This window comes from Balaenoptera ricei, chromosome 7 (assembly GCF_028023285.1).
Source record: "Balaenoptera ricei isolate mBalRic1 chromosome 7, mBalRic1.hap2, whole genome shotgun sequence".
Taxonomy (NCBI): Eukaryota; Metazoa; Chordata; class Mammalia; order Artiodactyla; family Balaenopteridae; genus Balaenoptera; species Balaenoptera ricei.
The window spans coordinates 17,275,029-17,335,976 of record NC_082645.1 but is presented as its reverse complement, the minus strand read 5'-3'; the positions used below and the strand labels follow the sequence as shown (position 1 = coordinate 17,335,976).

The 60,948-nt window shown below is 40.9% G+C and overlaps 1 protein-coding gene across 5 annotated transcripts; it reads left to right on the top strand.

Moving 5' to 3' along the window:
• Nucleotides 1-4,457: 4,457 nt before the first annotated feature.
• On the top strand, nucleotides 4,458-58,105 carry PLEKHB2 (pleckstrin homology domain containing B2). Of its 5 annotated transcripts, none has more exons than XM_059927725.1 (8): nucleotides 4,458-4,595; nucleotides 18,404-18,448; nucleotides 21,534-21,686; nucleotides 22,704-22,806; nucleotides 27,646-27,685; nucleotides 28,965-29,054; nucleotides 50,661-50,766; nucleotides 55,292-58,105. In XM_059927725.1, the coding sequence occupies exons 2-8, from the start codon at nucleotides 18,412-18,414 to the stop codon at nucleotides 55,426-55,428; spliced, it is 666 nt and encodes a 221-aa protein (XP_059783708.1). In that variant the 5' UTR covers nucleotides 4,458-4,595; nucleotides 18,404-18,411; the 3' UTR covers nucleotides 55,429-58,105. The 5 variants fall into 5 exon arrangements, with proteins under 5 accessions (XP_059783708.1, XP_059783709.1, XP_059783706.1 ...); XM_059927723.1 differs by having other exon boundaries at nucleotides 4,459-4,595; nucleotides 50,658-50,766; XM_059927724.1 differs by having other exon boundaries at nucleotides 4,473-4,566; nucleotides 50,658-50,766.
• The last annotated feature ends 2,843 nt before the right edge of the window (nucleotides 58,106-60,948 follow it).

Genomic DNA, 60,948 nt, shown 5'->3' with positions numbered 1-60,948 from the left:
TAAGTATTGTTTGGTAATAAGTTCTTTTTATATAAATTTTTTTACTCATATGTTATGTACTGAGTTATGAAGTAAATTTATTATTGTAAGTGAGAGTCAAACAGTTTGAAAATACTATGCTAAAGGCACTTGCCTAGAAGCAGCATTGTTTGGTCATAGGGTACCTGCACCTTAAAACTTACTAGGTAGTGCTGAATTGTTCTTTAAAGTGTTTGTAACAAGCTACACTATTCCCACTAAGGTATGAACCCTGGTAGCTTCACATATTTGTCACATTTACCATGAAGTTTTAGATTTTTGCCAAACAAGTAGGTATGAAATTGTGTCTCAGGATTTTTTTTTTTTTAGTTGAAGTAGTTGGTTTACAATATTGTGTTAGTTTCAGGTGTACAGCAAAGTGATTCAGTTATATAGATATATTATATTTTTTCAGTTTATTTTCCATTATAAGTTATTATAAGATACTGAATATTATTTCCTGTGTTAAACAGTAAATCCTTGTTGCTTATCTATTTTATATATCGTAGTGTGTTCAGGATTGTTTTAATTTCCATTTCTTACATACCTGATGTACATCCTTGTAAACAATTTTTGGCTGGAGTTTCTGTTTATTATGGGATAGTTGCCTCAAAGAATTACTGGTTTAAAGAGTATGAAGTATTTTTTTTTTTTTTTGGTGGTGCCACGCGGCTTGAGGGGATCTTAGTTCCCTGACCAGGGATTGAACCCAGGCCCTCAGCAGTGAAAGCACAGAGTCCTAACCACTGGGCCACCAGGGAATTCCCAAGTATGAAGTATTTTAAACCTCTTGATATTATCAAATTTTGTTCCAGGATTGTACCAATTTACAATTGCACAAGCAAGTGTATCACAGTGACCATCTCATCAAATCCTTCTATTGAGTATTTCACTAAAAATCTTTTAAAATTTCCCACTAGCTTTTAGATAGCTGGTGGGAAGCTGCTGCATAGCACAGGGAGATCAGCTCGGTGCTTTGTGACCACCTAGAGGGGTGGGATAGGGAGGGTGGGAGGGAGGCTCAAGAGGGAGGAGATATGGGGATATATGTATATGTATAGCTGATTAAATTTTTAAAAAATCTTTTAAAATTTGATCACTGAAAATCTATATTTCATTTGTTTTAATTTGCATTTGCTAGATTGCAGGCAAGATTCATTTAAAAATATTTGTTGCATTCGCATTTTTTCTTTGTGAATGATTTATTCATATATCCTTTGCCTTTTCTTTTTTTATATATTTATTTATTTGGCTGTGTCGGGCCTTAGTTGCAGCACACGGGATCTTTGTTGCGGCATGTGGGATTTTTAGCTGTGGAATGTGGGATCTAGTTCCCTGACCAGATATCAAACGCAGGCCCCCTGCATTGGGAGCGTGGAGTCTTAGCCACTGGACCACTAGGGAAGTCCCTTTGCCTGTTTTTATATTGGAGTCTTAGTGTTTTTCTTGTCAACTATATATAAACTGAGTGTTTAATAGGAAAACAGCACTGTTTTCTGTTCACCATCTAGCTGGAGGCAAAGTTTTTGAGAGCACAAAACTCTGTTTTGGTTCCGCACATTGGGTTGAACACAGAGATCTATGTCTCTTCCCTTCCAAGGCCCTATTAAAGTAATAGAAAAGGTATTTGTAAAAGTCCTGGAAAACTAGTTAAGGGCACTGTCAGTTAACCAAACATTTTGAGACAATTGAGCATGAGAGAAAGCAATTGGGGTTGGAGGCTTCTGATTCAAGATGGCAGATCAAGAATACACTTTTACACTTCTATTTTCTCCTTAGACTTTTATGAAATAGATGATAGATGTTTAAAAAATAATAGGCAGCACAGAAAACTGAAGCAGTGGTAGAGGCCCTGGTTGGGTGGGGGAGTGAAAGGACTCACTTTCAAGTGGATGGTTCAAATAGGTAGAAAAACCTGCAACCCAGAGCAAGTGTGATGGGGGCAGAGGGGAAAGGTGGTGAGAAATGGGCCTGTAAACAAGAACAGTAACTGAAAGGCTGCCTGTGCCGCAGCTGCACCCCATCTCTCTTCCCCATTCTTGTGTGCATTGGGAGTTTCACACTTATAGTGGGCAAAAACCCAACTGCTCTCCTCAAAAGAAATGGACTCAACTGAAGAAAGCCAAAGCTTCTCAGCAGATGTCGAGGGCAAAATAAAGTCAAATATAAGTGCACAAAACTCATTGTTTCCTACCCAACAGAGGCAGTTCCAGCATTTCCTCATAGGAGGAGCAAAGGTGTATCAAGCTCGATGGAAGAGCTTCCTACTCCTGAGCTGGACTTTGCTTTGGCTCAGCCCACACTCTGTTCTCACTAGAATTGTATGTCTGTTGGGATGGATTTGGGGTACTGATGAAAATTGTGGGGCTGGTGAAGTCCAACTGCTCTACCCTAAGTGGTACCTCTGCTATAGATAGATAGAGAGATAGATAGATAGGTGCTGCAGGAAAATAAAAAGTAATCCAACAAAGAGAACATGAGCAGCTGTGATTCTTTTAGAAAAGGTAAAGGAAGCTGGAAATAAAAGAATGTCTATTACCTCCTGTTGCTTGGAAGATTCTCATTCCAGATTATGTGCGATTGGCAGGGGGATGATATTTTACTTCATGTCCTATTTAGCTTTTCTTTTTTAACCACAAGAACTTATCACTTTCCTTTTTGCAATAAAGAAAGAGTACTAGTAATTGGGAAGTGGGGCTAATCAGGTCGTAATTTGGTTTGCCTGGGTTAAGGACCACATGTTCTATGCAGCCAAGGAGTCAAGCAGCTGATGGAAGCAGAGACACAGTGTGGTTCCCTGAAGCACAGCTTTCAGTATTGGCCACATATTTAGTACTGGGAGATGTGTGGCTTACCCAACGTTAGCCTTCTCCCTACTGTAATTTTCTTGTCAGCAGGCTTGGACAGAAAGCCAGTTTTATTAACCAGAAAACTTACTAGTGGGTGCACCTGCTCCAGTTCCCAGAACATCTACCTTCACCAAACTGGATTCAAGTATTACTTTTTCTTGTCGTTAAGTTGTTAAAGAGATTTTTAAGTTGTTTGAGTGATGCATTAAAGAAAATTTGGAAAGTACAGAAAAGTAGGAAGAAGAAATAAGTCATGCACAATCGCATCACTCAAAGACAATATGTTAGTGTATTTTTGGACACTCCAAATCCAAGCCCTGAAAGATAGGTACCTAACACGGAAGGTAGTCAGAGTTAGACTTGTAGCTCTACTGAGAGAGGTCAGTATCCCCCGACGATACTGAGGGACTATACCCTTCACTCAGTTTCCCCTAAAGTTAACATCTTACATAACCATGGTACACTTGTCAAAACTAAAAATAGCTAATAATTACAATTAACTAAAATAAAAAATTTATTTGGAGTTTACAAATTTTTTCACTAACATTTTTTTTTTCCTGTTACAGGATCCCATCCAGTACACTACACTGCATGTGAGTTTCTCAGTCTTTCTTTGTTTTTCACGACCTTCATAGTTTTGAGGAATACGGGTGAGGTATTTTTTTTTTTTAATATTTATTCATTTATTTATTTGGCTGCGCTGGGCCTTAGCTGCGGCATGCGGGATCTTTTATTTGCAGCATGTGGGATCTAGTTCCCTGACCAGGGATCAAACCCGGGCCCCCTACATTTGGAGCACAGAGTCATAGCCACTGGACCACCAGGGAAGTCCCTGGTGAGGTATTTTGTGGAATATCCCTCAATTGGGATTTGTCTGCTGTTTTTCTCATAGTTAGACTGGGGCTATGCTTGCTTTGGGGAGTAAGACTGCAGGAAAACTGACCTTGTGATTACATCGTATCAAGGGTAAATACTATCAACAAGACTTATTGCTGTTGCTGTTAACCTTGATCACGTGGTTGAGAAGAGTTTGTCAGGTTTCTCCTCCGTAGAAGTTATTTTTCCCCTTTCCAACACTGCACTCTGGGAGGAAGTGACCATGCACAGCCCACGCTCAGGGGTGCGTGGGTGGAGATTAATACCCCTCTGTATGGAGCATGGTTAATTAGAATTCTTCGGTAAGGAAGAGTTAGCTCCTCTCCCCAGTAATGTATTTAATTATTTACAGCAGAATGGACTCAAATATACTTATTTTATATTCTAAGTTATAACTGTGCCAGGTTTGGGCACTGGAAGCTGTTTCAGGTTGACTCCTATGTCCCTTGACACGCCTACACGCGTTATTTTTGAGCATTCTGTACTTCTGGCGCTACACGATGCTCCAATCAGCTGTACTTTCCCCGAAGCAGTTCTAGAGTCAGTCGTTTCTCTAAAGAGCCCTGCCCGGCTCCTTTCACCGGAGGGTGGTACTGATAAGCAAGATCGGGGGGCCTACAGTTCCTCTTCACGTGAAACTTAAGCCTGCGCACCCCGCGCATCAGCCAGGCTTGCCCGGGCCCCACCGAACCTCCCGGCCTGCAGTGCGTGCCGTGCGCATGCGCGCCGGGGAGACGTGCCGTCGGACGGCGGCCAGGACGCTGGCGTGAGGCGGTCGGAGCCGAGGAGCTCGGCAGTGTCCTTGCGCTCCCGCCCTGCTTCGGTACGCGGCTGTGGCCGGAGGCTTTGCAGGTGAACGTTCCTGTCCGGTCCGGGCGACCAAAGACCCCCTCGGGCCGGGCTCACCCACCCCACGCCCTTCCAGGGAGACCCCAGGCCCGCGCCCTCCGCTCCCCACCCCGGGCGTCGGTCCCTCCGGAGCCTCGCCAGGAGACTCCCGTCAGCGCCCGCCAGCCCCACCCGAGTCCTTCCCCTCTTCTCTCCCTTTCCTAACTCTCCTCCCCACTCCCCTTCCCCCTCGCCTCCCTTCCCCGGATCCCTCCCGAGCCTGCCCTAGAGCCGCCCGCCCGCTGCCCCTCCGGAGCGGACCCCCCCTCTCCTCTCGGCCCTCCTCCTCCCGCGGTCAGTCTAGAGTCTCCCCTGGAGCCGCCCGCCCTGCCAGAGCGCTCCTGCTGCCGCCCCCCTTCCTGCAGGTTATCCCCGCCGGCACCCCGCCTTTCTGCCCGCGAGGCGCAGGTCTCCGCCCCTGCAGCCCGTCTGGTCGAGGGGATTGGGGCTCTTTTTGGTTATCCTGCCGCCTGGAGGTCGCAGCCTCCCTAAGGAGTCCGGAATGGCATTGAAGCTTTGCGCTCTCGGGTGGGGCCCGCCTCCGCTCGTTTCACCTACTCTTGGTTTTGCAGTCTCGTTGGCTCTAAGTGCTTGGTGTTGTATTCTATGTCTTTTTCCACGTTTGATTCTCTCACCTAACTACATTGGGAACCCCAGAGGTCAGGGGTTTTCATTTCGCGTCAGAGTAGTGTTTTTTGTTTGTTTTTAACTCAAAAATAGAGTAATTTACACAGAAAAGTCTTCATAAATGACCGAATAGTAAAGTTCCAGGTTTTCAGCGTGAGTGGGGGGAAAGGAATGAGGTGGGACCATCACAGTGTCAAAAGATCTAGGGGAACATGGTTAATTCCGAACGCTGTTGACTCCTGAGACGCTTTCGTTGTTTTAATACCTCCTCTGACTAGGACGCGGTGGAGCCTCTGCCAGAGGGAGCGGCGCTTAGGTCTAAAGGGAGGGAAGTTCCTGGGTCTTGATGGTCTTTGAGGAAACCAGTGCCAGTGCAGGAAGTGACTTGTGTAAAAGTCACGAGGGGAATTAGGGCCCAAGCTGGGACTCTTAACTACCTGTTTATTTACGACCCTTAATGTTTGTCTGACAAATTAATGAGCAAAATATCTGTGTATGTGTGCATGTGCTCCTGCGACTGGTCCTCTTGCGCTCAGGAGTGGCCCCTGGGCTGGGCTGATGGTTATTGATGGGAGGTGGGTATTGGGAAGAGAGCTGGGCAGGTGCTTGTCTGGGCTTCCCTTGTGCTTGGTGTTTACTCGGTGGGGTAGTGATTCCTTAACTCCCCCCATCTCTGAGGGCAGGAATCAAACATATGTTGCAGGATTATCCTGGCAGATAAGAGTGTCTCGCACAGTGTAGGTGGTCAGTAAATGCTTCCTGAAGGAGGCTGCAGAAAAGAGCTCAGAACCTGACAATGGTTCTTTACTAGCATATTTTTAATGGTGTTAGCACATTCTGTAGGTAAATTTCCTGATAATCTCAGGGACTGAATTTGTGAAACATATAGGTCAGTGGTATAGAAAGGACAGATACCACTCTTGAGGTAGTCATATTACTCCTTGGGGGAAGATAGAGGTTTTTCTTTTCTTTTTTTTTTTTAAATTAATTTTTATTGGAGTATAGTTGTTTTACAGTGTTGTGTTTCTGCTGTATAGCAAAGTGAATCAGCTATACGTATACATATATCCCCTCTTTTTTGGATTTCCTTCCCATTTAGGTCACCACAGAGCACTGAGTAGAGAGGTTTTTCTTGACTCCCTCTGGAAGATTTGCTATACTTCCCAGCTTGCCATCCTACATTAATATTTGGGTTCTTTCTCCTTTCCTCTGTCTATTTTCTTTCTTACTGGATGTCTAAAGAAATGAAAGAATTACTTTATTAGTGTCAGTAACTACCAAAAACTGCTGAGTAAAATAAACTATTAAAAATGTTACAAAAAGTGGGCTAGCTGAACCAGTCATGTTTTATTTGTTGTATATTTGCTTCTGAATTTGATCCTGAGGCCAGAGTTGAACTTTCTTGCCTCTTTGTTTTAGTCTGTCTGTCCTTTGATGAGTGCTTATATTGGGCTTGTTATTAAGAACTGATTGCTACCTGAAATGGCCAACACCACATATGAACTGACCTCTAAATGATGATGGATCAGTCCTTCTTGTCACCTGTGTCGTTTTAGAGTCCTTGAAGAACAGAGTTTTCCTCTCTTTGATAAGGAAACAACTTTCACAGCTAAAATACTAGTTCTTCTACTTAACACATTCTGAAAGTAAATTTCCTGATAATCTCAGGGACTGAATTTGTGGAATGTGTAGGTCAGTGGTACAGAAAGAACAGATACCACTCTTTTTTTTTTTTTTTGGCCACGCTTCGCAGCTTGTGGGATCTTAGTTCCCCGACCAGAGATCAAACCTGGGCTCTTGGCAGTGAGCGCGCGGAGTCCTAACCACTGGACCTCCAGGGAAGTCCCCAGATATCACTCTTGAGGTAGTCATATTATTCCTTGGGAAGATAGAGTGCTAGCTAACTAGAGAAGCCAGGCAAAGTGGGTTTTCAGTTCAGAACTGTCAGATTCCACAGGCAGTATTCTTTCCACCTCTTAAGTTGGTCCCTTTTGGATTCAATGATTTTTAAAGTGATTTGAGTTCATATTTAAAATAACTTGAATTGGGGGATTCCCAGGCGGTCCAGTGGTTAGGGCTCGGCGCTCTCACTGCCAGGAGCCCAGGTTCGATGCCTGGTTGGGGAACTAAGATTCCACAAGCCTCCAGGCGTGGCCAAACAAACAAACCTCAAAAACTTGAATTGTTGAATATGGTTTGTATTTTTAAAACTTTCTGTAGGTTTTATTGACATGTGAGTAATGTGGCTATTTTGCAACTAGTTTGCTGGCATCCTCTAGAGACCAGCAGCAGCTCAGACTTTAATGAGTTTTAGTTTATGCATTAGATCCTGCTCCAGGGTATAAATAATAGTGAAAGGTTGAAATAAGTTATGGAGAGTGGAATTCAACAAGGTACGTCGAAAAGCTACTCCTGTTCCTTCAGAGACTAATTTAGTTATTATTCTGGGAAGGTTTTTGGTTTAATTTTTTTTTTTTTTTCCTTCTAGGTATGTGTTCAAATTTTGACTGTCAGGCGCATCTTACTAAGTCTTCTAAGCCATTTGAGAAGCAGCCTGATGTGCTTTTGTCTTCTAGAAGGTTTTAGGCAAATTTTAGTCAGGTGGATAGTGAGGAAATAATAGCAAAAATAGTAGTAATAATTGCTGTGGGAGCAGCTACCATTTGTTAGTTTTAGTAACTAACAGGCACTATGCAAACACAAGTTATTTCACCCCATTTTCCAAACATCCTGTCAAATAGATGTTAGTATTCTCATTGTATAGATGAAGAAACAAAGGCTTGGAAAAGTTAAATAACTTGCCCAAGGTAATTTATAAGTGATTGAGCCAGGATATAAACACAGTTCTTTTGACTTCAAAGCCTGTATTATGAAACATTAGGCTCTATGAATTTTTCAAAGCATATTATCAAAATCATACTTTATGATTTTTGATTGCTAAGAATATACTAAGTTTCTCTCCCCATTTTAAAGAACTGTTAGAAGGGAGGTTCAAGTAAATGGTTTTCATCTAGGGTATTTTTTTTTTTTTTTGGTATGTTTGAGGATAATTCAAATTATTGCATACATGTTCACATTTATCAAAATAATACATATACATAGATTGAAAAGCCAAATAGCACTTTAAACCTCAGAGTCAAAAAAAAAAAAAACCCCACTCCCTTTCCATTAACTAGAGACAAATGTTTTCACCTTTTCTTAGCTGCCTTTTTTACATTTATATTCGGGACACAATAACATTGCTGTTGATTTAGATGTAGTCTTTGATTTCTTGCCATAGAAGACTTTTGCCTCCTGTAAACACTCTTCTTGAGTCCACCAGAATCTCTTAGATGTCAGTCTCTGTCCCCTTCCCCTCCCCCCCCAACATTGTCCTCCAGTCTGGACTGGTTTCTTTTCTAGGCCTGTGGCACAGCTGTCTCCCTGTGACTTTCCTTCACCCGCATCCCCTAGTTCCTCTTGGCTTATGCTCTCATTTTGGTGGAATACATTCTTCGCTAGGCTCTGGAAACAGGGTAGGGTACATGGAAGGTAAATCTTAAGTCTTTCAGCATGTGTGTAAATGTCTTTATTTTATCTACTTGATTGATAATTTGGGTATGGAATTCTGGCTTGAAAATAATTTTCTCTCAGCATTCTGAAGATATTGATCCATTGCCTTCCAGCTTGTAGCATTGTTGATGAAGATGCCCTAATGCTTTGTTTATCCTTTATGTGACCATTTTTTGCTCTGGGAAGTTTTTAGGTTCTATTCTTTGTCCATAGAGTTCTGGAATTTCAGTTATAAACCTTACCGAGGATCTTTTAAAATTCATCTTGCTGGACACTCATTGAAGTTTTTGTATTTAGAAATGTATTGTCCTGTTGTGGAAAATGTTTGTATAGTATTTTTTTTTCTACTTTTTTTGCTGGTTTATTTGTGAAACTCTCCTGTAAGCAGGATGTTTTATATCCCAGGCTTATCCTGTAATTTTTTTCATCTTTTTTTTCTTTTTTTCCTTTCAGAGAGATTTCCTCCATCATGATCTTTTCAGTTCTTCTATTTTAAATTTTGGTTAATCACTTTTAACCGAGAGCTCTGAACGTTCCTGTTTTAGAACATTTTGGTTTTGTTTTTTGGATACAATATTGTGTATCATCTTTCTTTTTTTTTTTTTTTTTAAAGGAATTCCTTTATTTTTATTTTTTTAAAATTAATTAATTAATTTATTTTTGGCTGTGTTGGGTCTTCGTCTCTGTGCGAGGGCTTTCTCCAGTTGGGGTGAGTGGGGGCCACTCTTCATCACGGTGAGCGGGCCTCTCACTATCGCGGCCTCTCTTGTTGCGGGGCACAGGCTCCAGACGCGCAGGCTCAGTAGTTGTGGCTCACGGGCCTAGTTGCTCCGCGGCATGTGGGATCTTCCCAGACCAGGGCTCGAACCCGTGTCCCCTGCATTGGCAGGCGGATACTCAACCATTGCGCCACCAGGGAAGCCCCATCTTTCTGATAATAGTAATTTTTTAAAAACTTTTCCTTTGCTCCCTGCAACTGTCTCTGATTCCTGTGAGGTTTTTGAGTTTTTTAAATTTTATTTTTTTTCAGTCCCTTTAAGCTTCCTCAGATGTCTGAACATACATGCTATCTGTTTCTATTTAAGATATTAAAAAAACTGATTGAAAGTTTGTGTGTTTGTTTAAAGTTTATCACTTGATGAGAATCCCTGTAGGGTTTTAGGCAGAGACCAGTTTTTTTTTCTTAAATAAATTTATTTATTTTATTTATTTATTTTTGGCTGCATTGGGTCTTGCTGTGTGCGAGCTTTCTCTAGTTGTGGCGTGCAGCCTTCTCATTGTGGTGGCTTCTCTTGTTGCACAACACGGGCTCCAGGCGCACGTGCTTCATTAGTTGTGGCACACGGACTCAGTATTTGTGGCTCGCGGGCCCCAGAGCACTGGCTCAGCAGTCGTGGTGCACAGGCTTAGTTGCTCTGCGGCATGTGGGATCTTCCTGGACCAGGACTCGAACCTGTGCCCCCTGCATTGGCAGGCAGATGCCTAACCACTGCGCCACCAGGGAAGCCTGGAGACCAGCTTTTTTATAGAAAAAAAAAAAATGTCAGTATCAATGAACCTTTGGCTCTGCCCTTCGTCCAGAGCTAGAGAGTCTGGGAGTTAAGTAAAGGAAGAGGACAGGGAGTTTAAGACATTCACTTACTCTGTTACTCCTCTAGGTTTGGCATCTCTCTTCCACTCTGAGCTATCCCTGGTGTCCCCAAGACTAGAGCCTCTGTGTTTCAGGTTTTCCAGAAAGGAGATCCTCAGGATTGGGGAGGGTAGTTGCCTGGGTGTGTAGAGGGCCTACTAACTCTTCTTAAAGACTTTCAGTAAATTCTGATATTCTTCCCCACCTTCAGCATTATCTCATACTTCCAGTTTCTGAATCTTTACAGTGTTCTGTGGCTAGAGTTGGCTTGCTGTGTTGTGGCTTCTTATTAGCACATGAAAAGCAGAGAAAGCTGAATTTTATATTAGTTACTACCTGTTCATTTGCCTTTAAAACTTTCTCAGCGTTTTTAGCATCTAATCTGCTTTTGTCTCTGCTGCGATTCTCTTTGTGTTTGTGGATTTATGCCTTGTTTTCCCCTTAACTGTCATTTTAGTTGTATTTCAGGAGAGAGCAGAGTTAGGTGTTTAATCTGTCATTAATATTGGAAATAGCAAAGCAGTCACCAGCATGGGTGATCTTTACGTTATTCATAGATCTTTTGTCTAGGATTCTCATTTTTAAATTTTTAAAATATTTATTGATTTCTATTTTTGGCTGTGTTGGGTCTTGGTTGCAGCATGTGGGATCCTCCACTGAGGCACGTGGGTTCCTCGTTCCGTGGTTCAGGCTTCTCTCTAGTTGTGGCCTGTGTGCTCAGTAGTTGTGGCACGCGGGCTTAGTTGCCCTGCGACATGTGGGATCTTAGTTCCCCAACCAGGGATCGAACCCATGTCTCCTGCATTGGAAGGCGATTCTTAACCACTGGACCACCAGGGAAGTCCCTGGATTCTCATTTTAATGTCACTGTTGTGTCTTCTGTCTTTGAAAATAATTCTCATGTAATTTGTAGTGTTTAGTGTCAAGAAATATGTATTTTCCAGAAATATGTAATATTTCCATATACTGCAGAGAGAAAAGTGGGAAGATGGATATTTCAAGTCTGCCTTTTTTTCTTTTTCCCCTCAGAGCACTGGTCCTAGGTAACCTCAAGGCAGGGCAGGCTAGCAGGATTCAGGACCAAGAATTGGTCTAGGCTAATGAGTAGGGTACCTGTTTTAGGCAGTGGCATGTGAACGCTCTATAAGGCTGAGGGCAAGTAGGCTGAGTGATAGGCAATGTTCTCTCCTCCTCTGCTTTGTGGTCAGGGTTCAGGATACATTGGAGGAGCTTGGCAGGGGACAGACTCTAGATAGAAAGATTTAGCTGTGGTCCAGCATAGGTAAGGTGGGTCATTTAGGAGCAGATGAGGCAGCTGCTTATTTAAGTACTTGTTACCCTTGGTGTCTCTTATTTATACAGCCCTGTGTGGGGGTCTGTATTATGTTACATCTTGCTTATGGGTTGGGAGCCAGAGGCGAGGGTTCTCCTGCTGATGAGGCAGTATGCTCCAGTGGTGATGGGATACCAACGTGGTACCTGACAGAAGAGGCTGGTAGACACAAAGGACACATACCTCTTTAATAGAGATAAAGAACTTACTTTTCTGCCCTCAGAGGACTGCCCATCTTGCAGTCTCTGCTAGATGGTGAAATGTCCAGCCCCAGTCCCCCAAGAAGATGACTGTTGGCTGATGATGTTGCCTGATCTGAGTGAAGACACCACAGGTGCTTTAGGAAGCGCCTTTATTTTACTTTTATTTTTTAAAATAAATTTATTTATTTATTTTATTTTTGGCTGGGTTGGGTTTTTGTTGCTGCGTGTGGTCTTTCTCTAGTTGCGGTGAGCGGGGGCTACTCTTCGTTGCAGTGCACGGGCTTCTCATTGCAGTGGCTTCTCTTGTTGTGGAGCACGGGCTCTAGGTGCATGGGCTTCTGTAGTTGTGGCACGCAGGCTCAGTAGTTGTGGCTCGTGGGCTCTAGAGCGCAGGCTCAGTAGTTGCGGTGCACGGGCTTAGTTGCTCCACGGCATGTGGGATCTTCCCGGACCAGGGATGGAACCTGTGGCCCCTGCATTGGCAGGAGGATTCTTAACCACTGGGACACCAGGGAAGTCCAGGAAGCTCCTTTAATATCCTCTTGGCTTTTTCTGACTTCTGGAGATTGGCTTGTAAGTGCTTGCCCGGAAAGTGCAAGTAACCAAACTCAGCGCATTGCTGAGGGTGTAAATCCGGGGTTCTTTACCAGGAGTCATTTCTCCCCAGCAGTGTAAGTTTTAGGGCGGTTTGAAACCTGTTCCTATGGTCTTCTCTGCTGCCTATGTAGCAGTACAATTGAGTCCTTAGCTCAGAAATCTAGACTTTTTGTCTTAAAAAAGAAATCCTAACATCTTAGACAGTAAACAACAAATATCTCTTACTTGGTAATGCAATAACTGTTAGAATTATTTAGTGAGAGGAAGGAATTACACAAATCAACGTGTTTAACCTTTTTTTAACCCCCCCGCGCCTCCCCCACCCCAGTTGTGAAATTGAAGTCACATTGGAAGGTGTGCTTCCTCTAACACATTCTGTAGTGATGTATATGGTTTTAATCATTTTATACTTAGGATGCCTTTTAGCCTCAGTTTGTTCTAATGAACCATAATTATTATTTTCACATTGGCACCCATGTTGTCACAATTTGGCCATTAGATGCCGTTTCTTCAGCTGGTTGACTTTTTTTTTCCTGAAAGCATCTTTGTTTTTTGACAATAAGACAACTTAGGCACATCTTGAGGTGTCCTGTCCCTGAATTGTAACCAGCTCGTTTTCAAGGAGCACTGGCTCCTTTTAGAGGAGACCAGTATTAGAGATAAAAATCTGGGCATGTGAGATTGTTCCACATAATGACTAATGGTAGACAGGATGATACCAGATAAGAAGCTACTTGAGTCGGCAGAACAATTACCCTTTTATAAAAAGTTGTGAGTTTCTGTTGCTAATTTCAGTTTAAGTTTCTTTCTACCTTGTAATCTATTTTTCTCTTTCTTTAATAGTTTTGAACTATTTTATATGGGCACGCCTAAGATACATTTATAATGTTGTCCTGTTGATGGAGTTTTTTTTTCCATTTTAAATTCTTGACTCCAGTGGCCTGAAATTGATTTCCAAGTCGGCTTTTCAGTTTTCTCTCTTTTTTTAAAAAATAAATTTATTTATTTAATTTATTTATTTTTGGCTGCGTTGGGTCTTCGTTGCTGCACGTGGGCTTTCTCTAGTTGCGGTGAGCGGGGACTACTCTTCGTTGCGGTGCGCGGGCTTCTCATTGCGGTGGCTCCTCCCATTGCGGAACACGGGCTCTAGGCGCACGGGGCTCAGTAGTTGTGGCTCACGAGCTCTAGAGCTCAGGCTCAGCAGTTGTGGCGCACGGGCTTAGCTGCTCCGCGTCATTTGGGATTTTCCCAGACCAGGGCTCGAACCCGTGTCCCCTGCACTGGCAGGTGGATTCTTAACCACTGTGCCACCAGGGAAGCCCCAGTTTTCTCTTGTTGACATCCCTTGAGCCACATCTACCTGAAAAGTAAAAGAAACCCAGCCTCACCCCAAGGAAACGCCAAAGAAAACATAGGCACAAGATCTGGCAACTCATATGCTGATCTATACAATTAGTAGATAACTGGAAAGCTCTAGGTCCTTAAGGAACTCTGTTTATAACTCTTTATTTTCCTGGATGCTACTGGTGGTGGTGTTAATCTTACAGGCACATAAAGTTGTTGGACTCGGATTCTTGAAGACCTGTGAATAAATGAAGCTGTTCTTAATATCATTGTTAGGCTGAGCTGACATTTTGACTATTATGAATGTCAGCAAATACAGCCAAATTAATATCAAGAATCATGAAAGATTTAAAAAAATTTACCACAGAAGTTCGGGAGACTCCTTCCTGTTGCATCACATTTTTGCACTGTTCACTTGGTTCCATAACCACCAACTCAGAAGGTACCAGCAAAGTTGTGTGACAACATTTCAGTCAGGTTTTATATTTGTATTGTATCTAGGTAGCTCCCAATACCTATAAGTAATTTTTGACCTATTCCCAGCTATTTTCCAAAGGAAAATAAATGAGTTTATGTTATGATCATAGGAAGTTTTAGTATAAATATCCAGGATTTGGCATGAGTTGAATACGTGTTATATACCCTTCCAGTTATATGTTCTGGGGTAATAGTATCACTGCAGAGATGTGATGCTATCTGTAACACTCCATCCCCTGTCTTTTTAGCTTACAAGTTTAACCTGTTTCTTCCATTAGAATGTAAGCTAACATGAAAGCAGGGATTTTAGCTTGGTCACTGCTGTATCCTTAGTGCCTGCTGCAAGGCTGGGCACACGTTAGATGTTCAAAGAATATTTGTTGAATGAAAATATGTTGGTATTATTTCTCTGCCTCAAATCCTTTTGGAAGTAAATGATTGTTTTAGGATGTTTTAGGCTGCAAGTTGCAGGAAACTAGTTCAACTCAGTTTAAATAATGAAGAAACCCATCGTTTTGCGTAATGGAAAGCCTTGCATCAGCGGGAGATCCCTGGTTGGGTGAGTCCGTGACTCAGCAGTTAGCGCTGCCATCTCAACAGTTGGCTGCCCTCAGGCTCGTCCCTTCACTGTCAGCAGGTGTGTCGCAGCAGCAGTGAGCAGCGCGAACATGCACTGAGAGAAAGAGGAGACTGACTGTGCATCTAGTTCATCTGGGGCTGTACGTTTGAGGACCTAAATGTGGGAGGGAAAGATGAAAAACGTCTTTCCTTTCTTGGTGAGGACAGACAGCATGAATTGGCAGAAACTGCAGGGAGACTAAGAACCTTCAGATTACAGGATTTTGGAGATGCTGGAATATAGGATGATTTGTGAGACTCGAGCCATACTTAGACATGGGGAAAGTTAAATGAGGGAGAACTCATTTGTTCTTTTGAGGTGCCCACTTGGGCTTGTGCTCCATTTTGCTAACCTTCCAAACCTTTGTGCCTTAAAGAGAATACCTAAAACTGCTAAAGTAGAAAACAAAAGTGACCCATAATCTCAGCCTCCAAATAATATCTGTTGATTTCAAAAATAAAATGATACAATACTTGCAAATTGTTTTTTTTTTAATTTATTTATTTAATTTATTTTATTTTTGGCTGCATTGGGTCTTCGTTGCTGCGCGTGGGCTTTTCTCTAGCTGTGGCGAGCGGGGGCTACTCTTCGTTGCGGTGCACAGGCTTCTCATTGCAGTGGCTTTTCTTGTTGCGGAGCACGGGCTCTAGGCACGTGGGCTTCAGTAGTTGTTGTGGCGCGTGGGCTTCAGTAGTTGTTGTGGCGCGTGGGCTTCAGTAGTTGTTGTGGCGCGTGGGCTTCAGTAGTTGTTGTGGCGCGTGGGCTTCAGTAGTTGTTGTGGCACGCGGTCTCAGTAGTTGTGGCTCGCGGGCTCTAGAGCGCAGGCTCAGTAGTTGTGGTGCACGGGCTTAGTTGCTCTGTGGCATGTGGGATCTTCCCAGACCAGGGCTCGAACCCGTGTCCCCTGCATTGGCAGGCGGATTGTTAACCACTGCGCCACCAGGGAAGCCCCGCAAATTGTTTTAAAAAACTTGAATAGTACAGAAAGGTATAATAGGCCTGAATAGTCACCCTCTTTTCTGACACATATGCAGCACTGCCTCGTTCCTCTCCTCAGAGGTACACATTGTTAACAGTTTTTAAGATTCCTTCCAGAAAACAGTTGTGTGGGTGTCAGCTACGTGTGCTCATCAGCACACACTGTTCTACTTCATTCCTTTTCACATCTGCATAATGATCTGCCATGGGTGGAGGTGCTCATTAAGCAGTCCTCTTTCGTGGAGCCCTTTGGTTGGGGCTAGTGTTATACATGTGTTGGTGAACCTGTGTATGTGTATTAATGAGGCATATTTCTAGTAATGGTGAGATAGCTAGGTCAAAGTATATGAATATTTAAAATTTGGAGGGATATTGTCAAATTTCCCTCCCAAAAGGTTACAACAGTTTTCATTCCTGCCATTATGCTTTCTCCTTTCTGGGTATCATAGTTTTTTTCATTTGTGGCCCTCTGATAGGTAATATTGTTAACTTGTGATTTGAATTTTGTTAGTTGAATTGAGAGAGAAATGGAGTAGCTTATGAGCTTTTTGCCCATTCATGTTTCTTTTCCTGTGAACTGCCAAATGATGGCTGTTTCTGTTATAAGTGAGCTTTGTATGTGAAGGAAATTAACTCACTGCTGCCATATATATGGTTGTAAAACGTATTTTTCTTAATCTTTTATTGGCCTTTTTGACTTTATTTTTTGCCACTCAGATTTTTATTTTTATGGAGTTAAATTTATCAACCTTTTTTTCCATGACTTCTGGTGTTCTGCTCTGACCTGGCCACTCCACCTGCTGACACCAGTGCGCACCTTACTGGGCTGTGTGCAGCTGTTAGGGCACACCAGGGGTAAGGCTGAGGCAGCTGGACCCCAGAGCCTCATGATACCAGGCATGTTAGGAGAAGCCACAAGTCCTTGACAGAGCTGACTCTTTGTGTTCTAGGGCTGCTTTATGTCTGTTAGATGTAGGTGGAGTTAGACTTAGTAAAGTGGGCAGGGTGCTGAGGCTAAAGCCTGGGGTGCGTGTTGGGGGTTGTATTGGCCGTATTAAGGAGGTACTGGGTAAATTCCAGGTGGCCAGTGAGGTAAAATGGCTTTGGTCCTTTCCTCAGCTGATGCTGAAAGGGCTAAGGATAGAGAGTTAGACCAAAGGGCGGTGATTTTGTGATATAATAAGAAACATATGAACTTCTAAAACTCTTGGAATTTCCTGAGAGATAGAGGTACTAGGGGTGTCTTTTTGTTGTCTTTTTATTCATAATAAACCCCTTTCATAAACCATATCTGAGTTTATGCTAATGAGATGATGGGCCCCTAGATAACTTCAGGATAGGGCTGGTTGCCAGAGGGACCAAGCTTGTGATGAGCAGGTTAGAACTTTCAGCCCCAGGGGCTTCCCTGGTGGCGCAGTGGTTAACAATCCGCCTGCCAATGCAGGGGACACGGGTTCGAGCCCTGGTCCGGGAAGATCCCACATGCCACGGAGCAACTAAGCCCGTGCGCCACAACGACTGAGCCTGTGCTCTAGAGGCCGTGAGCCACAACTACTGAAGCCTGCATGCCACAACTACTGAAGCCCACGTGCCTAGAGCCCGTGCTCTGCAACAAGAGAAGCCACCACAATGAGAAGCCCGTGCACTGCAACGAAGAGTAGCCCCCGCTCGCCGCAACCAGAGAAAGCCTGCGTGCAGCAACAAAGACCCAACGCAGCCAAAAATAAAATAAATAAAATAAACAAATGTATAAATAAAAATAAAAAGATCTTTCAGCCCCATCCTTGGACCTCCAGAGATGGCAGAGAGGCTGGAGATGGAGCTTAAGGACCAGTGTCCAGTGATGTGATCAATCATGGCTACCTAATGGGACCTCCTTAAAACCCCCTAAATGACAGGGCTCCAGTGATCACATGGAGATGCTGGGAGAATGGTGCCTGGAGAGGCATGGAAGCTCTGCACTCTTCCCCCAATCCTTGTCCTCTGCATCTCTTCCACCTTGCTGTTCCTGAGTTGTATCCTTTTATAATAAATTGGTAATAGTAAGTAAAGTGCTTTCCTGACTTCTGTGAGCCATACTAGCAAATTATCGAATCTCAGGAGGGGGTTGTGGGCACCCCCAATTTATAGATCAGAAATATGGGTGGCCCAGGACTTGTGTCTAAAGTGGGAGCACTCTTGTGGAACTGAGCCCTTAACCTGTGAGGTCTGATGCTAACTCCAGGTGGTTAGTGTCGGAATCTAATTGAATCATTAGACCTCCCGTTGGTGTCCTGAGAATTGGAAAATTGGTTGTTGGTATGGAGAAACCCCACACCTTTGGTGTCAGAAGTGTTGTGAGTAAAAACAGCTCATACGAGTCATTCTCTTTTCTGGGTATAATTTTGAACCTGCCTGTTTCTTCTTCTACAGGTGAAAAGATGGCGTTTGTGAAGAGTGGATGGTTGCTGAGACAGAGTAAGTACAGGACATGAGCCCCTTGGGCTGGGTTTAGTGTTGCCTTAGGGCACATCTTTCTGTCTGTGGCTGACACTGCCAGTGTTTACAAACAAATAACAAAGTCTTACTAATGTTGTTGCCCTGGATTTCCTCTTGCAGATTTTTAGAGCTCTATGAACCGTTTTTCTGCACACGTGGAGCTTCTTGCTTGCTGCCTTGACAGGAACCAGGGGACAGTAGTAGTCCCTGCTGGTTTCTCTTTTCTCACTAGCGTGCTATATTATTATTATTATTATTATTATTATTATTTGGCTATGAGGTGCGACAAAGTTAGTTCCCCAACCAGGGATGGAACCCGTGCCCCCTGCAATGGAAGCACAGAATCTTAACCACTGGATGGCCAGGGAAGTCCCTACCATGCTGTATTACTAATGGCTGACCTGAGGTTCTTGGGTCTACCCAAGCGGAGCTGATATATTACCATGGAGCTGAGCTAATATATTAGCATGGAGGTACTGCTCGCTTTGTGGGGAACGCCTGTCTCATCCGGGGATTGAACAGTGACCAGATTCTGAAATACTAGAGTCTTTAATTATAGATTAAGATTTGACCCGAGGGAACGAGTTTATCTAAAACCAAATCTTTTGTGTCTCCAAAAGGACTCTGGAGAAGGGACTCAGTTCTTTTTTTATGGGATTGAGTTCATTTTCTTAGGCTTATCTCTATGGGCCTGCATATACTTAACTCTGCTTATCTCTGAGGCTGCCACCTGAAGTAGGATTCATAGTATGTTTTAAAGCAGGAAGAAGCAGCTCTGTTTATTGCAGAAAGAGTAAGCAGATTATTCTGCTGTCTTTCTAGAAAGAGCAGCATTAAGGGAAAAGTGACTAGTATATTGTTTATGACTCCAGCAAAAGCTTGAGTGGTGATATATACTGTATTGTTCAGATATGAATTTGTATTTAAGGAATAGCTTCAATGCTTAGCTAAAATTGAGTCTAGCAATGAAGAATGGACTTGCATACCTTAGACGGTTTATAAAAACTATTTATGAAGCTTGTTTGTATTCCCATTTTACAGATTTTTATATCAATATAATTATCACAACAGCTCTGTGAGGTAGGTGGCATTACCCCAGCTTCTAGTTGAAGAAGTAGAGGTTCACTGATACTAGGTAACTGGTCCAAATGTTAACTATGGGTGGCAAACCTACATTCAGACTCAGGACTGTCTCGTTTCAACATCAACACCCTTTCTACCAGGAGACAAGCTTTCAGCCTGTCTGTCCTATTACTAGTTTTACGTTCTCAGACCTGGAGCTGAACAGGTGTCCTTTCAAGGTCTATGACAGTTCTGTAGTCTAAGAATAGATGCAGCTATTGTATTGCTGGCTTAAAAAAAAACAAGTCCTGACATATTGGAATCTAGCCCCAATGTTTGTGTAAGTTTCCTTGTCTTGGGTTTTGTGATCCTAAAATGGTCAGGGGACATGGAGAGCCTTGCTCAGACCTGGAGGATGTGCCTTCCCTTCCTGCACTCTTTGAGGGCAAGTTTCCTTTCTCCAGCATAACTCAATGTAAATGCTCTGTCAACGTAAGTGAACAGTGACCCTTTTGACAATTTTGTGCTTCCCATCAGTGCTTAGCATGATGATGTACACAAAATAGGAGTTCTGTAAATAAGTTGTACAGACTTTTCCACTTAGTTATGGTTATCTCAGAAGTGTGTATTCAGAAGACTTACTCCATTTCCCCATCTCCCGATGTGTAGGTTGATTTTCCGTCTTTGCTAAAGCAGAAGTATCATTCATAATAAACTAAAATGAGGTGAGTTGTATTATATTCACTGAGTTGCAGAGCAGCAGAGATACACATGTAGTTACATATATGCACCGCTGTCTTCAGGGTTCCTTTTCTTGCCATTGGCAGACTCTTAGGACTCAGTATCTGGACTCTGGAGGACAGCTTAATTTAGGGTTCTGCAGTCAGGGCTTTGATGGCAGGTGCGATACTTGGGGAGAACTCCCCAACCCGGTGATTACACCTGTCTGTGTTTGGGTGGCTCTCTTTGGTAGTTTCTGCACAGCTCAGGCACTGCCAGTTAAATGGATGCTGGGTGTCACTTATTTATCAGTTTAGGCAAGTGCTCTCAGCAAGGTGGGTGTTTGATAGTGGTAAAAGAAATTCGGAAGGCTGCTGGGATGAGTATTTGGTTGATACCTGTAGCAGACATGGGTGCATAAGGAGAGGCACATGCAATGGAATTTGTGCACATTGGCCATGAACAGGGTGGGATCTATAGGAACAAAAGATGCAGCCGGTAGCGTATGGATGTGAGAAAGGTGCAGGGATAACTTTTAGTTTTCCCTTTTGGCTGACAAGGAAATCAGAGTTTTATAAAGTTAGATGCCTAGTCCAAGATTACAAATGAAAGGATGAATTCTCTCAAACTGACGGAGACGTGTGAGGTAGTAAGTAGGACGGATGCGTGCTGGGTAGGAGTCAGGCCCTGGGCCTGGGTCAGTGTCCTGGGTGTGGATGTATCCAGTGTCTGAGCCTGCCTCTGCATAGCCTTAGGCAGGGAGACTCCCCACACTGTGGGCTGTAAGGGAAGGTGAGTGTTAGAGAAGAGTATATGTGAAGACCCTTCAAGAAAAAGAGAAGTTTTTCCAGAAGAGGAAGGTATTACTGTTATTTGTATGTAGAAACTTTACAGTTCAATCTAGCAGTTAGATACTACTGGGAAGGTTTAGATATACCACATGGAGAGTTAAATGTTAGACATGTTTCATTAGCTCAAAATCAAAGTTTTATTGAATTTTTTTTTTTTTTTTTTAAATATTTTGAGACTTTTAAGTTGGCAGTGTTCTCAGTAAGATCGAAGTTCTCATCTTAGAGCATGCTGCATGCAACCCTGGTACAGCGTGGGTGTTCATGCAGTTTGGGTCTGCTTTCACTTCCATTTTGATGGACTGCTCTGGGCAATTGTATGCAGGTATACTTTGGGGACCAGAGGAAAGTTTCTTTTGTTTCTGTTACTGGCGAATTAGAGGACAAAGTCCTTGCTTTTCCACTCAAAGGCAACATTTCCCACTTTCTTTCAGGTACTATTTTGAAGCGCTGGAAGAAGAATTGGTTTGACCTGTGGTCAGATGGTCACCTGATCTATTATGATGACCAAACTCGGCAGAGTGTGGAAGATAAGGTCCACATGCCCGTGGACTGCATCAACATCCGCACGGGACACGAATGTCGGGGTAAGTGGGTCTGTCTCGTCCAGCTTCTGTCGCCTGCCCTTCTGCTTTCTTGATGGGAGTTGATTCTTCTTCCTTACCCATTCTGCTTTCATTTACAGACCAAAGAAGGGTTTCATCTGGGAAGAGGTAACCAGGTGAAACCAGACACTTGGATTATGACCCATGTGGGTCAGCAGATTAATTTTCTCCTCTGAATTAGACCCATCAGTCCACATTTCCGTTCTCTCTCATGGAGAAGGTGGTGGAAAACTAAGGAACCAGAGTGCTGAGAACCCCAAGAAGGATGGAGCTACCCTAGGCAGTATAGATTTTGTGACTCAGAAACTGGCTTATTGGTAACAACTGTAGTCAGTTTCTTAAAATCCATGATGTCTTTCAATATAATTATAACAACTATTGAAGGAATAGTTTTTTTGTTTTAATAAGCATAGACTTTTTTATTTCTAATTAATGGCATATGTAGACTTCCCTGTTTGTTTTATTAGCTCTGTTGCTATTTGGAATAAAGAGGCTGCTGTAGTAACCATTGGTGTTATAATATCCTGCCCCTATAAGTTCTTGAAGCACAAGTCTATGGACTAGCTATTGAAATCCTTACTTAAACCAGGCTCAGATATCATAGGTCTTACTTCTTGGTACACAGAGATACTTTAAACAACTGATTTTCACTTTTAAAGCAGCGATCTAGTTTGATGCTTTGTGAATAAAAGCAGTAAGTATTCTGTTAACTGATGCTTTGCAACACTTTTCATTGTGCTTATTCTTCTAATGTCTGGGCTATTTTGTATATCACCATATGTGGATTGCGCTCTAGAAGAGGCTTACGTGTTTCTCCTGCAGGAAGTTTAATTAGAATGGAGTAATGATTCATGTGCTTGGTTCTGTACAGCAGAACAAAGATGTTTTATAATTGTAATGTTCTGAAGTTCTGGTCCTTTGCTTATCTGAGCTGTTAAGAAATCCTTAAAAAAAAAAAAAACTATATAAATACTCCTGTATTCTACATATTTTTCATAGATATTCAGCCTCCAGATGGGAAGCCAAAAGACTGTCTGCTGCAGATTGTTTGCCGAGATGGGAAAACCATCAGTCTTTGTGCAGAAAGCACAGATGATTGTTTGTAAGTTTTTTCCCAGTGTGTTTAATTTTAAAAGTATTTTCTGTTTTAATTCCAGTTATGAGGAAGGGAGAAGAATGGGGGTGGAGTGTTCCTGTAGGCAGCAGAATAAGTGACTCAGAGGTTGTGTGAAAGAAATGTTAAGAGTCTTATTCCACGTCTGATAACCCTGATCCTAGTTTCTGCCTCTGCAGAGCTGCCCATGCAGGGTCCCATTGTAGTGAGTATGGCAGAAACTATTAGATACAGTCACTTTGCACTCTCTTTTTTCATTACTAGATGCACATTGGGCGATGGGCATAGTTAAGTGGGTTCTTAAATTTTTTTTTTTGGCCGTGCCATATGGCTTGTGTGCTATTAGTTCCCTAACCAGGGATCGAACCTGGGCCCTCAGCAGTGAGAGCGTGGAGTCCTAACCACCGGACTGCTGGGGAATTCCCCTTAAATCTTGTTCTTTTTATGTAAATGGCTTTTTAAAAAGCACTGACATCTGTATTATATAGCCTTTTCTTCTTTTGGTGGTTCTTATTTCCATCTGCCATCTCTGAAGAAGGGGTATGGAACCACAAAGAAGGAAAACTCAACTTTATTAATTCTCAGTCTGTTAACATTAGCATTGATGTAGGATCAGAATCTTGAAAACACTGATTTTTTTTTTTTTTCCTGTCCACACTGTACCACTAACAAAGGTTAACTCTGGGCATTGTGAGAATTCACTAACAGAGATTATTATAATATTCCTGTATATTAAAATATTCATATATATGTGACAGTTTTATAAAATCCAGCTGACCAGTTTGTCAGAGTGCCTGCCCCTGCATTTCACATATATGTTCATCCTCAGTATAGGCATTTATTCCATGCTGGTCTCTAGGGTTTATTTTAAATCCTAGATGTAGTTTCTTTTTTACATTCTTCTCACTTATATTAGTGAATCCTAAATGGCACTTTCCGGAAAAGATGTACCTTTCCTAAAGACTAAAGGAGAAATGAACACAGGTCAAGCCAGTTTGCTACTTTTTTATAAACTGGGTCTATATTTTTACTCTTTAATAATTTGAACACTTACTTTGCGCTGGGCTCTGTGCTAACTGCTTTATGTATGTTGTTTAATCCTCACCATATCTTATAAAGTGGATACTGTTCCATTGTAAGAAATTGAGGCATAGCGAGGTTAAGTAACTTTCTGTATCAGTTTTTAATGCTCTTGTAATAAATTACCACAAGCTTAGTGGCTTCAAACAGTACACATTTCTGATTACATTTCTGGAGGTCAGAGTTCTACACTAGGTTTCAAAGTGTTGGCAGGGGCATGATCCCTTCTGGAGGCTCTAGGGGGCAGTCTGTTTCCTTGCCTTTTCCAGCTTCAAGAGTCCTCCTGCATTCCTTGGCTTCTGGCCTGAGCCCTTCTCCTGCTGTCATCTGTCTGATTCTCTGTGGCTGGGGAAGGTTATATGCTTTTAAGGATTTAAGAATAGTTTGAGCCAGCCTCGATAATCCAGTATCATCTTCCGCATTTCAAGGTCCTTAACCTTAAGTATAGCTGCAGAGTCCATTTGCCTGGTGAGGTAACATTTTCAGAGGTTCTGGGGATTAGAATATGGATCTCTTTGTAGGGAGGAGGCATCATTCTGCCTACCATACTTCCCAAGGTTTTAGAGCTAGTAGACTAGACTCAGGATTTGAACCTTTGTCTTCATAGCCCTTTGTTCTTAACTGCTCTGTTCTACTGAGATGTCACATGTATGGACGGTTCCTTTAAGTAGTAGTGGAAAAAATATCTAGAACTAAAATTTTAGAATAGTTTAACAAAATGTGGGAGGCTTTTTTGTCATAGAGGAAGGAGAAGGGGTAAAAGTACACTGAAGGACTTGCCTTTTTGGCATGGAAGGCTGACTTTTTCTTAACCTGTATGGAAAAATAGAGTTTTATTTATGTGTCTAATTTTAAGGGTACAATAAGGGAGAGAACGATGGAGGGTGATACTAGAGGAATAAAAAAACCCAGCAGGTAAACTTAATAAAGCATTACAGGAGATGAAGTAGCAGTAATTAGACCAATGATATCTGTGATTTCAATAAATGTGAGTTGGTTAAATTCTCCTTAAAAAGGATAAGATCTGAGATTGGGCAGAAAATACAAAGTCCAGCTATTTATTCTGTTAACAGGAAGCACACTTGAAATAAAATGACACAGAAAGGTAAAAAAGTAAAGGAGAGGAGACTGTTTCCTGGGGCTGCTGTAACAAAGTGTCACAAGCGAGGTGCCTTAAAACAGCAGGTTTATCCTCTCACAGTTCCACAAGCTAGAGGTCTGACATCACTGTGCCAGCAGAGCCATGCTTCCTCTCAGACTCTGGATACAATCCTTCCTGGCCTCTACCTAGTTGTGGTTGTGGCCGGTTATCCTTGATGTTCTTTGGCTTTCAGCTGCATCACTCCAGTCTCTGCCTCTGTTATAGCATGGTATTCTCGCTGTGTGTCTGTGTCCAAATTTCCTCTTCTTATAAGGACACCTTCATTCAGTATGACCTCATCTTAATTTGACTCCATCTGCAAAGACCCTATTCTAAATAATTCACCTGTACTGGGGATTAGGACTTAAGCTTATCTTTCTGCAGGGGATACAATTCAACCCATTACAGAGACCTCTGAGAAAAAAGGGGTAAATGAATCTGTGTCATCTTCCTCAACTACCTGGTGAAATGAAGGGGAGGACATTCAGAAGCGACAGCCAAATAAAGAAGTTCAACTTCAAGCACAGAATACAAAGAGCGACAGTCAGAAAATGACATAGAAGATTCTGTTGAGATGTATCACGGTTTTTAACCATACCGCAACTCCCAGAAGCAGTAACAAGATGAGCTAATTAAATCTTAAAAATTTTTGGTAGTACACTGCAGTCTGTAGAGGTGCTGATACTTCTTGAAAAAGCTAAGGAAAAACGCTTGAGACTATGATATCCTTGGGACCTTAGCAGAGACTGGAAGGTTCCCCCAGGGCTTGTCATTTCCGAGCACTGGAAGGCGGAGAAGGATAAGCGAGCCCCGGCATAAGACATTCAAAGGAATTATGCTTAGAAGAGTGTAGAACCCAGATTTTTCAGAAAGGACTTACTCCCTGTCTTGACCACTCACAAAAATTAACTTGAAAGGGATTGAAGACTTAAATGTAAGACCGTAAACTGTAAACCTACTAGAAGGAAACATGGGGGAAAAGGTCTTTGACATTGGTCTTGGCAGTGATTTTGGATATGACACCAAAAGTGCAAGCAACAAAAGCAGAAGTAAACAAATTGGGACTACATTAAACTAAAAAACTTCTGCACAGCAAAAGAAACAATTAGAAAAATAACAAGGCATCCTATGGAATAGGAGAAAATATCTGCAAACCGTTTATGTGATAAGGGTTTAGTATCTAAAATATATAGAGAACTTGTATGACTCCATAGCATAAGACCAAACCACTTAAAAGATGGGGAAAGGACTTGAAAAAACGTTTTTCCAAAGGTGCTCAGCATCACTAATGATCGGGGAAGTGCAAGCCAAAACCACAGTGAGATCGCCTCGCACCTTAGAATGGCTGTTATCAAAAAGGCAAAAGAGAAGTATTGGTGAGGATGTGGAGAAAAGGGAACCTGCACTGTTGGTGGGCATGTAAATTTGTGCAGCCACTATGGAAAACAGTATGGAGGTTCCTCAAAAAATTAAAAATAGAACTGCCATATGATTCAGCAGTGCCACTTCTGCTTCTGTGTATATATCTGAAGGACATTAAATCATTGTCTCAAGAGATAGCTGTACCCCCGTGTTTCTCACATTATTCATAGTAGCCAAGACATGGAAACAACTCAGGTGTCTGATGATGGATGAATTGATAAATAAAATGTGATACACACACACACACACACACACACACACACACACACACACTTGTGCATGCATGGGTAATGGACTATTAATCAACCATAAAACAGGAAACCCTGCCTTTACAACAACCTAAATGGACCTTGAGGGCATTATGCTAAGTGAAGTAAGTCAGAGAAAGAAAAATACTATATGTTCTCACTTATATGTAGAATCTAAAAAAGCCAAAATCATAGAAGTAGAGAGTAGAATGGTGTTTGCCAGGGGTTGAGGGAAATGGGGGAGATATTGGACAAAGAGTACAAGCATCCAGCTGTAAAATGAGTGAGTTCTGGGCATCTATTGTACAGCATAGTGACTGTAATTAATCATACTGTCTCATATACTTGAAAGTTAAGAGAGTAGATCTTAAATGTTATCACCAGAAGAAATAAAAAGGTAATCATGTGCGGGGGTGGAGGTGTTACCTTATTGCGGTAATCAATTCATGATATATGTGTATCAGATCATCATGTTGTACACCTTAAACTTACGTACGTTGTAGGTCAGTTTCTCAAATACCAACATTATTTTTAATTGCAAAATATTGCTGACCGTCTAAATCTCATATCATGGAACATTATGTAGCCATTAAAAAAATCAAATAGATCTGTGTGTATAACATGAACAGATACAGCTAGTTCTAGTATAGTTAAGCATGGTACATTTTACATTTATTTAAAAAGTAAAGGAAAAACTGTAGAATAGATTATGCTTTAAATATTACATATGTACTATAGATTTATTTCTTTACATATCATATATTCCTAGTGCATGTCTCAGATGAGTTGATTGAGTGGGTCTTGAGGCAAGGGCTTCAGATCTGTTCTTAAAACAAGCTTTTTCAGAAATTCCGATGCCAATGCAGGTTTGAGAACCGTTGAGATAGATGTTGGATTGCCTCAAATAAAGTACCGCTTTCGTTTTCTTTTCTTCAGGGCCTGGAAATTTACACTTCAGGATTCCAGGACAAACACAGTAAGTTGCTAATTGCAGTCACTAGTAATGTTTTCACATAGTCTTGCTGTAACAAACGGGAGAACAGGAGGTTAAGAAGGGAAATGGGGAAGAGGGTTTTTTTGCCATCCGGCCCAGGATGAGCAAGCAGAGATAGGCAGGCTGTGTTTTGCTGACCGTGAGGAAGCTGGATTTTGCCAAAACATTTTGGCAGGAGGAGCCCTCCTAACACAGGCACACTGGTCCCAGTGTTTGTTTTTGAGAAATGTTGTATCTCACAAAGATTTGCAACACTTTGAATTCTGCTGTCATTTACAGAGAAGGCACAAAAAGGACCACAGGGTCCTTTTCATGAATAGCATCTCAGCCTGTGAAATAAACATTTTTGGGACTTGTACTTGTCTCTAGTTTCTTCTGACTTTAGGAAGTAACTGAGACAGTAAACCCCATTTGTAGAGGCTAGTGATACCATCTTGGTGTCTGTCAGGGAATCAAAGGCAATTCCCTCTGTGGTCAACATTTTCATTCTTCAGATAGGGTTTTATTTTTTCCTTTATTTCTCTAGGAAGAAAAGAGAAAGGTAGATGGTGCTTTTTAAAGAATTTGTATAGGTGGGAAAAGAAAGTAAAAAGAATTAATATCCAAATGCTGTTTTTTCCTACTTTTGTTAGCCCAGGACTGTTCTTCCTCCTAAGATTACTCTACAGCTCCTTTTCTTTTGATGAAAATCCTCTACTTGAATGAAGTTAGTATTGATGATTCATATAGTTAGGGGCAAGAGCCAAGGTGATTCTTCATGTGGATTTTTTTTAAAAAGAGTGCATATATTTTTGTTTTCCACTGGGGGGTAATTTACTGAAAGATTTTTAAATTTTTTAATGTAAAAACCAGGTTGTGAATGTAGAACATATCCCTGACTGCTACGTTTTAGATTGTAGGATTTTTATTTGTGAACAGAAGGGTTGTTGAGAGTGGTGTAACATCTTTTAAAAGGCCTGGGTAACAGTGGAGGCCCTGTGGCCTTCTTGGGCAGTGAGAACTCTACTTCTGCCCCCTGCTGGTGGCTGAGGAGGACCACATCCTTCGGAATTCAAAGGACACTGGAGTGCTGGGTGGTGGGCAAGAGGAAGGTGGTCCTGCTAGTTACTGCTTCTCAGAGAGCTGGTATATTTCCTCTTCAAAGATTAAACTTTTTGGCTTTTAATTTTTTTTATTTGCTAAATAAAAGGGTATAGTATCGTAAGAGCCTTTAGTTGCTTTGCGGCAACTCACTTGTTTTCATACTTTCTCTCCTCTCAAGGCTTATGTTGGCTCAGAAGTCATGTATGATGAGACTGCCGTGGTTTCCTCCCCACCTCCTTACACAGCCTATGCTGCACCAACCCCTGAGGTAGGGAGCAAATCTTCGCCTTATAGAATCCAAGTGAGGGAAACTTGGGGTCTCTGTGCTACTGTCCTTTTTTTTTTTTTTTTTTACTGTCCTTTTAAAACAAAAGAAAACTTTGAGCCAGCCAGTATCAGAGAAGTCAGAAATGTACTGTAAACCCTTTTCTTCTTTAAACTTTTCTTTTTTAAATAGATTGTTGTCATCTTTTGCTTTCCTAAAATAAAGCAACTGCTTTATAATCTTCCTGTTCACATTTTCTTTTTAAGATAGACCTAAAAATGAATCATGGTAATACGATTTTGATGATTCAAGTTTATACTTAATGATTTACTTGAATACTCTCTATCATCAGAAAAAATGCTTTTTTTATTTTGAAAAAACTAAAACAAAACCTTAAAAAAAAATCACATGCCAAATACCTTGTGGTGTCCGCTAGTTAGAGGTGCCAGGCGTTCAGTGCTACATATAGCAGTCTTTATTGTGGAAGGCACTTTGATTTTTTTTTTTTTTTTAACTTTTAATTTTGAAATAATTATAGATTCACAAGAAGTTGCAAAGGTAATATGGAGAAATCTCATGTACTCTTCGCCCATTTCCCCAGCTGTTACATGGTAGATAAAATCAAAACCAGGAATTTGAAATTGGTGCAATGTTTATGTCTGGTTCCATGTCATTTTATCATACATGTAGATTTGTATAACCACCACCTCAGTCAAGATATAAAACTGTTCATAATATCTTCTTCCTGCTACACCTTCTTATAGTCACACCCTTCTTCCCCTTCCCTAACTCCTGTCAACCACTGATTTGTTTGCCATCTGTATAACTTTGTCATTTCCACAGTGTTATATTCATGGAATCATAGAACATGTGATCTTTTGAGATCTTTTGATGTTTTCACTCAGCACAGCGCCCTTGAGAGTCATCCAAATTGTTGCATGTGTCAATAGTCTGTTCCTTTTTATTGCTGAGTAGTATGCCATGGTATGGATGTACCACATTATGTATTGAAGAACGTTTACCTATTGGGAGACATTTTGGTTGTTTCTAGATTTTGGCTGTTACCAATAAACCTTATGTGAACCCTCATGTACAGGTTGTTATGCAGACATAAAGTTTTATTTCTCTGGGATAAGTGCCCAAAAATGTAATTGCTGAGTTGAATGTATGGTTAAGTATATGATTAGTTTTTTAAAAAGCTGACAAACTGCTTTCCAGAGTTTCTCTGCCATTTCTCTTTCCCATCAGTAGTGTATGCGTGGTTTACTTTCTCTATATCCTCACCAGCATTTGCTGTTGTCGCTGTTTTTTAGTTTAGCTATCCCAGTAGGTGTGTAGTGATATTTCACTGTGATCCTCATTGGCATTTCCCATAGCTTGTGATGTTGGACATCTTTTTATGCGCTTACTTGCCATCCATATATCCTGTTCAGTTAGATGTGTCTTCATGTCATTTGCTCATTTTCTACTTCTTTTATTATTTTTTTATTGTTGAGTTTTGAGAGTTCTTATATATATGTTTGAGATAGGAATCCTTTGTCAGATATGTGATCAGTAGCATATCTTTTTATTCTCTTGACAGTGCCTTTCACAGAGTTTTTAATTTTGATGCAGTCCAATTTATCAGTTTTTCCTTTTATGGACTGTGTTTTGTTGTCATGTTTAACTCTTCACCTAGACCAAGTTTCCCAAGGTTTTCTCCTATGTTATCTTCTGAAAGTTTCATAGTCCTAGGATTTATACACAAGTCTTTTCTGTTGTCAGTTAATTTTTAATAAGGTGTGAGGATTATGTTGAGGTTCTTTTTTTTTTTTTTTGCATATGGGTGTCCAATTGTCCCATCACTATTTGTTGAAAAGACTGTTAATCCTTTCTGGAATTGGTTTTGCATCTCTGTAAAAAATCATTTGGCTGTATTTATGTGTGTCTGTTTCTGGGTTCTTTGTCTGTTCCATCCTCTGATACTACACAGACTTGATTACTGTAGCTATATATCAATAATAAGTCTTGAGATTGGGTAGGCTGATTCCCCCCACTTCATTCTTCCTTTTCAGAATTCTTCTAGCTATTCTGATTCCACTTCCTTTCCATGTAAATTTGTCTAAATGTACAACAAAATCTTTCTGGGATTTTGATAGAAATCAGGTTTTTGGAGGGAGAATTGACATCTATTATGTTGAGCTTCCAATCCATGAAAATGGACTGTCTGTTTAGATCCTGTTTGATTTTTTTTCACTAGCATTTTGTAGCTTTCAATATATAAATCCTGTATGTGTTTTGTTAGATTTATACTTAAATATTTCTTTTTTTTTGAATTTTTGTATATGGTATTTCACATTTCATTTTCTCCATGTTTATTGCTATTATATAGAAACACAGTTGATTTTTTTTTAAACATCTTTATTGAAGTATAATTGCTTTACAATGGTGTGTTAGTTTCTGCTTTAAAACAAAGTGAATCAGTTATACATATACATATGTTCCCATATCTCTTCCCTCTTGCATCTCCCTCCCTCCCACCCTCCCTATCCCACCCCTGTAGGTGGTCACAAAGCACGGAGCTGATCTCCCTGTGCTATGCGGCTGCTTCCCACTAGCTATCTATTTTACATTTGGTAGTGTATATATGTCCATGACACTCTCTCACCCTGTCACATCTCACCCCTCCCCCTCCCCTTATCCTCAAGTCCATTCTTTAGTAGGTCTGTGTCTTTATTCCCATCTTGCCACTAGGTTCTTCCTGACCTTTTTTTTTTTTTTTTTCCTTAGATTCCATATATATGTGTTAGCATACTGTATTTGTTTTTCTCTTTCTGACTTACTTCACTCTGTATGACAGACTCTAACTCCATCCACCTCATTACAAATACCTCCATTTCATTTCTTTTTATGGCTGAGTAATATTCCATTGTATATATGTGCCACATCTTCTTTATCCATTCATCCGATGATGGACACTTTGGTTGCTTCCATGTCCTGGCTATTGTAAGTAGAGCTGCAGTGAACATTTTGGTACATGACTCTTTTTGAATTATGGTTTTCTCAGGGTATATGCCCAGTAGTGGGATTGCTGGGTCGTATGGTAGTTCTATTTTTAGTTTTTTAAGGAACCTCCATACCGTTCTCCATAGTGGCTATATCAATTTACATTCCCACCAACAGTGCAAGAGTGTTCCCTTTTCTCCACACCCTCTCCAGCATTTATTGTTTCTAGATTTTTTGATGATGGCCATTCTGACCGGTGTGAGATGATACCTCATTGTAGTTTTGATTTGCATTTCTCTAATGATTAAGGATGTTGAGCATTCTTTCATGTGTCTGTTGGCCATCTGTATATCTTCTTTGGAGAAATGTCTATTTAGGTCTTCTGCCCATTTTTGGATTGGGTTGTTTGTTTTTTTGTTATTGAGCTGCATGAGCTGCTTGTAAATCTTGGAGATTAATCCTTTGTCAGTTGCTTCATTTGCAACTATTTTCTCCCATTCTGAGGGTTGTCTTTTGGTCTTGTTTATGGTTTCCTTTGCTGTGCAAAAGCTTTTAAGTTTCATTAGGTCCCATCTGTTTATTTGTGTTTTTATTTCCATTTCTCTAGCAGCTGGGTCAAAAAGGATCTTGCTGCGATTTATGTCATAAAGTTTTCTGCCTGTGTTTTCCTCTAAGAGTTTGATAGTGTCTGGCTTTACACTTAGGTCTTTAATCCATTTTGAGTTTATTTTTGTGCATGGTGTCAGGGAGTGTTCTAATTTCATACTTTTACATGTATCTGTCCAATTTTCCCAGCACCACTTATTGAAGAGACTGTCTTTTCTCTACTGTATATGCTTGCCTCCTTTATCAAAGATAAGGTGACCGTATGTGCCTGGGTTTATCTCTGGGCTTTCTATCCTGTTCCATTGATCTATGTTTCTGTTACTGTGCCAGTACCAAACTGTCTTGATTACTGTAGCTTTGTAATATAGTCTGAAGTCAGGGAGCCTGATTCCTCCAGCTCCATTTTTCATTCTCAAGATTGCGTTGGCTATTTGGGGTCTTTTGTGTCTCCATACAAATTGTGAAATTTTTTGTTCTAGTTCTGTGAAAAATGCCTGTGGTAGTTTGATAGGGATTGCATTGAATCTGTAGATTGCTTTGGGTAGTAGAGTCATTTTCACAATGTTGATTCTTCCAATCCAAGAACATGGTATATCTCTCCATCTATTTGTATCATCTTTAATTTCTTTCATCAGTGTCCTATAATTTTCTGCATACAGGTCTTTTGTCTCCTTAGGTAGGTTTATTCCTAGATATTTTACTCTTTTTGTTGCAATGGTAAACGGGAGTGTTTTCTTAATTTCCCTTTCAGATTTTTCATCATTAGTATATAGGAATGCAAGAGATTTCTGTGCATTAATTTTGTATCCTGCTTTACCAAATTCATTGTGATTAGCTCTAGTAGTTTTCTGGTGGCAGTTTTAGGATTCTCTATGTATAGTATCATGTCATCTGCAAACAGTGACAGCTTTACTTCTTCTTTTTCGATTTGGATTCCTTTTATTTCTTTTTCTTCTCTGATTGCTGTGGCTAACACTTCCAAAACTATGTTGAATAATAGTGGTGAGAGTGGGCAACCTTGTCTTGTTCCTGATCTTAGTGGAAATGGTTTCAGTTTTTCACCATTGAGGACAATGTTGGCTGTGGGTTTGTCATATATGGCCTTTATTATGTTGAGGAAAGTTCCCTTTATGCCTACTTTCTGCAGGGCTTTTATCATAAATGGGTGTTGAATTTTGTCGAAAGCTTTCTCTGCATCTATTGAGATGATCATATGGTTTTTCTCCTTCAATTTGTTAATATGGTGTATCACGTTGATTGATTTGCGTATTTTGAAGAATCCTTGCATTCCTGGAATAAACCCCACTTGATCATGGTATATAATCCTTTTAATGTGCTATTGGATTCTGTTTGCTAGTATTTTGTTGAGGATTTTTGCATCTATGTTCATCAGTGATATTGGCCTGTAGTTTTCTTTCTTTGTGACATCTTTGTCTGGTTTTGGTATCAGGGTGATGGTGGCCTCGTAGAATGAGTTGGGGAGTGTTCCTCCCTCTGCAGTATTTTGGAAGAGTTTGAGAAGGATAGGTGTTAGCTCTTCTCTAAATGTTTGATAGAATTCACCTGTGAAGCCGTCTGGTCCTGGGCTTTTGTTTGTTGGAAAATTTTTAATCACAGTTTCAATTTCAGTGCTTGTGATTGGTCTGTTCATATTTTCTATTTCTTCCTGGTTCAGTTTCGGTAGGTTGTGCATTTCTAAGAATCTGTCCATTTCTTCCAGGTTGTCCATTTTATTGGCATAGAGTTGCTTGTAGTAATCTCTCATGACCGTTTGTATTTCTGCAGTGTCAGTGGTTACTTCTCCTTTTTCATTTCTAATTCTATTGATATGAGTCTTCTCCCTTTTTCTCTTGATGAGTCTGGCTAATGGTTTATCAATTTTGTTTATCTTCCCGAAGAACCAGCTTTTAGTTTCATTGATTTTTGCTATTGTTTCCTTCATTTCTTTTTCATTTATTTCTGATCTGATCTTTATGATTTCTTTCCTTCTGCTAGCTTTGGGGTCTTTTTGCTCTTCTTCCTCTAATTGCTTTAGGTGCAAGGTTAGGTTGTTTATTCGAGATGTTTCCTGTTTCTTGATGTAGGCTTGTATTGCTATAAACTTCCCTCTTAGAACTGCTTTTGCTGCATCCCATAGGTTTTGGGTCGTCATGTCTCCATTGTCATTTGTTTCTAGGTATTTTTCGATTTCCCCTTCGATTTCTTCAGTGATCACTTCGTTATTAAGTAGTGTATTGTGTAGCCTCCATGTGTTTGTATTTTTTACAGATCTTTTCCTGTAATTGATATCTAGTCTCATAGCGTTGTGGTCGGAAAATTTACTTGATACGATTTCAATTTTGTTAAATTGACCAAGGCTTGATTTGTGACCCAAGATATGATCTATCCTGCAGAATGTTCCATGAGCGCTTGAGAAAAATGTGTATTCTGTTGTTTTTGGGTGGAATGTCCTATAAATATCAATTAAGTCCATCTTGTTTAATGTATCATTTAAAGCTTGTGTTTTTTATTTATTTTCATCTTGGATGATCTGTCCATTCGTGAAAGTGCGGTGTTAAAGTCCCCTACTATGATTGTGTTGCTGTCGATTTCCCCTTTTATGGCTGTTAGTATTTGCCTTATGTATTGAGGTGCTCCTATGTTGGGTGCATAAATATTTACAATTGTTATACCTTCCTCTTGGATCAATCCCTTGATCATTATATAGTGTCCTTCTTTGTCTCTTGTAATAGTCTTTATTTTAAAGTCTATTTTGTCTGATATGAGAATTGCTACTCCAGCTTTCTTGTGATTTCCATTTGCATGGAATATCTTTTTCCGTCCCCTCACTTTCAGTCTGTATGTGTCTCTAGGTCTGAAGTGGGTCTCTTGTAGACAGCATATATATGGGTCTTGTTTTTGTATCCATTCAGCCAGTCTGTGTCTTTTGGTGGGAGCATTTAATCCATTTACATTTAAGGTAATTAAGGATATGTATGTTCCTTTTCCCATTTTCTTAAATGTTTTGGGTTTGTAATTGTAGGTGTTTTCCTTCTCTTGTGTTTCTTGCCTAGAGAAGTTCCTTTAGCATTTGTTGTAAAGCTGGTTTGGTGGTGCTGAACTCTCTCAGCTTTTGCTTGTCTGTAAAGGTTTTAATTTCTCCACCACATCTGAATGAGATCCTTGCTGGGTAGAGTAACCTTGGTTGTAGGTTTTTCTCCTTCATGACTTTAAGTATATCCTGCCACTCCCTTCTGACTTGCAGGGTTTCTGCTGAAAGATCAGCTGTTAACCTTATGGGGATTCCCTTGTGTGTTATTTGTTGTTTTTCCCTTGCTGCTTTTAATATGTTTTCTTTATATTTAATTTTTGATAGTTTGATTAATATGTGTCTTGGCATGTTTCCCCTTGGATTTATCCTGTATGGGACTCTCTGTGTTTCCAGGACTTGATTAACTATTTCCTTTCCCATATTAGGGACGTTTTCAACTATAATCTCTTCAAATATTTTCTCAGTCCCTTTCTTTTTCTCTTCTTCTTCTGGGACCCCTATAATTCGCATGTTGGTGCGTTTAATGTTGTCCCAGAGGTCTCTGAGACTGTCCTCAGTTTTTTTCATTCTTTTTTCTTTATTCTGCTCTGCAGTAGTTATTTCCACTATTTTATCTTCCAGGTCACTTATCCTTTCTTCTGCCTCAGTTATTCTGCTATTGATCCCGTGTAGAGTATTTTTAATTTCATTTATTGTGTTTTTCATCGTTGCTTGGTTCCTCTTTAGTTCTTCTACATCCTTGTTAAATGTTTCTTGCATTTTGTCTATTCTATTTCCAAGATTTTGGATCATCTTTACTATCATTATTCTGAGTTCTTTTTCAGGTAGACTGCCTATTTCCTCTTCATTTGTTAGGTCTGGTGTGTTTTGACACTGCTCCTTCACCTGTTGTGTGTTTTTTTGTCTTCTCAATTTGCTTATCTTACTGTGTTTGGGGTCTCCTTTTCACAGCCTGCAGGTTCGTATTTCCCGTTGTTTTTGGTATCTGTCCCCAGTGGCTAAGGTTGGTTCAGTGGGTTGTGTAGGCTTCCTGGTGGAGGGTACTAGTGCCTGTGTTCTGGTGGATGAGGTTGGATCTTGTCTTTCTGGTGGGCACGTCCACGTCTGGTGGTGTGTTTTGGGGTGTCTGTGGCGTTATTATGATTTTAGGCAGCCTGTCTGCTAATGGATGGGGCTGTGTTCCTGTCTTGCTAGATGTTTGGCATAGGGTGTCCAGCACTGTAGGTTGCTGGTCGTTGAGTGAAGCTGGGTCTTGATGTTGAGATGGAGATCTCTGGGAGATTTTCACCATTTTATATTATATGGACCTGGGAGGTCTCTTGTGGACCAGTGTCCTGAAGTTGGCTCTCCCACCTCAGAGGCACAGCCCTGATGCCTGGCTGGAGCACCAAGAGCCTTTCATCCACACAGCTCAGAATATAAGGGAGAAAAAAATAGAAAGAGAGAAAGAAAGAGGATAAAATAAAATAAAATAAAGCTATTATAATAAAAAATAAGAAAAAAAATTATTAAGAGTAAATGTAATAAAGATCAGAGCAGAAATAAATGAAATAGAAACAAAGAAAACAATAGCAAAGATCAATAAAACTAAAAGTTGGTTCTTTGAGAAGATAAACAAAATTGATAAGCCATTAGCCAGACTCATCAAGAAAAAGAGGGAGAGGACTCAAATCAATAAAATTAGAAATGAAAACGGAGAAGTTACAACAGACACCGCAGAAATACAAAGCATCCTAAGAGACTACTACAAGCAACTTTATGCCAATAAAATGGATAACCTGGAAGAAATGGACAAATTCTTAGAAAGGTATAACCTTCCAAGACTGAATCAGGAAGAAACAGAAAATATGAACAGACCAATCACAAGTAATGAAATTGAAACTGTGATTAAAAATCTTCCAACAAACAAAAGTCCAGGACCAGATGGCTTCACAGGTGAATTCTATCAAACATTTAGAGAAGAGCTAACACCCATCCTTCTCAAACTCTTCCAAAATATTGCAGAGGAAGGAACACTCCCAAACTCATTCTATGAGGCCACCATCACCCTGATACCAAAACCAGACAAAGACACTACAAAAAAAGAAAATTACAGACCAATATCACTGATGAATATAGATGCAAAAATCCTCAACAAAATACTAGCAAACAGAATCCAACAACACATTAAAAAGATCATACACCACGATCAAGTGGGATTTATCCCAGGGATGCAAGGATTCTTCAATATACGCAAATCAATCAATGTGATACACCATATTAACAAATTGAAGAATAAAAACCATATGATCATCTCAATAGATGCAGAAAAAGCTTTTGACAAAATTCAACACCCATTTCTGATAAAAACTCTCCAGAAAGTGGGCATAGAGGGAACCTACCTCAACATAATAAAGGCCATATATGACAAACCCACAGCAAACATCATTCTCAGTGGTGAAAAACTGAAAGCATTTCCTCTAAGATCAGGAACGAGACAAGGATGTCCACTCTCACCACTATTATTCAACATAGTTCTGGAAGTCCTAGCCACGGCAATCAGAGAAGAAAAAGAAATAAAAGGAATACAAATTGGAAAGGAAGAAGTAAAACTGTCACTGTTTGTGGATTACATGATACTATACATAGAGAATCCTAAAACTGCCACCAGAAAGCTGCTAGAGCTAATTAATGAATATTGTAAAGTTGCAGGATACAAAATTAATGCACAGAAATCTCTTGCATTCCTATACACTAATGATGAAAAATCTGAAAGAGAAATTATGGAAACACTCCCATTTACCATTGCAACAAAAAGAATAAAATACCTAGGAATAAACCTACCTAGGGAGACAAAAGACCTGTATGCAGAAAACTATAAGACACTGGTGAAAGAAATTAAAGATGATACCAACAGATGGAGAGATATACCATGTTCTTGGATTGGAAGAATCAACATTGTGAAAATGACTATACTACCCAAAGCAATCTACAGATTCAATGCAATCCCTATCAAATTACCAATGGCATTTTTTACAGAGCTAGAACAAATCATCTTAAAATTTGTATGGAGACACAAAAGATCCCGAATAGCCAAAGCAGTCTTGAGGCAAAAAAATGGAGCTGGAGGAATCAGACTCCCAGACTTCAGACTATACTACAAAGCTACAGTAATCAAGACAGTATGGTACTGGCACAAAAACAGAAACATAGATCAATGGAACAAGATAGAAAGCCCAGAGATTAACCCACGCACCTATGGTCAACTAATCTATGACAAAGGAGGCAAAGATATACAATGGAGAAAAGACAGTCTCTTCAATAAGTGGTGCTGGGAAAACTGGACAGCTACATGTAAAAGAATGAAATTAGAATACTCCCTAACACCATACACAAAAATAAACTCAAAATGGATTAGAGACCTAAATATAAGACTGGACAGTATAAAACTCTTAGAGGAAAACATAGGAAGAACACTCTTTGACATAAATCACAGCAAGATCTTTTTTGATCCACCTCCTAGAGTAATGGAAATAAAAACAAAAATAAACAAGTGGGACCTAATGAAACTTCAAAGCTTTTGCACAGCAAAGGAAACCATAAACAAGACGAAAAGACAACCCTCAGAATGGGAGAAAATATTTGCAAATGAATCAACGGACAAAGGATTAATCTCCAAAATATATAAACAGCTCATTCAGCTCAATATCAAAGAAACAAACACCCCAATCCAAAAATGGGCAGAAGACCTAAACAGACATTTCTCCAAAGAAGACATACAGACGGCCACGAAGCACATGAAAAGATGCTCAACATCACTAATTATTAGAGAAATGCAAATCAAAACTACAATGAGGTATCACCTCACTCCTGTTAGAATGGGCATCATCAGAAAATCTACAAACAACAAATGCTGGAGAGGGTGTGGAGAAAAGGGAACCCTCTTGCACTGTTGGTGGGAATGTAAATTGATACAGCCACTATGGAGAACAATATGGAGGTTCCTTAAAAAACTAAAAATAGAATTACCATATGACCCAGCAATCCCACTACTGGGCATATACCCAGAGAAAACCGTAATTCAAAAAGACATATGCACCCGAATGTTCATTGCAGCACTATTTACAATAGCCAGGTCATGGAAGCAACCTAAATGCCCATCAACAGACGAATGGATAAAGAAGATGTGGTACTTATATACAATGGAATATTACTCAGCCATAAAAAGGAACGAAATTGAGTCATTTGTTGAGACGTGGATGGATCTAGAGACTGTCATACAGAGTGAAGTAAGCCAGAAAGAGAAAAACAAATATCGTATATTAATGCATGTATGTGGAACCTAGAAAAATGGTACAGATGAGCCGGTTTGCAGGGCAGAAGTTGAGACACAGATGTGGAGAATGGACATATTGACACCAATGGGGGAAAACTGCGGTGAGGTGGGGATGGTGGTGTGCTGAATTGGGCGATTGGGATTGACATGTATACACTGATGTGTATAAAATTGATGCCTAATAAGAACTTGCAGTATAAAAAAACAAACAAAACAACTAATACTAAACTTTAATTGGGTTATTTGTATGGAAATATGTTAATGTAAATGTTTCAGACATTACATGAAATTTCTAAAAATCTTATATTTGTATTTGTATGGAAATATGTATGGAAATATGTTAATATAAATGTTTCAGACATTACATGAAATTTCTAAAAATCTTATATTTGTATTTGTATGGAAATATGTATGGAAATATGTTAATAAAAAAACAAAGAAATGTATTCAGAAAAAATTTTTTTTAGTTTTTAAAAATAGATTTATTAATTTTTTATAATAAAAAATAAGAAACAAATTATTGAGAAAAATTTATTAAGAAAAAAAAATTTTAATTTTTTAAAATAAAAAATATGAAAACTTATTAAAAATTTTTTTTAATTTCTAAAAATAGAAAATATGGAAAAAATGATTAAGAAAACATATATTAGGAAAACATAATGTTTTTAAGTAAAAAAAAAAAACAAAAAAATAACGAACGGACCTAACCCTAGGACTAATGGTGAAAGCAAAGCTATACACACAAAATCTCACCCAGAAGCATACACACATACACTCACAAAAAAAGGAAAAGGGGAAAAATTAATATATCCTGCTCCCAAAGTCCACCTCTTGAATTTGGGATGATTCGTTGTCTATTCAGGTATTCAGCAGATGCAGGCACATCAAGTTGTTTGTGGAGCTTTAATCTGCTGCTTCTGAGGCTGCAGGGAGAGATTTCCCTTTCTCTTCTTTGTTCGTACAGCTCCCAGGGTTCAGCTTTGGATTTGGACCCACCTCTGCATGTAGGTCACCTGAGGGCGTCCGTTCCCCGCCCAGACAGAACGGGGTTAAAGGAGCAGCTGCTTTGGGGGCTCTGGCTCACTCAGCCCGCGGGGAGGGAGCGGTACGGAGGAGGCGGGGCGAGACTGTGGCGGCAGAGGCCGGCGTGACGTTGCAGCAGCCTGAGGCGCGCCGTGCGTTCTCCCGGGGAAGTTGTCCCCGGATCACGGGAGCTTGGCAGTGGCGGGCTGCACTGGTTCCCGGGAGGGGCGGTGTGGAGAGTGACCTGTGCTCGCACACAGGCTTCTTGGTGGCGGCAGCAGTAGCCTTAGCGTCTCCTGCCCGTCTCTGGGGTCCGCGCTGTTAGCCGCGGCTTGCGCCCGTCTCTCTAGTTCGTTTAGGTGGCGCTCTGAATCCCCTTTCCTTGCGTGCCGCGAAACAAAGAGGCAAGAAAAAGTCTCTTTCCTCCTTGGCGGCTGCAGACTTTTTCTCGGGCTCCCTCCCGGCTAGCTGTGGTGCGCCAACCCCTTCAGGCTGTGTTCACGCCGCCAGCCCCATTCCTCTCCCTGCGATCTGACCGAAGCCCGAGCCTCGGCTCCCAGCCCCCGCCCGCCCCGGCGGGTGAGCAGACAAGCCTCTCGGGCTGGTGAGTGCTGCTCGGCGCCGAGCCTCTGTGCGGGAATCTCTCCATTTTTCCCTCTGCGCCCCTGTTGCTGTGGGATCCGTGCTGATAGCCGCGGCTCGCGCCCATCTCTGGAGTTCGTTTAGGCGGCGCTCTGAATCCCCTCTCCTTGAGCGCCGCGAAACAAAGCGGCAAGAAAAAGTCTCTTCCCTCTTCGGCAGCTGCAGACTTTTTCCCGGACTCCCTCCCGGCTAGCACCGAAGCCCGAGCCTCAGCTCCCAGCCCCCGCCCGCCCCGGCGGCTGAGCAGACAAGCCTCTCGGGCTGGTGAGTGCTACTCGGCACCAATCCTCCCTGCGGGAATCTCTCCGCTTTGCCCTCCGCACCCCTGTGGCTGCGCTCTCCTCTGTGGCTCCAAAGCTCCCCCCTCTGCCACCCGCAGTCTCTGCCCACGAAGGGGCTCCTAGTGTGTGGACACCTTTTCCTCCTTCACGGCTCCCTCCCACTGGTGCAGGTCCCGTCCCTATTCTTTTGTCTCTGTTATTTCTTTTTTCTTTTGCCCTACGCAAGTACATGTGGAGTTTCTTGCCTTTTGGGAGGTCTGATGTCTTCTGCCAGCGTTCAGTGAGTGTTCTGTAGGAGCAGTTCCACGTGTAGATGTATTTCTACTGTATCTGTGGGAAGGAAGGTGATCTCCACGTCTTACTCTTCCGCCATCTTGCCCCTACCTCACAGTTGATTTTTATATGTTGATCTTGTAGCCTGTGAACTTATTACTAAACTCACTTATTAGTTCTATAAGTGTTTTATTTTATAAGTTTATTTATTTGTTGGCTGTGTTGGGTCTTCGTTGCTGTGCATGGGCTTTCTCTAGTTGCGGCAAGCGGGGGCTACTCTTCATTTGCGGTGCACGGGCTTCTCATTGTGGTGGCTTCTCTTTCTTGCCAAGCATGGGCTCTAAGCGTGCGGGCTTCAGTAGTCATGGCTCGCGGGCTCTAGAGCGCAGGCTCAGTAGTTGTGGCACATGGGCTTAGTTGCTCCGCAGCATGTGGGATCTTCCCGGACCAGGGCTCGAACCCATGTCCTCTGCATTGGCAGGTGGATTCTTAACCACTGCACCACCAGGGAAGTCCAAGTATTTTATTTTAGATTCTTTGGAATATACTACATAGACAGTCATGTCATCTAGAAATAGAGTTATTTCTTTCTTTGTAGTCTGTGTACCTTCTATTTCCTTGCCTTGCCTTGCCTTATTGCCCTAGTTAGAACTTCCAATATTATATTGAAGAGCAATGGTGAGAGCCGGCATTCTTGCCTTGTTCCTGATTTTACGGGGAATGCATTCAGTTTTTCCACACTAAGTGTGATGTTTTTTGTAGATGTTCTTTGTCAAGTTTAAGAAGGTCCTTCTTTTTTTTTAGTTTTCTGAGTGTTTACCATGAGTGGGTGTTGGATTTTGTCAGATACCTTTTCTGCATCAATTGATTTGGTCATGTGATTTTTTTTTTTAAACCTTACTAATATGGTGGGTTACATTGATTTTCGAATACTGAACCAGCTTTGCATCCCTGGAATAAATATCACTAGGTTGTGGTGTATAATTCTTTTTATTTATTGCTGAATTCTATGTTTGCTAATATTTATTAGGAGTTTTTGCAACTGTATTCATGAGGGATATTGGTCTGTAGTTTTCTGTTTTTGTACTCTGTTTTATTTTGTTATTAGGTGATACTGGCTTTATAGAAGTTTAGGAACTGTTCCATATTGTGTAGAAGTGATGTTAATTCTTCTTTAATCATTTGGTAGACATTTCCAATGAAACTGTCTGGGCCTGCCTGAAGATTTCTTTTTGGGGATATTTTAAATTACAAACTCTGTTTTCTTACTAGTTACAGGACTATTCATTCTCTATTTTATATTGAATGGGTTGTGGTATTTTATACTTTTTGAGGAATTGGTCCTTTTCATTTATATAAGTTGTCTAATTTATGTGTGCAGCTCTATCATTTGGTCCATACACACTTATATTTTCTTGGTGGATTAACCCTATTATCATTATGTTATGTCCTTCTCTGTTTCTGATAATTTTCTTTAGTTTTATGTCTACTCTATCTGATATTAATGTAGCAACTTCTACTTCCTTTTTATTAATGTTTGCATGATATCTCTTTTCCCGTCTTTTTTCTTTCAACATACATATTACATTTGAAGTTTCTTATAGACAGCATGTAGTTGGGTCATCCCCTCATCCCCCCATCTGACAAATCTCTATCTTGTAACTGGTATATTTAGGCCATTTACATTTTTTTATTGTGTAAGTTTAAGGTGTACTATCTGTTATTTTGATACCTTTATATATTGTAAATGATTGCAAATGTAGCAATATTTATTACACAACATAATTACAGTATGATATTATTGTCTATATTCATTATATGATGGATTAGATCTCAAGGCTTATTTAATACTTGTTACAAGTTTGTACCCTTAAACACCATCACTCTTATCCTTCCCCACGGACCATTTGCATATAATGTAATTTTGATACGTTAAGTATGCCATTTTATTTTTTGTTTTCCTTTGGTTCTATTTTTCATTTCTGTATCTTCTTTTACTTAAGCTTTTTGTGAGTTACTAGAACATGTTTTATTTTATCTTATTTATTATTTATTTATTTTTATTTTTATTTATTTATTTTTATTTTTATTTATTTTTTGGCTGCACTGCGTGGCTTGTGGGACCTTAGTTCCCTGACCAGAGAGCTAATCCAGGCCCTTGGTGGTGAGAGCGCAGAGTCCTAACCACTGGACTGCCAGGGAATTCCCGTAGAACATGTTTTAGAATTACATTTTGATGTATCTGTAATGTTTTGAGTATCTCTTTGTATTGCTATTTTAATGGTTGCTCTAGTTATTCAATTATACATATACACATATTTTTCAAAGTCTGGTGTTCACATTTTACCAGGTCCAGTGAAGTGTCAAACCATTACCTCTAAATTCCTTTTTTCTCTCTCATTTTATGGTATAATTGTTTTAAGTATTTCTTTGACATGTATTGAGAACCATATTAGATGGTGTTATAGATTTTGCTACAGCTGTCAAACTTATTAGAAAAATCAAGATGTGATTTTTATTATATTTACATGTATTCTGCTCTGACCATATTTTTTTACCTCCTGATGTTTCAAGATTTCGTTTATTATTTACTGTTTAGTGAACTTCCTTTTGTCATTCTCTTAGGATAGATCTGCTGGCAACAGATCCTCAGTTTTCCTTCATCTGAGAATGTCTCAATTTCATCTTTGTTCTGAAGAATATTTTCAGTAGTATAGAATTCTGAGTTGACATTTCTTTCAGCACTTGGTAAATGTGTGCTATTTCCTTTGGCCCTCCTGATTTCTGATTAGAAATCTGCTATCATTTGAATTTTTTCCCCCCATATACATAGTGCATTGTTTCTGGCTACTTTCCTTGTCTTCAGTTTTCAGAAGTTTGACTGTGATGTGTATATTTGGGGATTTATCTTTTTTGGTGTTCATTCAGTTTCTTGACTACGTAGGTTTATGTTTCTTGCTAAATTTGGGAAATTTTAACCTATTATTTCTGGAATGTTGTTTTAGACCCACTCTCTTTCTCTAATGAAACTGATGACGTGGATGTTAGATGTCCCACATGTCTCAGAGTTTTTGTTCATTTTTTTTCTTCAGTCTGCTTTTTCTCTGTTCTAATTAGGTACTTTCTAGTCTTTATATTCATGTTCATTGATTATTTGTCATCTCTATTTGTTGTGGAGTCCATTCATTGAATAGTTAGTAATTTTTATATTTCTAAAATTTTCATTGGTTATTCTTGATATGTATCTTTATATAGTTTTTCCAGATATTTTTCTGGTTTTGTGGAGACTTCCTGTTTATTTTATGAATTTCAAACATGTTCTTAATTATTTATTGAAATATTTTAATGATAGCTGCTTTAAAATCCTTCCTAGGTAATTCCAACATCTTTGTCATCTTGGTGTTGGTCTCTTTTGTTGTCTTTTCTCATCCAGTTTGAGATCTTCCTGGTTCTTAGTATGATGAATTATTCTTTATCAAAACCTGGACATTTTAAATATTATAAGACTGAATCTACTTAAGTCTTGCATTTTAGCAGACTTCCTCCTAATGCTCCTCTGGTGGGTGAAGAGGGGGTCTGCTTTGTTTCTTCATGTAATGGTGGAAGTCCAGGTTGTCCCCTGGGTCCCAGTTGACACTGGCTCATTGTCACTGCTGGGAGGGCTGGGAATTCAGGCCCTTCTCTAGGTCTCTGCTGACACCAGCCTGCCTGGGAGTTGGAGGGACTTTCCCTGCTGCTCCCCACTAACCTTCACTGATACTGTGGTTACTGATAAGAGGTTGTGGAAGTACTTGCTCTCCACTGGGTATCTGTTGATCCTACTCCAGCAGGACAGGAAGGGGCACCTTGTTTCTGCTGGGAAGAGATGGGAGTTCTGGCTCCTTGCATGGTCTCCACTGACACTGTGGCATGGAACTGGAGGTGGCCTGTTTCCATCTGGTAGGGATGAAATTCCCAGCTTCCCACTTGGCCTTCTCTGACACTGTTTGAGATGGGGGTGGGAGAGCGTCTTTCTCCATACTTGACTTTGCTGGTGGGAGTAATAGCCACAGCTATTTTTGTGTTGTTTGGCTGGAGTGGAGCAGTTACTGCCTGAAAATGGTCTCTCTTGCCAGATTGGCCTTTTCCTTCTTAGGCTCTTTGGGTAGAGACAGCAGGCTTTCCTTGAGGCAGACCAGAAAAGGTCTGCACATGTTGGCATTTCTTGGTTGCCGCTTCTACATTATCCAGTCGGATGTAGGAGGCAAAAAGAAAACCCAGGGAACTCACTGTGTGTCCTTCTTAGGGTCATGAGGTCCCTAGACAGTCAACCGCCTTCTCTCCACCTTTCAGAGTCTCCTTGTGTTTGTTGTATGTATAGTGTCCAGGGTTTTCAGTTGTACTTAGCAGGAAGAATAGGGAAAACAACGTCTGCATCTATTCTGTCTTACAAAAGCATAAATTCTGTCTGCTTTTGTAAGATAACAGGTTTAGTTCTACATACGTATTTGCCAGGCCACAGCTCCCTGTTCTCCCCTGTGCATAGCCTTTGTCACATAATGACAATAATTGTAATTGTCTGTAAACATGTCTGCCCTGTCACCACCTGTGAGCTCATAAAGAAGGCCAGGCCTTTCATCTCCGTATTTCCCAGTATACAGTAGTCCTTTACTTGGTCAGTGGAGGCAGTCCACTGCCCATTTCTGGCAATGCCCTTTCATAGGCATGTCCTGTTGGAAAACTGCCAGTTACCTGCCCAGGCCTCAGACCTCAGACCCCCCCCCCCCCCCCCAGTATCCTCAGTCTTTTATATTCTCCTGCCAGGAACTGCTGGAAATTGGGCTGGGGAGGGTTTTGCTGCTAGGCTGGCTTCACCAAGAGAAAACTGGCTTTGGGTGAATCTCGTTTATCACCTGGTCCAAACTGATCATTTTAGAGATGAACAAAACAAGGCCTACAGTGGTTAGATGACTTACTGAAGGTCAAGTTAATGGTACAGCTGAAATGAAATTGGAATCTCTGGCAAGTCCAGTTCTCTTTTTTGTTGTGTTTTCCACCTACTTTATTTTACAGCCTGAAAGTAGATTCCAGTTGTGGGTTTGTTTTTTTAGAATCTTAAAACAAAGGGCGTAAGCACACTGTCTCATGTTCTTTATTTATTATTATTATTTTAAAAATATTTATTTATTGGGCAGCACCAGGTCTTAGTTGCGGCATGCGGGATCCTTAGTTGCGGCATGGGAACGATCTCTTAGTAGCGGCATGCGCACGGGATCTAGTTCCCTGACCAGGGATTGAACCTGGGCCCCCTTCATTGGGAGCGTGGAGTCTTAGCCACTGGACCACCAGGGAAGTCCCATCATGTTCTTTATTTTTTTAATAGAGTGTCAAACTTTATTGACTGTAACTTGGAGAACCAATTTTAGTATATTCCCAGTGGTTTCAAAATTGTATTTTTCAAAATTGAGGTATAATTGACATGCAACATTATATTAGTTTCAGGTATACAACATAATGATCTGTATTTGTATATATTGCAAAATAATCACTGCACTAGGTCTAGTTAAAATCTGTCACCATACATAAAGATTTTTTTTCTTGTGTTGAAAACTTTTAAGACCTACCCTCTTTGTAACTTTCAAATATGCAATATAGTATTAACTATAGTCACCATGCTGTATATTATATCCCCATGATTTATTTATTTATTTATTTAATTTATTTTATTTTTGGCTGCGTTGGGTCTTCGTTGCTGCACGTGGGCTTTCTCTAGTTGTGGCGAGCGGGGGCTACTCTTTGTTGCGGTGTGCGGGCTTCTCTTTGCGGTAGCTTCTCTTGTGGAGCTTGGGCTCTGGGTGCATGGGGTTCAGTAGTTGTGGCTCACGGGCTCTAGAGCGCAGGCTCACTAGTTGTGGTGCACGGGCTTAGTTGCTCTGCGGCATGTGGGATCTTCCCGGACCAGGGTTCGAGCCCATGTCCCCTGCATCGGCAGGCGGAGTCTCTTCCCGCTGTGCCACCAGGGAAGCCCCCTATTTATTTTATGACTGGAACTTTGTACATTTTGACTCCTTCACCCAATTTGTTCACGCCTGCCCCCCCCTCACAGGCTCCCCTTCCTCTCTGGCAACCACCAGTCTGTTCTCTGTATCTGTGAGCTTGCTTTTTTGTTTTTTAAAATTAATTAATTAATTAATTAATTAATTAATTAATTTTTGGCTGTGTTGGGTCTTCGTTTCTGTGCGAGGGCTTTCTCTAGTTGTGGCAAGTGGGGACCACTCTTCATCGCGGTGCGCGGGCCTCTCACTCTCGCGGCCTCTCTTGTTGCGGAGCACAGGCTCCAGACGCGCAGGCTCAGTAATTGTGGCTCACGGGCCTAGTTGCTCCGCGGCATGTGGGATCTTCCCAGAGCAGGGCTCGAACCCGTGTCCCCTGCATTGGCAGGCAGACTCTCAACCACTGCGCCACCAGGGAAGCCCCAGATATCTTTTTGAGTTAGTGTTTTTGTTTCCTTTGGATAAATACCCAGAAGTTGAATTGCTGGATCAACTGGTAGTTCTACGTTTAATTTTTTGAGGAACTTCCTTCCATTACTGTTTATCATAGTGGAGGTACCAATTTATATTCCCATCAGCTGTGTATGAGGGTTCCCTTTTCTCCGCATCCTTGCCAACACTTGTTATTTCTTGTCTTTTTAATAATAGTCATTCTAACAGGTGTGAGGTGATACCTCATTGTGGTTTTGATTTGCATTTCCCTGATGATTAGTGATGTTGAGTATCTTTTCATGTGCCTGTTGGCCATCTGTATTTCTTCTTTGGGAAGATGTCTATTCAGGTCTTCGGCCCGTTTTTTAATCAGATTATTTTTTTGCTGTTGAGTTGTATGAGTTCCTTATATATTTTGGATATTAACTTCTTATCAGATATGTGATTTGCAAATATTTTCTCCCATTCAGTAGGTTGCCTTCTCATTTTGTTGGTGGTTTCCTTTGCTGTACAGAAGCTTTTTAGTTGATGTAGTCCCACATTTATTTCTGCTTTTATTGACTTTGCCTTTGGAGTCAGATCCAAAAAATCATCACCATGACCAATGTCAAGGAGCTTATCACCTATGTTTTTTTCTAGGAGTTTTATGGTTTCAGGTCTTACATCTTTCATCCATTTTGAGTTAATTTTTGTGTATGGTATAAGATAGTGGTCTAGTTTCATTCTTTTGCATGTGGCTGTCTAGTTTTCCCAGCACCGTTTATTGAAGAGACTGTCCTTTCCCCATTGTATATTCTTGGCTCCTTTGTTGTAAGTTAACTGACTATATACGCGTGGGTTTACTTCTGGGCACTCTCTTCTTTTCCATTGATCTGTGTGTCTGTTTTTATGCCAATACCATACTGTTGTGATTACTTTGTAGTATAGTTTGAAATCTGGGATCATGATGCCTCCAGCTTTATTCTTCTTTCTTTGGCTATTTTGGGTCTTTTGTAGTTCCATACAAATTTTAGGATTGTTCTATTTCTGCAAAAAATGCCGTTGGAAATTTGTTAGGGATTGCATTGAATCTGTAGATTACTTTGGATAGTATGGACATTTTAACTATTCTTCCAATCCATTAGCTTGGAATATCTTTCCATTTATTTGTATTTTCAATTTCTTTCATCAGTGCCTTATAGTTTTCAGTGTACAGGCCTTTCACCTCCTTGGTTAAATTTATTCCTAGGTATTTTATTGTTTGTTTTTGTTTTGCTTTTTAATTTTTATTTTATATTAGGGTACAGTTGATTTACAATGTTGTGTTAGTTTCAGGTGTACAGCAAAGTGATTCAGTTATACATACACATATATCTATTCTTTTTCAGATTCTTTTCCCGTATAGGTTATCACAGAGTATTGAGTAGAGTTCCCTGTGCTATACAGTAGGTCCTTGTTGATTATCTATTTTATATATAGTAGTGTGTATATGTTAATAATGTATTGTTTTTGATGAATTGTAAATGGAATCGTTTTCTTAATTTCCCTTTCTGAACGTTTGTTATTAGCATGTAGAAACGCAACAGATTTCTGTATATTGATTTCGTATCCTGCAACTTTACTGAATTCATTTATTCTTACAGTTTTTTGGTGGAGTCTTTAGGGTTTTCTATATATAATATTCTGTCATCTGCAAGTCGTGACAGTTTTACTTTTTCCTTTCCAGTTTGGATGCCTTTTATTTCCTAGTCTAATTGCTCTGCCTAGGCCTTCCAATAGCATGTTGAATAAAAGTGGTGAGAGTGGACATCCTTGTCTTGTTCCTGATCTTAGAGGAAATTCTTTCAGTTTTTCACCATTGAGTATGATGCTAGCTATGGGCTTGTCATATATAGCTTTTATAATATTGAGGTATGTTCTCTTTATACCCACTTTGTTGAGAGTTTTTATTATAAATGGATGTTGAAATTTGAAAATGGTATTTCTAATGGGCCTGTATCTTTTCAGCAGGCATACGGCTATGGTCCATACAGTGGTGCATACCCGCCAGGAACTCAAGTTGTCTATGCTGCCAATGGGCAGGCTTATGCTGTACCCTACCAGTACCCATATGCAGGTAACTTACGCCAGCCTTTCATTCCTTGTTTATCTTCATTTAGTGAGTCGATCAATAAAGCCTGAAGAATTTTTATTTCTCAATTTAAAGTGAGCTATGTTTCTTCTGGTTAGACTAGAAATCACTCTGCTACTTTAAAAAAAAAAAAGCATTATATATCTTCACACTGCTTTACAAAAGTTAGAGTGGGCTTGATTTTTAAAACTTCACTATTGTATCCAGATTCATCCCCAAGAAGAGAATTTGTACTTCCTGAAATTCACTTACATTAAGAAGCAACCAAACTAAGAGGCCCATTTTAAGGGATAAAAGGCAATCAATCTTTCTCTTTTTTTTCCTTCTGGTAGTATCCTTCAAAAATTATCACTACTTAGGTGTGATGTTCCATTTTGCAGGTGAAGTAGAGGCCTGAGAGGGCTTATGTTTATTCTGGGCTTTTAATGGGTTCCTTTCATTTTCGCCTCACCCGAAACAAGTTGTTAGGTGTGAATGACTGGCCTGTGTAGGAGGCATCAAGTCCTAGGTGCAGCATGGGCAGGGGAAGTCTATGGGGTGGAGGTGCAGGAATATGCTGGTGCCTACAACCAGGGCAAGGGGGACCAGAGCTACGTGCCTGATGGCCTGAAGAGTGAGGCCACACCCAGACCCCAATGAGCAGGTGAAGTCAGGCAGGGGCAGGTCACAGTGGGTATGGCATGTCAGAACGACACACAGGAGAGTGAGTTGGTGAATAGACTGGAATGGGAGCCCAGAGCTTGCCAAGAGATCAGAGCTCTAAGTGGCTGTGAGCAAACCTAGCACAGTGCCTTAACGCAGAAGCAGTAGAAGGAGAGTATGTTACCAGAAGGGTGAGTGGTCACTGATATTAATGCCGCAGAGAAGCCAAGGGGGCTGCCACAGGGTCTCTGGATTTGGCCAGCCCCAGACTCAAAGTGTCCTTTTGGTTAGTGGTGGTTACTTTGGTTTTTTATGCATTAGCACTTAATACAAGAGAGTTTCTCCTGTTATCTGTTTCTGGAATCTGATGCAGTGCACTCAACTAGCATAGACTGAAGGATTCTGCCTTGCTTGATTTTTTTTTTTTTCATGTCAAGTTGAAAACTGATAAAATAATGATGCTGAAAAATGAACTATTTGTCTATCCTCTAATCCTAGCACAACTATTTTTGTTTGAATTTTTTTCCTCATGTAAAATAATTGTTTCATCTTTGTTACCTTACATTACTTTTTGCATTCTATTCTCATTTTATCAATAAAGTTTTATGTATTTTGTCCAGAGTGCTACATAATCTTCTTAAGTATTTTTAATGGTTGCATACTGTCATGTGGGGTGATGTATTATTAGTTGTCTTTACTTTTTTCTTTTCATTTTTACTGTCATAGATATTGCTTTGAATATTTCTAATCATTTTCTTTTCCCTTCCTGTTAAATATGTCTTAGAATACATTTCTGATTTCTCTATATTAAATTAATATGTCAGAGGGCATAAACATTTCTGTTTCTTTTGATACCATTAAAAAATTATAAAAGTTTTCAAACATACGAAAGTAGGGACAGTAAATGAACTGTCAAATTTGCCTGTTACCAGCTTCAACAGTTACCACATCTTGTTTCACCTGTACCTTCTCTCCCCACCTCTGGATTGTTTTGAGGGAAATTCAGACTTTATATCATTTCATCTGACAGTATTACAGTAAGTCTTGATACCATTTACCAAGTTAATTTCCAGAATAGTTTACCAGTTTATAATGCCACTAGGAGTTAATGATGTACTGGTTTCTCTGTAGTCCCGTAAAGATTGCCTGTTGTTGTGCTCTGAAAGTTTTGATAAGGTCTTAACATGGAGTCAGGTTGCTTTAGTTTACATTTCTATGATGACTGGCAAAGAGAAACATTGTACAATTGTTTACAAATTAGATTTTCCCTTGTATGAATTATTTTTTTTCCCCCATTTATTTTGGGGTTGGTGGTCGGTTTTTAAGCCCTAGCCTAATCGTCTGATGAGAACCAGCCTTTTATTCAGCCCCTAGGCCACAGACTGGGATAATCCCAGCTGTTTCTAATTCTGCAGAAAAGCAGAAGTTCTGTGCTTGTGCTTGTGCTTGTGCAGGGAATTTCTGTACATAGGATTCCATCCTTGCCTTTGACTTTCATGATGAAAAAAGAGACAGCCCGCTCGGGGCCACCTCAGAACACTTGCTGCTCAGGGCTGAGTGCAGTCCATGGGCGTTCGGCATTTGCGCTGTGAGCAGCTAGCAGTGTGCTTGCTGTGGAAGGGCTGCTCAGTACTGGTCGTCCCGCTGCAGCATCGTGCTGGTAACCAGGCAGGAGCTCTTCAGTCAGCCTCTCTAAGGTACTCCGGTGCTTTGCCAGCTTCGTGACACACTGCCTTGCAGTGTCCGTAGAGGCCCTGGTCGTGCAGAGAAGGTTGAAGGCCTTCTCTTTAATATGATTGGGGCCGGGTGGCCGGGCAGCCAGTTTAGAAGTGCACAGAGTGCTGTGTGCACACTATAAGTATTCTGTTTTGATTTTCCCATGTTAGTAGACATTTGTTCAGCTGTCTCTTGTGGGCTTGAGGTCTTTGGTTTGAGTTGGCTCCTTTGGTTGGAGTCCTCTGTTTCCGTCTTACAGAGATGGTACTCATGTGACACATGATTGCACTACAGTTTCCAGGGCCAAGTCTGAGAGCAGACCTCTAGATTTTGTGATTCTTGGTGTCTCCTCCCCCATCTTTTATAATTTACTCAATTCGTTGGTTTGATGGTAATTTGTAAAAGTTACTTGCGTTTATTTAGCCTTTCCTAAAGTATCTAACTTAATTGTCATAGAAACAGTATCTGCCTTTTCTACATTTGTGTTTTGATCATTTATGTAAAGTTTAGTTAAATTAGATAATTAAAATAAGTACAACTTGGAAATGTCCCTAGTTGACTTTGGTAAAGACTTAGCTCCTGGGATTTCCCTGGTGGCGCAGTGGTTAAGAATCCGCCTGCCAATGCAGGGGCCACGGGTTCGATCCCTGGTCTGGGAAGATCCCATGTGCCGCAGAGCAACTAAGCCTGTGCGTCACAACTACTGCAGCCTGTGCGCCTAGAGCCTGTGTTCCACAGTAAGAGAAGCCAGCGCAATGAGAAGCCTGTGCACCACAACAAAGAGGAGCCCCTGCTCGCTGCAACTAGAGAAAGCCCACGTGCAGCAACGAAGACCCAATGCAGCCAAAAATAAATAAATATATTAAAAAAAGAAAAAAAAAAGACTTAGCTCCCTGGTAGGAACAGAGGTGAGCAGGAGCTGCAGCAGAAGTTGGCTCCTGGTCATGCAGTGAGGAGATCCCTCTGGGGGGCTAACAGAGGGAATGCAGGTTTAGATTCTTCAGGGGATCTTTTAATTAGGTCAGCTTGCAGGTTCCTACTGTATGGCATTTCACTACTTGGAGTTGCCTAATTGAAATTTTTTTAAATTTCAAGGCTGTGATAGTGAATGCTACAGTTCACCAGTTTTGTAGTTGAAACATGCTGCCCTCAACCCCCGTGTGCCTCACTTTTGCCTGTCTGTAAAATAGGGATAACGGGAAGCTCAACTCATAGGGCTGTTGTGAGGATTAAGTGAGTCAATGAATGTAAATGCTTGTAATACTATAAGTGCGTAGACTAGTAAGCACTTGTAGATGTTAGCCTTTAGTGTCACTGTTGGTTTCACTTCCATTCTTCATCTACATGGACATATCACTATTGGATTAATCTCTCTATTTCCTAGGGTTGAACTGCTAAGGGAATAGTGGGTCAAGGAGGAAAGTTAACACTATATGTGAGCAATTTTAAAGCTAATTAGCTATTGAACAGTATATTGTGAAGCATAGAAGAGAACAAGCAATGCATTTCCAGTTGTAAACTTTAATTGTGCAAATAAATTTTAAATTTGTTTAAAGTTTGCTTTTTAGAAGTTTTCCCTCTAACATAAATATTTTTCCCCATAAAGGCATAAGGTTAAAAATGAAGAGCAGGTTAGGTTAGCAGATTAAAGGTTTAATTTAAAAACGGTTTGCATGAATACTGAGAAGCTAATTAACTTCTAGGTGGGTGTTTCTTCTTAGCTTTCAGTGGGGATTCTTGACTCTCCCATTGTCTCTAGGCTCCGTGTGTCCCCCACACTCCTCGTCTGCCTGCCATCCTGATGAGCAGGATGTGCGGGGCTGAAGTGGGCATTGGAGGCTGGCATTTGCAGCTTCTTTAGGATTCTGCTCTCTGCCGTGTCTGGGACTGTGGACCTTGGGAAGCTGAGCATCTTGACTTCCTCTCAGTGCCGTCGTAGAAATGGAGGGGTCCTCCTCACGTGGCCACGTCCAGTCACCTTCGCTTGTGGTGGAGGAGAGCTGGGGGGCCCTCACTGCAGTCACCCCAGCAGCGCCCCGAGCGGGGGTGCAGTGCATGGAGAAACCTCAGGAAGGGTCCCAGTCAAGGGAGCCATCTGTTTGAGTCAATGCTGGACTTCACAAACTGCTCCTGTGTTTTCCTTCTTTTCTAGGACTTTATGGACAGCAGCCTGCCAACCAAGTCATCATTCGTGAGCGGTATCGAGACAATGACAGTGACCTGGCACTGGGCATGCTGGCTGGAGCAGCCACAGGCATGGCCTTAGGGTCTCTGTTCTGGGTCTTCTAGAGTCCTTGGAACCTGGATGTGCATAGCTTCTGATACCCTGTGTGCAATAATATAATTTGCAGGGCATTTCTGTTTGTTATAAATGTTTTTAATAATAGTTTTAGTAGTTCTTTTGAAAGTAGTGACATCATACTTATAACTAATCCATATCAGTACCACGGAGAAGGCTTTGGACTGCTGTTTAGCTAAAACGTGGACTAGTTGGGGGCACTGGCTCATTCTAGGAGTTTTTTTATGGAACTCTCAGAATACCTTATTTGAACACACCTGTTTGGAAAGGGCATTTTCCTTTTAGAGTTAGGCCTTACTGCTTAAGGGATAGTTATTTTAGTGTTACGCTAGTAACGTCGTGATGTATGAGTGGTGAGTGATTGTGGCAAGAAGAACTGCAGCTGTTTTGGTTTAATGCCAGACTTTGAAACCTCAGACCAGACCTGGCTGCACGTTACTTCAGGAGCTGTAGGCTGGAACCTTCCTGAATCAGCGGTGTGATATCGCCACAGCCTCTGGGGCTCTGTAGGCTTCTAGCAAAGCCGACTGATTAGGGTGATGGGCAGGGTGGCAGATCCCCCGCTCTAAAATGATGCTTTTCATTTTATTTTTACTAGTTTGTTTTTGGTAGTGATCCTTGGAAAACATCCCAAATTAAGAGTAGACTTGAGTCTCAGTGTTTTCAGGCTTTATCATTTAAAACTTGAACAAGGCAAAACAATTACGAATAAGTGTGTGGAGGTAGATTTGCTTTATTCAGAGGCATCATGTTTTGAGTGTTTGCTTTGAGTATTTTTATTGCCACTTCAGCCTACGTATAGCTTATTTTTCTACTTGTTGAGAAAGTAATATTAAGAGAATGGTGAGGAGAGTGGAATGAGAGCCATAGTTACAGTGTTACTGGCTCAGGGGATTGCGCTGCACTGAGGATCCCCTTTTCCACCCTTCTGAAGGCTGTTAAAGGCCCGTTTCCTGTCCTGTGCAGGACTGGGGCGCTGTGGCTGTCCCCGAGCACTGGGGTGCGTGGAGCCCCGGTGGTGGCATGGTGGGGGAGACTCAGGTTGCAGATGGGAGTTGCGGCCTAAGGACATGAATGACCTGCTCAAGGTGTTACGCCATCTGACCGGGACACTGGCCTTGTTTTCATTCTTGACTCAAATGTCACAGAGAAGCTTAAAACCATTTAATTTGAGCCCCAACTATGTGTGAAGCTCTGGAAGACTGAGAGTCGTGCATTTTTGTTATTTCTTATTTCTTTATTTATGTAAATTTTAAAACTTCAGTTATTCCAGTTTTCTGTCCTGCATGCTTTAAACAATGTACTTTTACAAAGGAAGTTTAGCGCATTGAAGGTCTCTGCCCCTGTACTCCATGTGGCCCTATTTTCCATAAAATACACTCCTAGTAGCACAAATTCCGTTTTTATTCTATGTGGCCAGTTACATACATAGTCTTTTGTTTCACTGATCAACCCATTCCATCTCTAAGTCAGACTTATTAAATAGATCTATCTCCGTATGAAACCAGATGCCAAATGAACTTTGTGGTGACCACAGGTGTGTTTTCCTAGCCAATTCTATTGCACTTGTTGACACTGGAGAGTCTGTTTCCAGCTGAAAAGAAGTATACTTGGCTGTCATCTCTTTGGATGTTTGACATGGTGGAAAGTTGCCATATGTGATGTGTGATGACACTGGTTTTGATGGTTAAAAATGTTGCTTTAGTTATTTTACATCATATGTAATAAGAATGGTTTTGTTCAGATGGTAACCATTATTCGAGCTGTATGTTTTACTTACAAAATACTAAACTCAGTTTTTCATGTTGCATCATTTTGAACTTGGAGTTACTGGAACCACAGGTACTGAGTTACGTCAGTGAAATGCCCTTGAAGCAGATGGTCTCCTTGTGTTCCCGTGGCTTCCCTCTGACAGAAGCGGGAGAGCTGTGGACTGAAGCTTGGGCCCACGTGTGCCCCCCCATCTCCAGTCCCTGTCCCCAGCGGGGCCAGCCCCACCGGGCAACTGTAGTTGAGTCTGGAAGTTCACTGTCACTAGTGACTTGATCCTGAGAGGAAATGCATACTCTGTATAAAGATGGGCTGAGATACTTCATTTCCCTGGCCCAAGCTCTCGTAGATGCCAACGCTTAGGTAATCCTAAATCAAGAAGTTAGGTGAGTTGGAAGGAACTTGTTCAGGTTTAGTCAGTATTTTACTTCCATGTGTACTTTTAGCTAGTTGGCCGTTGACATTGCACACATGCCAGTTGGCTTGTTTCTTAGCTCTGTTCTTTTAATTCCTTGAGTTAACTTCAGGGTCTTAGATGTAAAGAGAAGGGAGAGACCCGTGGTTGTGTTTCAGATCATCATTCATGAAACGGGCCAGACCAGGACACAAGATCTGGATCATGGGAGAAGTTCCTGCCATTGAGACAGAATGACCCACATTTATTTTCTACATTACTTGTGATACTGTGTGCTTTCTTTCTCCTTCCCAAGTTTATGTAGACACCAGCATGGGATGCAGTTCCAGTTTTTTCCCCTAGGGTTGATCTTTTTTTCTGATTGCTTGCCTGTCTCTAGTATTCTGTTGTGTCCTCAGAACCTATTTTTCCCTGTATATGCAAATTGTATGTTTATAAGTGAAAATGTTAATACACTAAATGATTGTTAACCTTAAAGCATATTTCATTGACTTCTATTGTTTTTTTTTAAATTCAGTTTATTTAAACTATAAAGATAAAAACGGTTCATGCGTTTCTCCCATCCCCCACCCCCTGGCTCTGGCAACCACGAGTCTGGTTTTTTGTGTTTTTTTTCATTTATTTTCTAGTAACACAGTCAGCTTTTTCTGCTGCATCACAGGCAGTAAGAATGCCATTTATGGAATGCTCAATGCATTCCATAAGTGCTAGGGAATGTATTGTCACATTAGAAAACAATAACTCATTAAATTCCTGTAGTAACTCCGTAAGGGATGTGTTATCCAAGTTACACTGGATGAAACTGAGGCTCAGAAGTTAAATTCTTTTCTTGGGAGTGCACAGGTAGTAAATGAAACAGATTTATATCTGATATTAAAACATATTCTTTTTCCCTGTGCCATGTGTATATGAGAGTAATTTCCACAAGAACATAACAAGGGTCAGTACTTCTAGGATGACTATTAAAAAACTGTCAGTATCTTCCTCAGCCAGATCTACTTGGCCTTGTGGGTTCAGTAACTTCTCCAATATCTTTGGGTACACGACTTTGTGTTTTTTGTTGTTTTGTTTTAAAAAATTATTTACATTTTTTCATTTCTGCATTACCTCACTCTCTTCCTGGCTAGCTTTTCTGTTTATCTCACCTGTTGCAGACTTTGATTAAATTGTGATGTGTGGTTGCATGTAATAGTTTAAGATGAGGAATCTCATGCTAGAAGCTCTGGGTCTCTTGGTTTCATTTCTTTAGGGAGGAAGTCTCTAGTATTTTGCCTGGGGACAATTATTTCTGGATGTCAGGGAGGGGGGACACTCCACACAGCCTTTGTAAGCCCTTCTACTTTTCCGCTGGACTTTATTCTCATCTTCCATCATGCTGGCCCTTGCTGCCTCTGGCTCTTTTTTTTTTTTTTTAAGTTTTTGAATAGGTTTTTTATATATATATATATATATATATATATATATATATATATATATATATATACATACATATATACACACACACATACACAGACATAGCTTCAGAATGAAAAAAAGGATTCAGTAAAGGTTCTTGCATCTGCCCATTTCCTATCTTCTCTTTGCTTAACCACTCATACTGGTTTATTTATCCTTCATGAGTTTTTCTTCATGCATATATAAACCAGTACAAAGATAAATTCTTATTTTTCTTCCTTTTTTACAAAAAAAGGGTTATATACATCAGTGGTACTCAAACTTCTTAGTCTCAGGATCCTTTTACAGTATTAAATTTTTGAGGCTTCCCAAGAGGTCTTTAAGGTGAGTTATATCTATCATTATTTACCATATTAGAAAATAAAATTGAGAAATTTGAAAACTTTCTTAAGAAATGGTAAACCCATTATATTTAAAAAATAGACTTTATAAAAAATATTTTCCAATACAAAATCAGTGAGGCAGAGTGTTTTCACGTTTGAAAAAATTTAGCATCGGGCTTAATAGCTGGATTTGCCTGTTTGCTTATGCGTTCAGTCTGTTGTTACTTGTTTTTTGGTTGAAGTATAGAAGGAAATACAACCTCACGTAGATGTGTAGTTGGAAAGGGAGGACCTTGCAGACCCTCAGAAAGGGTCTTGGGCACCCTCGGGGGTCCTTGGATCATACCTTGATGTATGCTGTTTTATCCTTTTTTTTTCACTTAACATACCTGAGGTATTTCCATATCAGCACGTAAGGAACTTGCCCATTCATTTTATTTGTTCTGTAATTCATCCAGTACCCTTTTACTTTGGCTAAGAATGCTATAATGGAGGATACTGTACAAAAGTGACTCATCCCAGCGTGGGGCTCTTGGAGGTACTGTGTTGTCTTTGACAGGGTGCAACTAGTGGATAACAGGGTCCCCTGGAGCGTAACTGACTTGAGTGCCTCCAGGATCCCACCGAGGCCTGGGACTGGGAGTTAGAGAACTGTATGCACAGAGGCTGACTGCCGTGATAAGCCACTGCGGGAGCTGAAGGCCAAAAGCTCTACCGCTCAAGCCGCGTCCACTGTGGTTTGCTTGGGAGGGAGACTTCTGCCCCAGGTAGTCATTTGGAGACCGCAGCTGCTTCGCTCCGGTGCCTTGGAGTCCTCAGGGAGCTTCTGCATCCTGCTGGCAGAGAAAGACGGTAAAGACACAGCCCCCTCCTCAGCTTGGCAGCGGTACCCAAGCTTCTGCTCTCATTCCAGTGGGGAGAGCTAGTCACGTGGCCCTGGTGCCATGCAAGGGGTCTGGGAGGTGTAGTCTGAGCTAAGGAAGAAGTCGCCCTGGCCACAGCTGCTGATGAGCCACAGTAAATGGTAAATACTGGTGGTCCACTATCTTCAACACTCAGTGGAAGTCAGGCTCCTATTAACCCTCATTTGCACAGTATTTACTGATTAGTGAAGTGGGTGGTAGCAAATTACATGTAAATTGTTGGTTCACATAACACAGATGTCATTTGGTCACAGAGTATTTTTGTTGCTCTATTATTTCTTTCCCTACTTACCAACTGATGGGCAGGTTTGCACCTAGAGAAAGACATTCACCCTGTCCAGCAAGGAATATAGTCATTAGTCATTCCATCCATTTGTTCTTTAATACATTAAATTCGCTCATTCCATCAAGTATTCACTGAGCATCATGGCTCCTGCTTATTTCCCCCTCCCCCACCGCTTCCCTGTGAGTTACACATTCTTGCCTGTCGCTGTGTGACCTCCGGGGTCTCCTCCCCCACTGGGAAGAATAGACCTCCCTGCCTCACTTGGGGTGTGGGGTGTGGCATTCTTCGGCTCAGGAACATCGAGGTCCAAGCTCTGGTGCCTAGGTGCTGAGGAGAGA

Bases quoted from the DNA above. Each gene is read 5' to 3' on its own strand.
- PLEKHB2 (XM_059927723.1), top strand. From the start codon at position 18,412: ATGGCGTTTGTGAAGAGTGGATGGTTGCTGAGACAGA. The intron at 18,449-21,533 runs GTAAGTACAGGA...ACTTTCTTTCAG, and splicing joins TGGATGGTTGCTGAGACAGA to GTACTATTTTGAAGCGCTGG. The intron at 22,807-27,645 runs GTAAGTTTTTTC...TCTTTTCTTCAG, and splicing joins GAAAGCACAGATGATTGTTT to GGCCTGGAAATTTACACTTC.